The 72,089-nt window shown below is 38.2% G+C and overlaps 1 pseudogene; it reads right to left on the bottom strand.

Annotated features, from left to right (window-relative positions):
* Positions 1–15,616: 15,616 nt before the first annotated feature.
* On the bottom strand, positions 15,617–70,220 carry LOC149146336 (uncharacterized; annotated as a pseudogene).
* Between the last annotated feature and the right edge of the window lie 1,869 nt (positions 70,221–72,089).

Below are 72,089 nucleotides of genomic sequence, written 5' to 3'. Positions count from 1 at the left end.
TGTTTAATAATAATTGTTTAATAATAATATTAATATAATAATAATTGTGATAGTAATACTAATCTGAATGATCTATTATAAGATCTTTTTAGTTAATAATATCCATAGATTTATTTATATTTATTTTAATTAGTTACACAAGTCATTAACATTATTAGAATAATAGGATATTAATTATTATTAGTTATTTCAATTATTGTCCCTAGATATATTATTTCTAGTTATTTTCCCTAATTCTATTATCATCTTTTGACATAAATTACATATGATAAGTATTATAATAATATTTTAGCATAATAATATCGTATAATCAAACAATTTGAATGTCAAATCTAGCCGTTTATCAAAGTCTGACCTAATATAGTCATTTTTTCAATATAGCTATTTTTTAGTCAAACCTAGCTGTTAGATGTGTTAGGGCCTAGATTTACCTTAGGCTGAAAAGGTAGGATCCAGGGCCAACATCAATTCACGCTCAGCCTCGTAGCTAGCCGTACGAGGACAGGAGAGGGCTCTCTCCGGGTCAATCTCAGCAAAAGGTAATTGATCGGGCTTGAGATGATAGAAATAAAAAGTAATTTTAGGCTAGATATGAAATACAAGGATTTGATTTGAGTTTTTGGGGGTTTTGTTGGAATCAAGGGAAAGGCAAATTTTGGGGGTGCAGGGATTGAGGCTCAGTTCTGCAGATATCTCGATGGGGCAAGGTAGGCGATCGTTTTGGCACTTAAATTTTAATGAGATGGAGGGAAAGACAGGTGAGGTGTTGAAGAGGGCAAGGGAAATCATGAATCCTCCTCAAATAGCTGAAAACATCAAACAACTAAAGGAAACCTCAAGTAGAGCATTGCACTTTCAATGAATTCTACTTACACTCTTGTTTTTTTAGCTCAGAAGAAATAAGATAGATGATGGCATACATAAAAAAATTCACAATTACAAAGAGAAGCACTGTACCAATACAAATTGCCACATGAATGCCAAAGAGTGCTGCAAATCCTGGTCTCAATTCCATAGAAAATTTTAGGGGCGAATGTTCGCCCTTTGGCGAAATTAAGGGGTTTTAAATTTTTAGTGGGCGAATATTTTGTATCATAGTACATTTTTACAAATCACCTCAAATAGGCCACCTTATTTTAACGAAGAGGGTAAAAAAGGTAAATTTAACCCTTGAAATTAGGAGTTACAACCTTCCATTCGCCCATTTTCAAGAATAGGTTTTATTTAAGTGAATCCATTCACCCATTTTCAAGAATAGGTTTTATTTAAGTGAATCCTATGGGCCAAAGGCCCAAATACCATATTTATAAAAGAGGTATGGTAAATTAATAAAAATATAAATAAATTAGAGGTATGGTAAATAAATAAAATATTTTTTATATTTACTCCATAAGTCACCTTATATACATGCAAGGGTGTAAACAAATAAAAATATAAGTAAAGTGGAGGTATGGTAAATAAATAAAACGTCTTTTTATACTTACTCAAAAGGTATGGTAAATAAATAAAAAATATAAATAAACTAGACGCATGGTCAATAATAAAACCGCTTTTTATATTTAGTCCATAACCCTCATTCTATTTATGAAGGCTCAAGAAAGAGGTTTTATTTAAGTGAATCCTATGGGCCAAATACCATATTTGTAAAAGAAGTATGGTAAATTAATAAAAATATAAATAAATGAGAGTTATGGTAAACAAATAAAACATTTTTTTATATTTACCCCATAAGTCACCTTATATTTACAAACACTCAAAAAATGCGTTATATTTAGGTGAAACCTATGGGCAAAATACTATGGGACAAATACCATGGACTAGATTGTTATTAATACCATGCAAAAAAACATTATTAACCCTTATTAGTATTAATAAAAATAAAAATGGCACATGGTATTGACCCATGTTATTCACCAAAATGGCACATGGTATTGACCCATGGTATTCACCTGGAATGTAGCATATTTAAATGGGGGAATTAAACCAGCATAGATCCATCTTTACTCTGGATCTACTAACCCCCGAGAGGTATCAAATATCATGATATGAAAACTAGCATAGAGTGAAAAAATATTTGATCCGATCAAGAGTAAAAATGGATGTTGTAATTTAATGTATGTTAAACATTTTAGCTTGGTTAAAATAAAAGATAAAATAAAAATCAACTATTAATTTTATTAATTTTTATAAATTACTAATAGTAATTTTTAAGCTCCAGGTTTATGATAACCCATGGTATTGACCCATGGTAATACCATGGTATTTATGTGAGCATAGATTATTTAAAGGGGAAATTCTATCATCTTAGATCCATCTTAATTCTGGGTCTACCAAGTGCTCAGAGGGATAAATAGATTTCATCCCCCTAAGAGTGGTAGATGTGGAGTTAAGATGGATATAGGTTGGTTTTTATGATAATGAAGATATTAAATAGACTTAGTGTTAACGGGAAAAGTGTCTATTCAGAACGACCCTATCCCACTAAGGTGTGACAGTGACCTTAGAAACAAACAGAGAAAACTACTTTCGTATTCTTCTTTATGAACTATAAACGAAGAGGAATAGGATGAACCAACCTGTGTCTTGCGCTAGTCCTTTGATCCAATCTCTCTCCTCTTTGACAGCTTCCAGCTACCTGCTCCCTTACTTGCCCAGCTTCACCAAGTTCCTATAAGATCACAGAAGAAGAAAACTACACAAAGACATGGATTTATATTCATAAATAGCTTAGGATCAGATTTAAGCTAAACATACAAATGTAAGAAACATCAATGATACACAAGCATGTAGGAGAAACTCAAATAGTTTTATTGATATAACAAGAAGATCCAGGAGGAGTTACAACCGATGATTCCTGATCCAGCATCAACCTCCCAGCACAGAAGCCCCTCTTCACCTCCAACAAAGCATAAATCACCCAATACTCTGATATCTATCTTAAAACCAACAGCAATTCTCTGCAATGTACAAAATTCCAGCCTCTGGATCTCTGGGATGAGGGATCCATATATAGATGTATGCAAAGAGGATGAGTTAGCTTATGATTTGACTAGTGGCTTCTCTCTGTCAGTTCTTGCTTCCACATGGAGACTGAGAGCCTCTTACTCATCCTTGGTCGAACTCAGTGAGGCAAGTGTCATTGGAGAAGATTCTGGAAGCTTCCATTGTCTTTCCACCTCGCGGAATGACACTGCCATTTGTCATTTCCTGCTCAACGCGCCCTGGTAGTGCATTTAGGTGCGTTTCAACGCACCTAGCTAGTGTATTTGGGTGCTATGCAACGCAGCTAGCCAGTGGAGCAGCTGAAATGATCCTAATTTGACTGATTCTGAGCAGTTTCTGGTGGAGAACTTCTGGGAGAAGCTGTAATTTGTTGACCTTGTTCCTTTAGGGGTCGGAACAACACTTTTAGGGACTTAGGATCCCTTGGTTTATGGACATTTCATGCTTAGAGCTCTAAGTCACAAAAATTTCTATAACAGTTGCCCCCTAAAGTATGAGGCCGTTTATCGGGTGAAATGCTTTATTAGGAGGATCTGAAGTTCTTTCAATGCTGGGAGGAGACTTGTAATAAGATACAATACAATACATTATCTTCATACTATTTTCATGATCTAGCTGAGGCGGGCATTCCCATGCTCAGCTTTATAAATTCATTTTCATGTACATAGGACAGACAATCGTCTGATGGTAGACTGATGATTCTGATAGAGCCATCATCCTTTTGGTAGGATGATTATCTGTGCTGCAATGTTGTACATTTCAATGTCTTTATTTTCCTGAATATATATCGCAGCCCGGATGGATGAACTAGATCCGAGGTCTTCAATCTCATCCGATCTTCACTCGAAGTACAAGTCGATCCATGTGAGAAATGTTTTGAAGTCGAACATGGAAAGACATCGCTTGATTACCAGTCAATGATGTAAATCGTTAACAAGCGCGAGAGGAATCACCGATAATGATGATGACCCTCAAGGTACTGCAGTACAATTCACGTGGTGTGAATAAAGGACTTGGCGTCGAACACCACGCAAAATCTTTCAGTCGAAGGTCATTGATGTATACCTGTCGCCGGAAGTGAGAAACTTGTCATTGAGGCATGCAAGCTTCAAAGTACTGAATGGGGTGTTCCTAGATCAACTTCTTGGATAATGAGCTGATGTCGACAAGAAGCGATCCGTCAAAGGAGGGCCTTAATGAATCCCACATCAATGACACGGAACAGAGCAAATGATTTTGATGGAGGTGAAAACAATCTGATGATATACGGTTCAGGATGGCAGTCATGAAAGAATCAAGTATAATGTATGGTAGTGGATGGGACACAGGTGACTTCGCTGGATGACTTCTCTTGAACATGTCGGCGACACTTATGTGATGGATTGGTAGCATTTACCCCAAATGTGGATGGTATGGCATGACCATGGTGATGTGACCGGTGAATGAAACAACCCAACCCGATTTGGACACGGAGTGGAAGTGTCATGTTCAAGAGTGACTTGCTACCAATAAAGATTCTTTGAGTTTTCTTCCCAATTTTTCCCCAGTCATTGCTAACCAGTACCTCTTTATTTTTGTCAAGCTTGAGGAGGATAACATATGCTTGTTCTATAATTTGCCCTTCGGGCAAACCCATCGCTATGTTTTAACGAGCCTAGCGATAGTGAAACTCGTTCTCGTCTAAAGACAAGTTTGTCGCTATTAATCTTTTTAACGAGTTTAACGACAAAGATAACTCGGTCCTTTTCATTTTTAGAGAGTCTTAAAAGGTACGTAAAGGTAACTCCAAAATTCCTTTTTCGTCATCTAATCCCTTGAGTCCGAAAAAGTATAAAACAATACAGAAGGGATGAATTTTCAATAGTTTTAACGAGCCGAACAAAACAAGCGCTCAATCCTTTTGTGCAATAATCCTTCAGGTCCAAAAAGATTAAAATCTAGAGGAGGGATAGCACTTCCGGTCGCTTTAACGAGTTGGAAGGCCAAAACTCGGCAATCTTTTCATATTTTATGAGTCAGTTGAAAAGAGCTTAAAGAAGACTTGTCTTTTGAGGAACGAGTGATAAAATGGGTAGCCGCTGATTCCAGGTAAGGATTGGAATTTTCCAATCACGGCAGTGTCACAAGGATGGCTAGTGAAATCACTCTTCGCAGCTGTTCCTAAAAATGGGTAAACAATCAAATGGAGGTGAATGATCGGCCAATGGAAAAGTGGAGGTGACGATGCAAACACGACCAAGGCTTTAATGGCTGAAATGCTACATTCACGGTGGTTATTTACCGGGGAATAGTTCATTTTTTAACGAGCTTAAACGCGGGTGGAAACATTTGCTCATGTCTTATGTTTATTTTTTAACGAGCTTGAACTATGTGCTAAAACTGCTCGATTAATCCAGTCATATGATAAGAAAGTCTCATATAAAAATGGCAATTTTTAGATTTTTGCCCCATATCCTTTCTTTATGCAAGTTAGGAAATGACTAATCCAAAAAACAGATAAATAATCGCTCTTTGCTTGCACTCCAAAAGGTTTGCATGCCCCCAGGTATAAAATATGGTTTCAAGGTTACCCCTCAATTTGCAGACAAAACATTTGTTCTATCAGGAAAGGCCTACTTCTTACAGGTTACCCAAAGATTGTTCTATTCGCGGTGCAAACAAAACACTTCTTCGGCGATGTCTACCGAGATAAACAAAGGTGAGCGACGACGTCCACCAACTCACATAACTTTGACAAGAGAATCTTATTCTAGAATAACCCCTCTTCCACCGACGGACGGGGTACAGACTAGTCATATTCTCCCGCGGAAACCTACCCTACACCTGAAGTTTTCCTGCCGAAGCAGACCAGGACGCATGCCCCCTGAGTTTCAGTCATATCCCTCTGAATTACTCGCGCTCATCGGGAGGACGGACTGGGGATTGAGACATTTCTTGCATGAAGAGACCATTTAGGGTTGGTATATGACTATTTGCTATGCGTGATCTGGGAAATGAAAGCTGGTCCACGAGCTTGACCACTCTTCCTTCGTGCAGAAAACACATTGCTCTAAAGAGTGAGGAGACAATGGCTCCCATGCAATAAATATAGTCTCGTCCAAGGAGTAGATTATAATCCAAGGGTCCTTGAACTACCATTACGTTCATGCGAACTGTCTTCCTTCTCAATGTTATGGGCACATCGGGAAGGATCCCTAAAGGTCGACTGGTTCCTTTATCAAAGCCTGTCAGATTTCTCATCTCAGGCAACAGCGATGGCGAACCAAGCACTTTCCAAGCAATAGAGGAAAGGATACTCACAGAAGCCCCCTCATCTATGATGGTACCAGCCATGACCATTCTATATATTTGAACGATAATTCGGAATGGTATGCTTGCTGGTAAACGGGGTCTGCCTAGTTGATTCCAGTCGAAGGAGACAACTAGGTTGCTTGGAGGTGGGACTGAGTAGACGGCCGGGTATGGCTCTAACGAACTTCCTTTCTGTGGTAAAGGAATGGGTAGATTGCCCCCATGTTCGTCGGAGTCTGTGTTGATGAAGAGAATTTGGACGATGTCATCCTTGTTCTCTTCAGTGACTGTATCATCCGAAGATAAAACCTCTGAAGGCAAGACCGGGTCAACTGCCGCCTCGACCTTTTGACTTTCGTCTGGTATGGATTCAGTTGGTTTATCTTCAATGATAGGCGCTTCAGCCGACCACCTGAGCAGGTCAGCTGGATTCTCAACTAGTGACGGACTCGGCAAGAGGGTTTTATATCCAGGAGGAAGTCGTAACGGTGAAACCGGACGATCATCCAAAACTCTTTTAGCTTCGTCTAAGAAGGGACAACGGTGGACGGCATGATTGCCTTCGCACAGCTTACAAGGAAATCTAGCTTTCCCTTTTTGTCCTGGGGCTTCACTTTCACTAGTTGACGGTGTGCTTTCAACATGATCACCATAGGTTGATGACACCGGATTGTGCAAACGAGGAGACCAATCCCTTAGTATCTGAGGGATGCAAGGACAATCTCTGTGAAAGTGGTCTCCTTTGCAAATGACACATGGCGATTTAGGCCTGGTCAGTGCAGTGTGTGGATTTTCGTTAGACGACACTCGTTTTCCCCCATTTGCCTTTGGCTCCTTCTTCTTCTTCTTCTCTTTCTTCTTCTTTTCCTTCTTTTCCTTAGGAACTTGACTTTTGGCTTTGCCAGCCCCATCAAGCGAAGAGGAAGGAGGAGAGGAAGAATTAGAGGAAGTAGAAGGTTGGTGGGCAACTCTGGACTCGTCTAATTGCCGATTCGATTGTTCAGGAATAGTGGTGTTCTAAACGACATTGGTTGAGAAGAACCATACCGGCAAGCCAATTGTCAGTCCTGGAAGTGACAATGTGGCCATATGTGGTGCACCAACATCTCCCCAAGAGGAGAAGGGACTAGGATTTCCACCAAGGGGAATTCCTTGGTTGGTAGGCTCCATTTTCTCAACCTAAGATCAACGTAGGAAAAGGGTAATGAATATTCCGTTTAAAATAAATTTTTAGACGCTTTGACACAACTTGTTTTTTCAGTTTTTAAGAGTCGAGAAAAAACAAAAGATGACTCTAGTCTCCTTCGATTTTTAATGAGCCTGAAGTGACAAGTGCTCAGATGGACCTTTTCCGTTAAGGAGTCTGAAAAGGAACGAAAGGGACTGCTCTGGAGATCTAGATAGAGGGAGTACCAAACCAATCGCAAAACTGCAGAATACTTTTTAGGGTACAGCAGTCAATCTTCTCGAATGCTATGTTCGGTGCATTGCGATCAGTAGGGTGGCCGACACGGCTTCCTATGGATAAAAGGTTTTAAGCCTATAGGGGTCTCCCAATATATACTCGACGGTACGTGGGAGCACAAGTCCGTACTGGCACTTATCGTCTCAAAGTGGAGGAATCACCCAACCATCAGTGAGGACAACAGTTACCAGGCTTTACGACGCCGGAATATGTCTCTAGCCTAGACCTCTAAATGTTGTGCATTAAGTTCCAAAGCGTTGTTAGATTCATTCAATTTATTTTACGTTGATCTTTCTTATGAAGTTTTCCTTTTGGGTTCACCACGAGATGTAGATGTAATTCCTAAAATGCAATCTAAAGATGATAAGCAAACTTTTATCTCTTTTCAGCAATGAAAATTCTAGCTACAAAGGGAAAAGAAAGACACAATCTTTTCACAAAGAGAAAAAAGCACACTGTAAATGCACTTTCCTAAATCAAGCCAAACAGACTGTCAATATGCAAATGCACATGTGCATGTATTTGTTTTTCACTTTCTTAATATTGATGCCTAAAAAGAAAGTTGATGTACAAATCTGAATTTGCTTTCAAGTGACAAACACAAACAAGCTTCTTTTCGAAATCAAAAGATAGAGATGATTACGACACTTTACGATTTTGAAATAAATACTCGTTTCGACACTAGAAAGTCACAAATTCAAACCAAAGGCAAAAGTAAAAGCATAATCGACTGTCAATAGCAAATAAACTTTCTCCTAAGATCAAAATCGATAGTTACGACAGATCTAAATCAAAGGACGACAGTATGACTATTCTACTTTTGCAATGGAAAACTGTAAATGATGTAACAAACACACAAAAACATCTACAGTTTTTTTATACAAAGGAGGCAGAATTAAGGCAAAGAAAAGGGGTTTTCAAACAGACATATACACTGATCACAAGCTGCAAAAATCAGAGACAAAACTGAAAAATTGAAGCAAAGAACCTCAGCTGCACAGGGCTAGGCTGATCAGCACACCTGTTACACAGAGAAACTGGATTGCAGTGCAGGTAGCCCTCTCGGGAACTGCGTTGAAATGCAGAACCTCTTCACAGAGCCTGCGCTGGGGCAGAAACGAGAATTCTATCCGGGTTTTGGGTCACGTTTTGCAATTTAATCTATGGTTTTTTGGCAGAGTAAAAGCAATCAGTAATGCACAATCAGAGGGTAGATTTAAAGGTGTAAGAGCTATCACAAAGGGAAATCAGATCATTTGTGAATCAGCTGTTCAAATCATAAACAGATCCAGTGAATGGATTGAAGTAGCAGATGTCTACTTTGCATTTGTTAATGGCAAATGCAGTTCAATTGCTACTTCTAAGTTTATGAAACAAACAACAAGAGAAACACCAATAAACTAATTAGACACGATCCCCAGTGGAGTCTCCATTTTGTTAACGGGTAAAGTGTCTATTCAGAACAACCCTATCCCACTAAGGTGTGACAGTGACCTTAGAAACAAACAGAGAAAACTACTTTCGTATTCTTCTTTATGAACTATAAACGAAGAGGAATAGGATGAACCAACCTGTGTCTTGCGCTAGTCCTTTGATCCAATCTCTCTCCTCTTTGACAACTTCCAGCTACCTGCTCTCTTACTTTCCTAGCTTCACCAAGTTCCTGTAAGATCACAGAAGAAGAAAACTACACAAAGACCTAGATTTATATTCATAAATAGCTTAGGATCAGATTTAAGCTAAACATACAAATGTAACAAACATCAATGATACACAAGCATGTAGGAGAAACTCAAATAGTTTTATTGATATAACAAGAAGATCCAGGAGGAGTTACAACCGATGATTCCTGATCCAGCATCAATCTCCCAACACAGAAGCCCCTCTTCACCTCCAACAAAGCATAAATCACCCAATACTCTGATATCTATCTTAAAACCAACAACAATTCTCTGCAATGTACAAAATTCCAGCCTCTGGATCTCTGGGATGAGGGATCCATATATAGATGTATGCAAAGAGGATGAGTCAGCTTATGATTTGACTAGTGGCTTCTCTCTGTCAGTTCTTGCTTCCACATGGAGACTGAGAGCCTCTTACTCATCCTTGGTCGAACTCAGTGAGGCAAGTGTCATTGGAGAAGATTCTGGAAGCTTCCATTGTCTTTCCACCTCGCGGAATGACACTGCCATTTGTCATTTCCCGCTCAACGCACCCTGGTAGTGCATTTAGGTGCATTGCAACACACCTAGCTAGTGTATTTGGGTGCTATGCAACGCAGCTAGCCAGTGGAGCAGCTGAAATGATCCTAATTTGACTGATTCTGAGCAGTTTCTGGTGGAGAACTTCAGGGAGAAGCTGTAATTTGTTGACCTTGTTCCTTTAGGGGTCGGAACAACACTTTTAGGGACTTAGGATCCCTTGGTTTATGGACATTTCATGCTTAGAGCTGTAAGACACAAAAATGTCTATAACACTTAGGAAATTGTATTGTAAAAACATATTAAGGTGAATGGTTAAAGCATAGACATTGGACAAGTATATTTGTATACTTCTATTTTAAACTGAAACAAATCCAGGGCTAAAAGGAATGGATTGATTGCACTAGTCGTCCTTCTATAACTTTCCAACATATGCTGGAGTAAACAGATTGTAATTTGGGTTTTTCTAATTGCAAATAGGAACATACTTGTGTATTGGCAGGGTGGTTACGAGGTCCCTAGAAGTGATGAATTTGAATTTTTCTTGGTTTTATGTATAGTATTAGGTTTTTTCTCATGCTTTCTGTGAATGGCACGGGTGAATTTTATCCTACACCCACTAGGTTATCCATATGTAATTTTGGTAATTTTGATTTCAAAAGATATTTTAAAGAAATGCAATGATTTCATTTGTGTATTCAATAAACACAAGATTTTATAATTGAGTAAAATATTCGCCATGCCTGGTGAGAGATTCGCCAAAAAATTATATATACATATCATATTATTGATAAAATCACCTTCCATTTTTCCTATATACCATGGAGATTCGCCCATTTGTTAGACATGTAAATTTTAGGGGGGTTCTTAAAATTTTCCCTGCTCAATTCCTTAGCAAAAATGAAAATATGAGTGTACAATGAAGCTCAATGCTTTCTCAAGAGTCCAAATATGCTAATGACTAAAAAACAACATAATATCGACAAAAATAGCTCCTTATTGCCTCTAGGGGTCGAGCTCATGAGTCTAGGAGTTGATCCAACCGATTCTAAACTGAGAACTAGAAACTAGGCAAGATAACAGCATGCCTCTAAAAACAAGGGAACTGATTCATTCAATTTCAAACAACCTCTAAACTGATGAATCTACCTCTACAAGTGAAAATAAAACATATTTACATCATAATCCATCAATGCTCATCGAGTTACATCATAAATTTTCCATTAGGAAAGTGAAAAAGTCAAACTAGGCGAAGCTGGGCGAAAAATAGAGCAAAACTTGGTCAAATTGGCAATTTTTCCTCTATGTGCCGTGCCTGATTCTCTATGCGTAGCGCCTGTTTGGACCCACTTTTGGAGGCCTTCCCGATGTCCAAATGCGCTCCAGGTCTACTTACTGGAAAGGTATGCTTGTCTAATTTCCAACCCAAGTATAATTTTTCACATTTTCCTCCATTTGCCCCCCCAAAAGTCCATTCTCCCAATACTACTTCCTATGTATCAAAATAGGGGTAGTGAGGTCATTTTTTGAGTGTCTTTGACCTTTTTGAGGGCTCAAAACCTGCCCAAATTTCATGGCCATAGGTAGAAAAGTGTAATTTTGGGTGAAAAATCCAAAAATGCTGCGTTTTTGAGATTTGGATGCCTCTAGCAAAAGCGAGAGCCACATGGCGCAGTGCATAGGGCAGAAAATTCTGTTTTAAAACTTTCTATGGATAGCACCTTTTTGCAGACCATGTTTTAGGGCCTTCCTGGTGTCCAAATTGGGTACAAAATAGCTCTTTAGAAATATTATTGAGTCTAATTTCCAACCCACCTTGAATTTTGCAATTTGGAGTTCATTTGCCCTATCAAAAGTCAAATCTCCCACGACTGGTAAAAATGTACAAAATGAGGCTGCCTAAAGGCAGAGTGCTGTTGCAGTCAACTTTTGAAGGTCTTACGCAAACCCAAATTGAGCTCATGATAGCTCATTGGAAAGATATTTGTGTCTACCTATCATTTAACGCATCAAGCAAGTCATTTCACCAACCAAGATAGGAGAAAACTTAATTTTCCCAAGGTCACTTCAGAGGTGCATCAATTCTCCCGAGGCAACTGTATTTTTGACATTTCTCTAAAACCATGACACCTGTGTAAAATGTGAAGGAGGTTTTTCTTCCTTGGCATATTTTGGTAAAAAAAATCTCTCAGGTTTCCAAATTTCATCTTTTCTTTCTCAGAAAGATCATTGAAGTAAAACCTATCCCGATGTGTGGAACAGGGGATTTGTCGAAATGAAGTGAAATGAACGGGATAAGGGGCTTCTAAATTCTTGGGAAAATTCTTGGAAGTAGGGAGGGATGTTAGCAAGTAGGGGAAAGTGGAATTGCAAAGATTGACTAAGGGAAATGGGTCCAAAAGGGCAAAACACAGGCCTAGCCCAGAAAATTGTCAAGTTGTAGCAAGAAACTAGGGTTTGTGTGAAAATGAGGAATTTGAGGGATATCAGTGATCGGAGGTGTTTAATAAGGTACATTAAGGATAGGGGAAGGTGTATGAACATCAGGATATAAATTTTGCTGATGATTTGACCATCCAAGAGAAATTACCTTCAAAACCCTAGGAGAGGGAAATGAACCTTACCTAGGCACAACTGAAGTATGAACAAGGTGTAAAATGACCCATTGGAACCTGACATGATGATGACAACCCTCTGAATGATGGTACACTCAGCCGAATGGTGACATGAAGCTCTTGGGACAGCCATTAGGGTTTGGGAATTTTTAACTAGGGTTTGGGATAGTTAGGACTAGGGATTTGGGAAAATGGGAATTGGGGATAGGTATGACTGGATATGGGAGTTAGGGAATGGGTGGATAAGCTGAGAAAATAAATGGAGGAGTGAAAAGTGAGGGAGTGGTAAAAGGCATCAAAATGACAAGTAAAAAACCCTAGGCAATGGCTTTTGAGAAATTGCAAGATATTAGGGTTTGGATTTTCTTTTACATAACGACCATAAACTTAAAGAAAAACTCCTTCACTAGCAAGGAAAAGAGCTTGGCTTACTTGCACACTAGAAGGTTTGAGCAATTTTGGCAATTTGAGGGAGTTATTGATGAAATAGGGCTTGGCAGCTCTATGCGCCGCGTCCCTTGTATGCGTCGCGCCTTTGGATTTGCACAATTTTGCTTCAAACTTGCTTCCTTTCTCCAACACGACCTTCTCTTGCTTAATATGTCTTCTTTGAATGCAAATGAGCTCTTTGAACATGACTAATGAGTTATATACACGAGATTTTAAGTTTTCACTTATCAACAACCCACTTTGTAATGTTTTCATTTGACTTGCTTTTCAAACTCTGTTTTTGGGCAGTTTACTTTATTTTTGCCTGTGATGAAATGAATGCTTTGATTTTTTGTTTGACTTGTAGGTGATGGAGCAGTTGACGCTTGGAAAGGTGACCAGGGTTGCCACTGAAGTGATTTACATAGAAGAGAACTAAAATTACATGAATTTATACAACAAAAAACCTAGAATACTTTGTTTTTCCTCAAAACAGAGTTTTGAGGAAAAATACATTTCTGAGCAATTGATTATGAATTTTATTGGTACAGGAAACTCCTCATGTACCTACTGGTTGTTATTGGACCTTTTGAAACCATTTTTGACAAAACCCAAATGAAACCCTAGACCAAAATGACAATGAAACCCTAAAGACAACCTTTGCAATCTTTAAGATAAAAAGAAGAGTGTATATACTTTTTTTTAATGAACAAACATGATCCAACAGGTAGATAACATGAGGGAAACTGTAGGAATGTCACTACCGTCAGATGATCCATGCACCTAATGGAATGCAAATGACTGGGTGGGACACCTAATATGAAATGCAACAAGAGGATTTGATCTCTGACGGAGGGATGAAAATACCAACTCTAACAGGATGATCTGCCCTCCTTATTTAATATGCAGCCATGATCTGGTTCTTCAACTTGTCCTGACGATGAACCACAATTGTTGGTTTGAAATGAGTTGACAAATGTACTATCATGTGATTTTAGCCGAAGAATTCTCATAAAGAATTGAACTATCTGAGTTCTTCGTGGTGGATGAAGCTTCTCTTTACCTAGGATCTATGTTGTGCACAAATAAAAATTTAAGGCTTTGTACATTGAACTTTATGGACAGAGTACTATGTAATTTCTATTATGAGTAGGATGTTTTTCCCATGATAGAAATTTTAGGACAATTGTAATTCTTCTCTGAACTCAACTTCTATTTAGGCTTCTTTCGATTCCAAGCAAATTTACCTAAAAAAGGGTAGTTCACACTTGTTTATTGAAATTGCAAAATCAAGAATAAGCAAAAGTCCTTAAATACATGGTTGTAAAGGTTATTTCAAAGAACATATACGTAAGGAAAATTAAATATATGACACCTTCACCTGCACCCGATCTGCTTTATAGCCATTGTCCAAGCACAAATGCTTCAACTGGAAAAACCTCTTTTGATTATACCGAACTGATACATGAAGAAACAAAAAAGTCATCATTATTCAGACCATGCACTTCTAAACATCCAAGATATGTTGTCACTGGGTACTTAACAACCAAGAAAACAAAAATGTTATCATTGTTCAAATTCTAGACCAAGTACTTCTAGACATCCAAGATCTGTTGTCATTGGGTACTTAGCAATTAAATTGCAAATGACATAATGAATTTAATATTATTTTCAGGAGGACATATGGAACATTTCATAAACAACTCATTTTATAAGTTTCTCCTCCTTGACCATTCAATGTTCATTCTCATCTAATACTTAGAAACCAATATATGAAGGGCACCATCACAAATTTGTTTAGGCTTTATGTTGTCTGTGCTCCTGTGGCCATCCAATGCCCACATTTATTGGGTACATTAAACACAACTCCTAAAAGATACTATCATGCAATTATGTCCTTGTAAAGACACATTTTTAAGCTTAGATAATCAAAATTCTAAAATTCCACAAACTAACACATTATAAAACATATATGTATTGTCATCATCCTCCCTAGGCCACCAAACCTAGTCACTACCCATGAAAACAAATAAATAAAATAGTTATGATATAGTTTTGTAATCCCCCTGCCAAAACATTGACCTTCCCATAAAAAAAATGTCTATTTCGATCGTATCATAGGGAACTTAATAAATAACTGAACTAGGTCATATCTGAGCTAATTCACAACAAACAAACTAAATCTTGAACTTATTTTCTTCAACTATGAAAGACAATTGTTTAACAAACAATTTCCAAAAAGAAGAATATACGGTTCCCTTCAGACACAGCAGAAAACATAATGACAAGTATTTGGATACATTTCGATCATACTATTGCACCTTCTGATTAATGAGAACATTTATTCCATTTTTTATATTTATGCTATTAACTTGATGGCTGAAAATTGTGGAAGATAATGCCCATCACCAATTCTTGAAAAGAACCTGAATAGTAAATTGAACTGAACAATATAAAGTACCTTAAATCAAATAAAATGGAAACAAAATTTCTAATCAACATGAGGTATACAATAGATGAAAATTTACAAAACTTCAACTGATAGAAAAAGACAAATTATACAAGAGAGGTAGTAGATACATAAATTTCCATCTTAAGTGACTAATCAGGCCTTAAGAAGGTGGTAGTTTAGTTGGTTCGCTAGACCCCTTGACAGAATGATTAATGGGAGAAAAGGAATCATCATCATATCATGGAAAGCTGGAATACGTAGCTGAGTTTCCTGCTGAGCTAAATGGCACAGCTGAAGGCTCATATGCATTTGGAGGTTCAACATCGTGAAATTGTTCAAAATCACGGTATAGATGACCGGTTGCAGTTGAAATTTGTATATTATTTTTCCCTTCAGCTAACTGAACCTTTTCTTTAGTTTTCAGATGAACAACCTCAACATCCTTTGCAACCTTGTTGAAGGCACCAGTCCCCCATGCTATAGAAGTGAACACATACTTGTTCTTCATAAGGGAAAAAACTGTTGTAGAAAATGGTGATTTTGTTTCTCTGATACTTGGATTTTTTATCCATTGACCTTAGTTTCTTATTTACAACGCTTGTGCCAACATTAATCTTTTCCATGAAACCAATTTTCTTGTCAAAAGATGTCACCTTAGTAAAAACATTTTTTGTGAAGCCATGCTTCTCATCAAATTCCTTGGCTTTGTTCATAGCATCCTTTCCTAGAATAAACCCTTTTGCAATCATGCCTGTCACAACATCTTGAGCCTTGTTTATAGCAGTACTACCTCCTTTCACCGCAGTACTTTCGTTGGGCTACCATCACACTTCAAAAATGTGAAAACAAACTTTGTACTATCTAAAAAAATAAAATTTTCCAAGAAAATATCATAAAATGATTGAACAAAATACATTCATTCAAGCATATAAAATTTTGTAATAGTATATCGGATATTGTGCAACATGACTTCTTGGAGTTTCAGCATGCAGTGAATAATTTTCAACTGGAAATATACCCTTCTAGAGCATAGCTTATAAATTCATTTTTTGTAGAAATTCAAGATAAATAATGGCCAAGGTTGATAAAGAAGCCAACCCGAAAATGATGCTTGTTCCTTGGATTCTAAGGTCCTTTGATCGTTTTTCCTCTATAGGAAACTCTGACGCTCCAAAGCCCAAAATTGCCAAGAATCTTTGAGAGATCAAACAAGCCATGAAAATTACCAAACTAAGAGAGTCAATCCCCTTTCATTCATCTAAAAATGTTACAATGTGAATATACAACTTTTGGAAGGCTTAGGTTTTCACGAAAACCTTAGAAGCGCACAGGGCACCTTATGAGCTCATTTTGATTACACTGCTGATCCCTGATGAAATGACCCTAACCTTCCTCTTCTGTAAAAATCTTTGCCTCCTTTCTACTTCTCTTGAAGCCACAAAACTAACCTATGGCATTTGTAACTTTCACCCATAATTCACTATTCCTTTTTTGAATTCAGTATTACATGGTGTGATTGAGTGCATACTTTTCCAATTAGAGGGCCAGCCAAAATCAGTTAGATTCAACTTCTTGTGTGATTTCCAAGAAATACATATGGCACATATTAGAAGTCTTCTTGACAACCAATTTTCCATTCCTAGCACCTTTGTATTGAATTTAATTTGGGAGGAAGTCTTGTTGGTAACAAATGTTCCATTCCTAGCACTTCTGTATTGAATTTTATTTTGGGAGGAAGTCTTGTTGGTAACAAATGTTCCATTCCTATCCCTGATGTATTGAATTTTACTTTGGGAGGAAAATAACCAATAGAATAAATTATAAAATACTTTGGTTGTTGTGCCCATTCTCTCCGAATCTAATGAGAGAACCAACGTTAATCGAGCCACACCATAATGTCTCTCTTCCCTAATATTGCATGAAACACCACATTATTAAGCCCAAGAACTCATAAAGCACCCACTTCTTCTTCCTTGCAGCAATACCACTATCGGATCTTGTTGTTAGCCTTCGACACAATTGTGCCCTTGTTGTGCATAGTCCTGGAAGGTTTCATGCTCTGCATATTTTTCATGTGAAAAATACATAGAAAGGCACCCATGACCTTCAGCATCATGGAACATAAAAACTTCCACATATGGGTGACAACCTGGACATTCTCAAAAGTTGAGAGAGCAACTAAAAGTTTCAAGGACAGGAGGCTTATGGGCAAAGGCCATCACGGGAGCATGTACAAGGCCATATTCCTCGATGGGCAAGTCCGGGTAGTAAAGAGAATCAAACCCTCGCATGTTCTCTACAAGGCTGAGAGAAGCTACAGATTCAGTTTCTCGGTGGAGATATGGGCTCTGTCACATGCACAACACCCGAATATCGCTCGCATCGTGGGCTACTGTGAGGATCTAACTAAAATGATTTTGATAACCCAGTTCATGCCCAATAGATCTCTGCAATATCATCTTCATGAAGGGGGAATTATCTTCGACTGGTCACATCGTCTGAGAATTGCTTCAGATTCAGCCCAGGGCATAGAGTATTTGCACGAGGGCACTGCCCCTTACATAATTCATGGAGACATCAAGCCTTCCAATATATTGTTGGACCAGACATGGTCTGCTAGGGTTTCAAATTTCGGCCTATCCTTTCCCAGTCGAATGAAATGTTTGGCACCGTTGGGTACCTGGATCCTGAATATTTCACCGAGAAGAACTTGACCAAGGCCAACGATATCTACAACTTTGGGGTTTTCCTGTTAGAAATCTTGAGTGGGAGGTCGTGCTCTGGCGGAGATTCTAGCGAGCCTCATTCAATAACAGAGTGGGTTGTGCCTCTCATAACTAATTCCAGGGTCCCTGAAATTTTTGATCCAAAGCTATAGCTTCCTTTGAACCCCGAACCCCTAATCAGAGTAGGCAAACTGGCATGTGAGTGTGTGAACAACTTGAGAAAAATAGACCCACGATCCTACAGGTGTTTGTGACCATTGACAGACATAGAGAAAGAGATTAGTATGGCTCACAATTCTCCTTTTCATGTGCCCACAACTCCCTAAGCCTGAAATATTTTCCCAGGGTACCCTTATCATCTTCTTTGATATTTCTTTCTTCTTCTCTGCCCTTGCTTCCCTTGCTGCTCTGGTAGACCTTTGAAATTGCATCCGTAGAATGTATGGAGAAACAACTGCCATGTGTGAAAATCTAATTGCAGCGAACAAAGAAAATGAAGACTTCTTATTGGTTGGGGTGAACAGTGTTTGCTCACCCCAATCACCCCAACCCCACAAAGAAAATTCCTCTCAGCGTAAAAATATGATTGTAAAAATGCCCCAAGTTTGTTGCCGATGAGATAATAAAATGTCTATGTTTTTTAAGGTGCAAGGTCTAGATTAATGATGTAATTTTTTTCCAGTGATTTTGTAATGTTTATTTTATTTTATTTTTTCTCCTTTTTAGTCCATCAACTTTGGAAAGTGGATAATGAGTTGTTATAATTAGTAGAGGAAAATTTACCACTTGCAAGTTGTTATAAGCAGTAGAGGCAGATTTACTACTTGGATACCTAAGTATGAAAAGAAATGCATAGATTGGAATAAATGGGAAGATTTACTAGGTAGATATTTGGCAAGAAAGCATATGGACATTGTATTTTGTTTTACTTATAGTGCGGGTTAATGGCCATGTGCTAATGAGAGACCGGATTAATCTAAGGAAGTGCAAATAAGGTTTGAAAGTAGGGTCAAGGTGAGAATAGAATAGTGTTAAATTACTGGAGATAAACATAAATTTACTAATAGAAGTTAAAAAAAAACTAGCAATACAATGTCTCTTGGGCACATTACAATAAATTATTCTCAAGTCTTTTAAACAGGGTATTTTTAAGGATTCAAATATTATTCCTATGTATAGTATTATTGGTGACTAAACTATCATGGGCAACCTAAACCATGTTCCCAAAACCACCACTATTTCACCAAGCATATTTGACTCTTTTACCTATTGATCCCCCTTAAACCTTGACTTGGGGATTCAAAGTTTATATATGGGGTATCATATAATTTGGCATGCTCCCATATCACCTAGGTCTAACTCAAAAATTTACTTGTAATTTCCTATAGGTACACATGCCTTAATATATCTTACAGTAGTATGCCCATTTACATTTGTTGTAGTGGTTAAAACCACCCTCCAAAATTTTGGCCTGCACCCAATTTTGGAGCCTCCCTTGAGAGTTTCACTTGATGATTGCACACACTCGAGTTCACTCCGTGAGCTCATGTGAGTCTTTGCACCCACCTTGTTTGATCATTTCACCAAAGTTTTTGCATGTTTATGTCAAAGTCATGCTTGCAACCATGTTCTGATTATACTCAAAGTCTTCACTTCGTGTGTACTTGTTGTGTTCGCTATGAAAACGTATGTCACGCTCACACACAGATTCACATTCACTGTCGCGCAAGTGTCATCATGGTCGACCAATGATCAATCACAAGTGTCACGCTTGTCGCTTACACCGTCATTCAGTCATGTTGAGCATGTGTGTCCAGATGGTTTGATTCATCTCATCGTCAAGTCATGTCAGTGCATGTTTCCAAGATCATGTATGTATTTTTTGCTCCTTCACATACTTAGTCACTTTGTTGAAGTTCTAACGACTGGATTCCCCTCTGACAGCTATACCATCACCCTAGCATTGAATCAATCGACTGTCACCCAGAACAGTGTAGAAGCGCCAAGCAAGCCATTTCAAGATGCATTGTTCGCAAACAAATCAATCAACCTTCATGCTGGTCAACCTGAGAGTTTGACCCAATAGCCACCTCGGGACTGACTCCTCTAAAAAATTGTGCAGAGGCTGCAGACCTTGCCCTCTCCACTGACTAAGAAAATTACGCAGATAGGTTAGACAGACACCCAATTCCCATCCCTGTCTCCCTCAGAAAATTGTGCAGTTTTTCTAGGTAGCCCTCCTAACAGTCGACTGACTACTCACCAAGAAAATTGCGCAGTTTTCATGAACAAGTCCTTTGCTTCCCAGCATTCCGCTCAGGTCAGAAACTGCGCAGAGGTGACTAACAGGCTAGCCTCCCAGCATCAATGTATTTTTTCCTGCCAGCAACTCCCTATAGCCAATTGACAGTTCCCTCCAGGAATTGCACAGTTTTTGCTGCCAAGCTCCAACAACTGACCGCTGGTTCCCTCCAAGAATTACGCAATTTTTGCTGCCAAGCTCCTGACAGCTGACTGCCAATTCCCCTCATGAATTGCGTAGTTTTTGTTGCCAGTGACCCAGTAGCTGACTGCTAGTTCCCCTCAGGAATTGCACAGTTTTTGCTGCTAAGCTCCTACTGCTCGCTCGTTCCAAAAATTGTGTAGATTTTGCCTGCCCAGCCTTTCCGCAGCCCATACTATTCCTCTAAAAAACTGTGCAGTTTTGTCCTGCAGCTAACCCAGACCCCGCGGATAGTCACTATCGATCCGGATTGCCTATCTTTATCACCCAATGACTCTTGCGCAGTTTTCATCAGCAGTTCCCAGAGCCTCCATCCTGCCTCACAACCTTGTCACCCCTCCTAGTCATCTGCATCTGAAATGATCATGCATCATGATAGACTAAGAGGTTTATGGATTTTATTTTGTCTCATCATGAGTGATTACAGACATAGGTACACAAACAAAAATGGTGGGATGACGGATGGGATGAAGAAAGGGAATAGATGCAGAAGGACAAGTTCACCAACAGATGAGCAAACGATGCATGCAAAGAGATGTGCTCGCAAATAGATGATCATGCAAAGATGTGTTCGCGGATGGATGGACTAGCAAACAAGCAAACCAATGATGATCGAAAACTCCACGCACTTTGCCGTGCGGAGGTGAAGCTATGACACACCATGAGGGCATCCATCACCTAGAAGCACTGCAGCTCGACATGCACACCAACAGCAGCATGAATGTACCAACATTGCCATGTTGAGTAATGTCATGAGTCATTTCATCCACATCTCTATTGTGGGCTACACTATCTATCAATGTAATGTAACGTGGAAGTCCAAGAGACCAACTTGTTGTACAAAGAGTCATTTAGAGTCAAAAAGTCATGGAAGTCAAATAGTCATGAGGGTGGTCGAACGGCCACAAGGGTCAGTTTCACCTTTGGCTATAAATACCCCCTCATTTGTACATGTCAAGGACTTTTCACCTTAACTCCTCCCACATAGCCTTGAGAGTTTGTAATCTTTTCTTTAAGGAGTAAGTTGTGGCTCGAACGCTCCACACATGGGGTTAGTGATGTATGGTGTAACGATGTGTCTTGGAACTTTCGGTTAATTCTGAAGCTCGCTAACAAGCTAGAATGTTTTCACACATGTATTGTAACTGTTGTAAGACTAATCTTTAACACTTGTAATGCATGTTGCTTTAACCTGTGTTTAACACTTGAACTAATTCACTTGTTGTAATACACATATGTTAATGAAAATGTGTTGTATATGTTTTTAACATTGTCTCTTCCATGTAGACTAATATCTCGGACATTAGACAGACCTTTCACATAAAACTTGCTATAACAACTGTTGTACTCACACAGACTAATCCACTGAGTGTTATACGTGTTATCTTCCCTTGCGTGTTGTGGCTACTGCATTTTTGTGGAATGTTCCACCAGAGGCTGTGCATGTTCTGTTGTGTTGTGTGTTCCTAGCAGAGTTGGGAGTACTCCCAACCGACTTGGGACTCACTCCCACCCTCTCCCTCTATGATGAAAGAACCATTGACACAAGTGACACTTACAATCACCAGGCACGAGAACCTCACTTCTCGGAAGACAAAGTAGACCACTCTCCTGTGCTGACAAGTAAGAGTTGAGGCAAATCTTTAAGATAATGGCAATCAAGCTATCATATTGGATGGGCCTCCCACACCAAATGGTGTGAGGTTTAGTTGGGACTTCATACTGGGGAGATCCCTTGAATGTTGGCGGGTCTTGCACTGTCAACAACATGCAATTAAAAAATTTGTGGACTCCACTATAAATTATTATTTATTATTATTATTATTGTTACACTGACACCTCTACCACCATTCTCTCTATTTGGTACAACTAATTCTTTCCTCACCTAGTCATATGCTTCCTTTGGTTCCACCTACTCAACCCAAAATTATGGCATCATCAACTAGGGAGCCTCCACTAGACTGCCTCTTAAAATATATTTTATCACCCGCTACTACCACAAGCTTACACCATTATTGTCCTCATAGTTTTGGGAATCATATATCCTCTTTGCACTCATAATGTAAGTGCATCCCCTATATATGAAATTTCCAGCATGACAACATATGACTATCCTTAGGCCCAACAAAATCTTCCTTGCTCCCTCCATTAACTCACTCTCCTTGGAGACTCCAGGTTGGTAAAGTTGTAATACCATGTAAAAAATACCGGAGAGATATATAAATTCATTGACCTTTCTCTGCTGAAAAACCAACTAGTAGAAAATTTTATTAGTGTCCCTTAGCCAATCCTAGCCAAGAAAATCAAGTGAGCCTTCATCACTCACATCCTTGACACATTACCAATAAATTAGTATTTTCTTTTAAAGGCTTCATTATATGTAATTTATGCTCAGAAAGCCATGGGCAAGCAAACTCATGTTCTCAAAACTACCATTTTTTGAGCTAGCACCTTGGACTCTCTCACTGAGTTTTACCTAACAAATAGAAGGTTCTCAAGAACATGGGTATATAGTGAGAGAAAGTTTAGGTAGCTTCATGGAGTGAGAACTTATATGGAGTAGATGAGGAGGAGATTTTTCGAAGAAGCCAACATGTTATGGAGAGCTAAGTAGTGCATGGACACCCAAGAGTGTTTGGTTCAAGTTGTAAAGCCTAGCCATATATAGGATGTATTTCCCAAAGTTGTTGTAAAACTTTTTATTCATGCATACATGTGTTTAGTGGGGTGGGAAATGAAGTCATCATTCTCATGCATAGAGAGGATGGAGGATAAATGGTGGAATGGACCACTTAAATAGGTATAAGAATGACAGGTGTACTCATATGCTAACTTGAAGGGGGAATCTTAAATATCAGGACGTAATAAGGTTGATGAACTATGTACGAGGAAACATTTCCTACAAAACTGGTGGATATAGTGGTGGTTACTCTTGTATTTAGAGAAAATGTGTTCTACAAAATTGGTGGATATAGTAGATGGTTACCCTTACATTTTGACCTATGGTAAATTTTTTATATGGAATATTCAGACCAAGTTAATCTTCTCAGATCAAGTTTAAGGGGGGGTGGGGGGAAGGGGAGGCAGGGCGGTCGTGAAGGTAAACTTATGGGAAATTTATTAATTTGAGGTTTTTGTATCCCATGGTTTTGAGGCTATAAATATGTCATCTCCTTGGATGTAGCCCATATTAGATGAACCACTTAAATTTTGTTTCCAAATTTGTGTTTGTTTGTGCGCTTATTGTAATTTAAACTTTCTCCCTTTTTTCATAAGAACACAAGGTGAGATTTTATTAACCAAAGTTTTATAAACTAATAAGAAACTTTATTTTTCTTCTATATGGGGGTTATGTTGTAATGGAGTGTTAGATCAAACAATAATAACAATTAAACATAATGTTAACTCAACTAAAAAAAAAAATAACAATTAAAAAAAATAAAAAAATAAACCATAAACAATAATAAAAATAATAAGTCTATTCAATTCAATTTGTTATATTGCAATTTTGTTTATATTAAAAACATTAGAAACAATTTCTTGGCACAAAATTTCATAATTTAAATAATGATGATTCATATTAGTAACATCTGTGTGTGTGTGTGTGTGTGTGTGTGTGTGTGTGTGTGTGTGTATGATGATGATGATGATGATGATTTATATTTGTAAATATAATATTCTAAAACATAGAAATGAACATATAAAAAAAATAAAAACAATAATATCTATATATATATATATATATATAAGTCGACAATTTTTCATTAATAAAAATTATGTACAAGGATGTCAAAATGCACGTGGCCTCACCCTCACCAGGTTTATTGACCATTGTTATAACCATAGTACAAAAAAGAAGAAGCAAAATACCCAACTGGGAGACCCACGGTCGTATAGGCCTTACATGCCAAAAAACAAAAATAACTAATAAGAAAACAATTACCATAATTCGTCATCTGAAGTAATAGAGACAGGATTATCTGGCCTCATCCCTAGAGAAGGATGTGAGAACTAGAGACAATTGACATGTTGTTCAAAGTGAGCAAGCTAGGATTCCATCTTGTCAATTTTACCGGCCAAAATATTTTTCCCATGTTAGACAACCATGATTCTAAGTATGGGGGATTTACGCAGTGCATTATATTAGATATCATTTTTGGGATTCAACTGCGTTAAGTAAGTCATTCAAACGTATGACCATTTCCATGAGAGGTAGTCGTAACTGACTAATTTCTCATGATTTTTGAATAGTTCACTTAGCACTCATTGCATCGGGTGATGCTCACAAGGGTGAAGAAGTGGGATTGAAACTAGTGAAATGTGGAGAACGAATCATATAGCATCAATCATCACTTCCGGGGCTTGCACCCGGTAACCAGGACTTCCCAGGAGGTCACCCATCCCAGAACTCCTCTGGCTCAAGCGCGCTTAACTGTGGAGTTTTCCCCACAATCAAGCCCACTTAGCTTGCTACCCCATTTGCAAAACCTTAGCAAGTATTGTGCCTCATGAACCATTCAAGTAGAGATCCCTTGACTCCAATACTTTTAGTGCCACATTCTTTCATGAATGTGGCACTAAAAGTATTGGAGTTGCTCCAACTTAGCCATAACAATATCATGTTCTTCTTTCCGGACTAAAGCATCTCCGGCTGTGTTGGAGAGATCCCGAGGTGACTGAGTTGCTCCAACTTAGCCATAACAACCTCATGTTCTTCTTTCCAGGCTAAAGCATCTCCAGATGTGCCAGAGAGCTCCCGAGGTCACTGATAGTTGCACAACCCTCGGATACCACGTGTCACGTCCCACCACCCATAAAAAATAGTATTTAAAATAAACTCTTTTTTTTTGTTCCTTCTATATATAATTAATATTATATATATTATCTTTAAAAAATTATAAAACATATAAAAATTGTATTTAACTATATATAATATTAATGTTTTAATAAAACCAATATAGATAAATCTTAACTTCTGATTGAGCAGAGAGGCTCATTCTACAACCCAGTGTGAAGGTGATGTTTAGATATGTCCGTTTTTCTTAAAATAAAAATAAATAAAAAAAATCTATAAATAGAAAAGCAATGTCAGATATAATAAAAAAGAGAAAAATAAGTGCTATGAATATTTGATTAGTTGTCCATGCAACCTAATATAATTTCATGTAGAGTAATTAAAGAATATATATATATATATATATATATAGAGAGAGAGAGAGAGAGAGAGAGAGAGAGAGAGAGAGAGGATGTTTAAACCTGATACTTTTCAAAAATATTTTAACATGTGATATCAACTTCATTTATATCTATAGATAGAAAAAAAAATGTTAAAAGAAATATTAAACTTTATACTTTTCAAAAATATTTTAACATGTGATACAAATTTCATATATATCTATAGATAGAAAAAAAATGTTAAAAAAATTATTGTAATGTTGTATAGAATAAAATATCCAATGTCGGTTATGAATAAAATATTTTAATATGAAGTAATATTGACATATGCTTAAAAATACATTAATAAAAAAAATCAATGCACATGTTATGTAATCTCTATATGTTATGAAACCAGCTCACAAAAATATAGAAAAGATAGATCAACGCCTTAGAATTGAACCTCTTTGAGGGGGAAACCTCCTTTACAGTACATAAATGAACAATTCTTGGATGATTCAAATGGCAAAACCTCCTTTCTATATATAGGAGTCTAAGGGGTCACAATATAACCAAGCCGACCTAACAATAATAATATAAAGGCACACAAATAACAATAAAGGGATTCTATGGGGCACAATAATAACAATATGGGGATAATAGGGGCACAACAATATTAATAAGGGATGCAACTATAATATTAATGGGGGCATAACTAGTATTATAGGGACCTAACATGCCCCTCTCCTTCAAAAAGGTGTTGTCCTCAACGTTTGAGTAGTTCTAGATGCTTCTGTATAAAATTATCATCCTCCCATGTGGAATCTTTAGCGGATAAGTTCTTCCACTTGATGAGATACTCTGAAATGGATCGTTTTCATAGTTGTCGAGTTCTTGTTTCTATGACTGCTTCCGATTCCAATATAATTTTTCCTTCGTCGTCAAGTTCTGGCAATATTGTTTGAACTGGGAGCTTGTTGCCTATAACCTTCTTTAAACACGAAACATGGAAAACTGGGTGCACTCAAGAAGCTGCAGGAAGCTCAAATTTGTATGCCATAGTACCAATATTTTGCAACACCTTGTATGGACCATAATACTTTGGTGACAATTTGTTATCCTTCTTAGCTTGCTTGAGGGACATTTGTTTATATGGTTGTAGCCATAGGAATACCCAATCACCTACATCAAAACTTCTTTCACTCCGATGTTGATCTACCTGTTGTTTCATTCTATTCTGCACCAACAAGAGGTTATCCTTTAAGAGTTGGAGAACTTGTTGTTTATGCTCTATGTGATGTTCCACTACTTGAACCTTAGAATTTTCTATTAAATATGATGTGATGGATGGTGGATGATATCCATAAAGTGCCATAAATGGGGTCATTTTTGTTGCAGAATGGAAGGAAGTGTTATACCACCATTCAGCCAAAGGCAACCATTTGACCCATTGTGTCTGTTTATCAGATACAAAGCAACGAAGATATCCTTCCAAACATTTGTTTACTACCTTCGTTTGCCCATCAGATTGAGGATGATAAGATGAGCTATCAGCTAACTGAGTACCAGGACAAGAAAATAATTCTATCCAAAAATTTCTTGTAAAAGTGGGATCTCTGTCACTTACAATAATTTTTGGGTTTCCATGTAGCTTTTGAATTGTTTCCATAAATGTCGTATAAATTGTACTGGCTTTAAATGGATGTGATAATGCACAAAAGTGTGCATACTTGGTAAGTCTGTCAACTACCACCATGATGACACTCTTTCCCTCGGACTTGGGTAAACCTGTGGTAAAATCCATTGAACCTCCTCCCAACATTGGTTTGGAATGGATAAAGGTTGTAATAGACCTGGTGTCTTAATTGTTTCAACTTTATTTTGTTGGCATATCAAACATTCCGCCAAAAACTTTTGAATATCTGATTTAAGGCCATCCCAAAAAACTTCCTTCTTAACCCTGTGGTAAGTTTTTAAAAATCCTGAGTGCCCTCTTAAGGGAGGAGCGTGCAATTCTAGAATAATCTTTTGTTTGAGTTGGGAATTCTTACAGAGGTATAAGCGATCTTTGTACCATAACGAATCATTTTTCCAGCTAAATGTATCAGATGTATTGGAATCTTTTTGTAACTTTCGAATAAGTTCCCACACTTCCTTGTCATTCTTCCATTCCTCCCTTGCTTCGTTTATCCAATCTGGTTGGATAATAGAAATGGCACACAACAATGCTTCCACATCCTCATCCTTTCTTGAGAGTGCATCTGCGACAACATTTTTCTTCCCTTTTCTGTATATGATTTCAAAGTCATAACCCAACATCTTTGTGACCCATTTTTTTGTTCTTCAGAGGATAATCTTTGTTCTAAAAAGTATTTAAGGCTATCGTGATCCGTTTTTACCTTGAAGTGTCTTCCCATTAGGTAGGGTCGCCATTTCTTAAGTGCATGTAGTATTTCCAACATTTCCTTCTCATAAATAGCTTTGTGTAAATACTTTCCCTTGATTGGACGACTTTCAAAAGCAATGGGTCTTTCATCTTGCATTAAAATAGCACCAATTCCATTTCCAGAAGCATAACATTCCACAATAAAGGTTTTTGTGAAGTCTGGTGTAGCTAAGACCAGTGCTTGGCACATTCCTCTTTAAGATCTTCAAAGGCCTTTGTTGCTTCTGGAGTCCATGAAAATGCATCTTTCTTCAACAATGTTGTTAGAGGTGCTGCTATTTTCCTATAATTCTTAAGAAACTTGTGATAATACCTTGTTAACCCAATAAATACTCGCAAATGCTTTATGGATGTGGGGATTTCCCATTCCTTAATGGCTCTAATTTTTCTAGGGTCTACCTTAACTCCTTCATGAGATACAATATGACCTAGATATTCCACCTCTTGTACTCCAAAGAAACATTTGGATATTTTTGCATATAATTATTTCTCCTCCAATAGTTGTAGCACCCTATCAACGTGTTCAACATGATCCTTCCAAGACTTGCTGTAGATTAGTATATCATCAAAAAATACTAACACAAATTTTATAAGGAAGGGTTTGAAAATGGAATTCATCAAACCTTGAAATGTAGAAGGTGCATTGGTAACGCCAAAAGGCATGACCAAAAACTAATAGTGACCCTCATGAGTTCTAAATGCTGTTTTCGGAATGTCTTGAGTCTTCATTCTGATTTTATGATATCCTGAATGAAGATCTAACTTGGTGAAGTAAATTGATCCATGCAATTCATCCAATAATTCATCAATGACAGGAATGGAAAACTTATCTTTAATAGTGAGCTTGTTGATCTCCCTATAATCCAGACACATTCTCCATGATCCATCCTTCTTGTGCACCAATACTTCTGGAGCAAAGAAAGAACTTTGGCTAGGTTGAATTATACCAGCCTCAAGCATTTCTACAACCATACGTTAAATTTCACTCTTTTGGGAATAGGGATATCTGTACGGCTTGATGTTTGGAGGAACACTTCCTGGAATCAAATGAATAGCATGATCATGATCATGAATAGGTGGGAGACCTTTGGGAGTCTCAAATACCTTGGAATGATTGTCCAAGAATTTTTGGAGATCTGGAGCAACAAATGAATTCGATGTGGAAACATATAGCAAACATAATTGTGTAATTACACCTTATTGTTCCTTTTTTAGAAGCTTTGTCATACCGTTAGAGCTTATTACCTTTCCTGGTTTCCCTGCAATACCCCTTAATTCAACTTCCTTTCCTTCTGCATAAAATTTCATGAAAAGTTCTTGAAATTTAAAAGCTATTGTACCCAAGGATTGTAGCCATTGAACTCCTAGTACAACATCAGCACCTTCCATTGGAATGGAAAGCACTGGGCTTTTCAATACATATTCTCCCATGGATAGCTTGATATTATGGCACTTTCCAGAGCAATTTATCGTTCCTCCATTTGCAACCATCACCTGACACTTTGGTGCTAGATATAGGAAGAAATTCAATTCTTTTGCTATCTTACAACGAATAAAATTGTGGGTACTTCCTGAATCAATCAACACTATTACCTTTTTCTTCTTGATTTGTCCTTCCATATTGATGGTTTAAGGTGTGGTAATTCCAGCCAATGCATTACAAGATATGGTCGGATTCATTTCTTCTTTATCTAGGCTTTGTTCCTAGAGTATATCCTCTTCTTTTGACCTTTCTTTCTCCTTTTCTTCTTCCTCTTCACAATCTATGTAGAATAATTTCTTCTCAGCACACTTATGACTTTTAGTGTATTTGCTATCACAATTGTAACAAAGCCCTTTTGCTCTTTTTCTTCCAATTTTTGTGGTGTCAACCTTATAGGTTGTGGAAGGCCAGGGGAAACAACACTTCTATCTTTATAGTTGTGAGTGGTATGCTTCCTGGTTGCCATAATTTTGCTTACCATTTTTCTTGGTAACTTGAACACCTTCTCTAATGAATCAGGTTCCCAAAGGCGAACATCATGTTGGATATTATCCTTTAAAGTCCCTATGAACACATCAATCCTATGCTCCTCTGGAATATTTTTTACCCTTATGTTCAATTTTTGGAACTTTTCAATGTGCTCCATTATTGAACACTTTTCTTTGAGACTTATCAATTGGCTAAAAAAAGTGTTACTTTTTGTATCCTCATAATGTGCTGTCAATTCTTCCGTAAAAATTGCCCAAGTGATAATTTGTTTATGAGAGAAAAGCCATTGATACCATAAAAACTATTTTGGTTCCAAATATAAAGTTGCAATACGTACCTTTTGTGTGTTTCTCACATTATTGAGATCAAAAAATTGCTCCATCTGTAATATCCATGTTGCGCGATCCTTGCCATCAAACCTCCTCATATCGATTTTTGGAATATGGTAGGTCTTCGATCCAACATTAGAGTCTATGGAATCATGATTAACATTTCTTTTATTCTCATCATGAGTTTCCTTTACTACCCTTTCACCATTAGTGATCATTTCTTGTAGCAACTTATTCATATTTATCTTCAATTCTTCCATCTTATCATCCATGCCATCCATTTTAGCGTCCATGTCATTCATCTTAGCTTCCATGGCATCCATCTTAGCTTCTATGCCTTTATTTAAATAATCCATCTTAGCTTCTACACCTTTCTTTAAACCATCCATCTTAGCTTCTACATCTTTCTTTAAACCATCCATCTTAGATTATGTTACTTTTTGTGCAAGTGACACTTGTTGCACTTGGTCTCGTAATTTTGATATATCATGTTTCATTTCTTCCTCTTCTTCATGAGTCATGCTAGAGCTTTTAGGTTGCTTACTAGGCATTTTAATTTTCTTTCCTCGGGGCATCAATTATCGATAATAATGCTTTACTATCCCTTTGAATTCCGTCAAACTAATTTCTCAAACCAAGCTTATGCAAAAATTTAAAAAAAACTACACACATTTTTTCACTTTGTAGGAGCTTGATATTGAATTTGATGTATCTCTGTAATTTCGGATCATCCAGTTCTGAAATTGCGACCTATGGTAGCCCTCTGCGTCCTCTTTCCAATGCCACCCATCTGATCTGTTAGCACCTAAATCTCCCTTAGGCTGAAGGAAGGCAAAATTCAGGGTAACCACAAACCACGCTCAGTCTGGTAGCTAGCCCTACCAGAACAGGAGAGGGCTCTCTCCGAGTCACGCTCAGTGAATAAGTAAACGGAATGGTCTGAGATGACTAACAGTGAAATACTGATCTTAGGTTAGTAAGTAAATATGGATACAGGAATCAATTTTTATGAACGACTGAGTTTCTGGGATGGTATGGGACCAAAGGATAGCAATGAGCAGAGAATTTAATACAAAGGCAGAGATTACTTCGTGAGGCAAGACAGGCGGAAAGTCTAGCAATTTAGTTTGAAATAACGCGGAATGGAGGAATTTCTTAGGAGGGTGAAAAGGGCATAAGTACATGAATCCTTTTCAATAGAAGAAGAACACTGAAGATGAAATTTTCCCACAGGCAGAGCAATAAAAATGAATTCTACCTTATCTAACTTAGAAAATTTCACTGGAAATGAATATGAAATGAACTGTGAAACATTACGAAATACATATGAAACCTAAGAGACACATTTTCTACACTCACAACCACATGAATCTCATGAAACAAAGCCACTTCCTTTCATTAATCCTCTGTCAAAATATACAATGAAGAACTGAGTTTCTCTACCACAGTCCCCCAGAAATTACAAGCCAACCAACCCTTTGCAAATAGTTTGCATAAATATATAGAATTTTCCATGAAGAGATAGAACGCCCAAGGGTTTGGGAGTTACTCGAATCATTACAAAATGGAGGTGGAAAGCTAACCATTAGCTACAGGTGCAGCGTTACAAACATGACAAATGGCTTGGGTGACTGTTTGCCTTCCTTTGCCACTTGGATAGAAGCCAATCTGGAGTGAAAATACTTTAAATGCCACCTTAGGTGCCTAAAAAGTGAAATCTAGATGAGCGGTCCCAGTTGGAGAAGTCACGAATCGAAATTTCGTGAAAAGGAGGTGAAATTAGCCTCTTTCCCTATATGCACCGCGACACTTTGGTGCCTGTTTTGAGGCACTTGTAGGAGTCCAAAATGTTCCCAAGTGTGCTTGTTGGAAAGCCCGGCCTGTCTACTTTCCAACCCAAGTGGAATTTCTGAATTTGGTGCTCATTTTCCCCTCTAAATCTTCATTCTCCCAAGACTGCTTCCTCTGTGTCAAAATAGGGGCAGAGAGACGACTTTTTGAGTGTTTTTGACCTCCTGGAGACTCAAATCATCCCCAAATTTCTTTTCCAAGCACCAGTAGTTGTGATTTTTCATGATGAATCCAAAAATGCAAACCATTCATGATTTGGAGCTGCCAATCCTAAGCGTCGCGCCAGTGGCACGGCGCACATGGAGAAAAAACCTATGTTGTGCCCAAAAATTTGCCATGTGACCAAAATTGCCCCAAATTTCTTGAAATTTGGGCTGGAGATCCTCTATGAGGTGCTATGTTGGGCCAAAGAGGCTTCGGCCAATATTTGAAGTCAATCGAGCTCCCTTTGCCTCTTTTGCTTCTTGATTGCCTTCCTCAATCTCGCCTTCAAATTCCTGATTCGGGCCTTGCATACATTGTTTCGCGCCATGTAGTGGAAAGCCATGTGTCTCAGCAATGCATGGTCCTTTTCGGGCTTGTCTGACAGCCTCTCCAAGTGCATGTTAACTCTCTCAAGATTGGCCTCCCGATCCTCATTGATCTCTTGCTCCATTGACGTGAGCTCAACTCTTCTCCTTTGTGCAGCTTGGCGATGCTCATGAATGTTTTGTAGCTCCATGATCGCTTGCTGATCCTCAAGTTGTTTGTTCCTCTGCTCCAAATATTTCATGTTCCACTTAGCCTTCTCCAAGTCAAGGGATAAGGCTTCGATCTTTGGTTGCTGCTCCCGGATGATCTCTTTGAGCTATGCACTTGTCGGTTCTGTATATGTCTCATCATCATGAAGGAGAACAAATTTGGTCTCTTGTTCACCTGATGGCTCACCTGAAGGCCCCTCATCCTGCATTGGCTCCTTTCCTTTGTCATGTTCCTATGATGCTGATGGAGGAAGCGAGGCCCCTTCCACCCCAGGTGGAGATAACACTCACTTTGCCGCTGCAAACAAACGCCTGGTGCCTTTCTGATATGTGATGAAAACCGGCACACTAGCAGTCTCATGGCGCTCATACCGAAGAGAAGGTTCACCCTCTTGCTTAACCTCTGATAATACCTATGAAGTGCTGAAGAATTCACGGGATATGAAGTCCTCCCAAGAAATGCCCTACAATCCTAGCTGATGATCCACCAAAATCTTAATAAGAGCAAAGTGATAAACACTGTTAAGTTGCTGCTGAGGGGTCTTGTGCTACATGAAGGTGTTCATCCTCTCTATGTTCTTGCAAATGAAAAATGGGATGTTCATCATCCGTACCCTGGTAAAGTGCATGAGCAACTTGATGTGATAGGCATATAGATGAGAGAACCTCCCCTCACAGCTGAAGTACTTCATGATCAACTTCATGAGTGGAGCATATTCATCTTTCAAATATTTGAATGGAAAGACTCTTGTGAGGTGCCTCAAGCAATTGGCCTTAATGTAAGGCTCATAATGCTACCGATCAACTTTCTGTTTCTTATGCCATGGTTCTCCAACATTCGGCATACCGGTTGCTAGTGAGACAGTTTCGGGTGTAAGTGTGAAGGTGACATCGGCCAAGATAGAGTGATCTCCATGTAGGTGAAGCACAAAAAGGCAGGCCAACTCATGATGAGCTCTAACATTAGCCACTCTTTGACAAAACTCAAAACATGATAGATGTTGGAAACATGACATAGCAAGAGGGCCTGCCTGCAATTCTGTGAGAGTGGTTGGCTCACCCCTAACATGTTTGCCACTTTTGTGATGTCTCCTGGGAGCCCGTTATTCCGAGGATGAATCACTTTGTGTCTCCATCTCATACTCTGATGAATGATGTGATGCCATGACTTTTGTGTGTACTATATTTAGGCTGCCCTTTGATGATGGTGTGAAGCTGGGTGCTTTTGTGATATCTTCCACCAAGGGGAACAATAAACAAAAGGAGTATTAGGAGGGGAATAATATGATGGGAATAGGGGTTATGGGGAGAAGTTTGTTTAGGGATATGTAGGGGTTTTTTGGTATTTGATAGGGTAGGTTTTTGGGGTGTTATGTTGACAAATAAGAGGAGGGGAAAGAGAATAGGGTTTTGTAATGTTTTAGGGTAGGGATAATAGGAAAAATGAGAAAGGGAGGATAGGGAAAAATGGTAGGTGAGGGAAAAATGGTGGGTGAAAATGGAACCTTAGCCTCAATACCACAATTATGCAACCCTAGCAACAATGGCCTTTGGTGTTTTCTTGTGGTTGATTTTATGAGTTTTGTTGCATTCAAACATAGGCATAAACCACCATATCATTTATAAATTTTGATGAACAAGTCATGTCATAGAGCCTACCTTTCAATTTGATGGGCTTCACAAAAAATTTGAGGTGATTTGGCAGGGTTTTGGCCCTTTGTGGGTGTGCGCCGCACGCCAAACCCTGTGCACCGTCCCCTGGGTGTGCGCCGCGCCCGTTGAAAATTTGAACTGAGGGGTGGCTCTGTGTGCACCGCGCCCCTGTGTATATGCGCTGCGCCCTGAAAACTGCCTCCAACCTTGCTCCAAACACGCATGATGCACACTCAAACTCTTTGCAATGTTTCCTTATGCACTTGATTTGCACAATGACTTTGATTTTGGTGAAAAATTGTATATAAAGACTTGGAAGACATGGGTTAAATTTTTGCTTCTCCAAAAACCCATTTTTCTAATGTTATGTTTTGACACTTTTTCATTGACTTAAAGTAACACTGATTTTCACTTTCCCTTTGAAATTTTAGCTCAAATGATGAAATTTTCGGCACTCTTTGTAGGGATTGCATGATAGGACATTTGGCCACGGAAACCATGCCTGCACCTAAAGAAATCAACTGATGACTTTTTTGAAAATTTTATCACAAATGACACTGTTTGACTTTTCTTCAAAACAGAGTTTTGAAGAAGAGTCGAAGTCTATCCACATGACGATGAAACTCTCTGAATCATAACTTTGTAAGGGCCTCACTCTGGCCTGCATGGCTTTACTGGACATGATTGGAGACCAAATTGATTAATCTCTAGACCTAACTATCGAAATTGACTTTGTCCTTTAAAGGACTAGACCTTGACTGTCATAGACTTTGGTGATCATTGACAAAAGACCTAAGCCAGCAGTAGCCAGACATGGGGGAAATGACTAGCAATGACCTTTTCCGTCAGATTATGGCATGCCCCTAGCGGAATGCAGCTGAGTGAATGGAGCGGGACTCCTAAAAATGAAATGCATAAAGAGTTTTGATCTCTGACGGAGGACTGACCAGACCGACTCTAACATTGGCTCCAATGGGGGATGGTAGCTCCTTGGAGGTGCCAAGAACAACAGATCTCTGGAAGAGCTAGATAGTGCCTTTGTCCATTGGGCTATGGAGTCATTTTTTCGACAAAAAAAACAGGACTCTGACTCATTTATGAAACTAAAATGACCAAAAAATTGACTCAAACTTGACATTGAAATGACTTGAAGACTAACTTGACAAACTCAAACCAAACTGAAATAAAAATGGTATTTACAATGACAGTGGAAGTAGCGTTAATAACTCAAAAATGGTACCGCTTGAGCAGCCGACCATTGATCAGCCCTCCTGGACAATCTTCCCCATTCATTTCATTCAGAAGAAAGGCATTCTGACCCCGATATGCTGCAATCTTGAAAGGGCCTTTCCAAAGATTCTCGAACTTACCGTGCTTACCGTTTTCCTCATTCCTTGCATCCCACTTCAGCACCACATCATCCAACTGAAATTTATCTGCCTTTGCTTTTCTGTCATAAATTTTCTTGATCTTCTCCCACAATTTGGATGTGTTCTTGATAACTTCTTCTCTGGTTTGCTGCAAGTGGACCATTTGATTCAACCTTCTCTGCATGGGATCTTCTTCACTGCCGGCCTCTTGAAGAAGTTTGACTACCAAGGCAGCAAGAGAGGTAGGAAATATTGTATCAACTCCATAAACAAGCTCATACAGTGATGTACCAATGGATTTCTTCTGACTGACCCGATCTACCCAAAGTGCATTGACCAACCCCTTATGCTAGCTCTTCTTATTTATTTCCAGCAGCTTCTTGATGATGTTGAACAATGATTTGTTCAAAGACTCCGCCAATCCATTGCTTTGCGGATGATAGGCAGTTGAGTGACCCAAAATGATGTGATATTTATGAAAAAACTCTACCATCCTTTTTGATTTGAAAGTTGTTGCGTTATCATTGATTAACGTATTCGGGCAACCAAAGCGAGACAAGATGTTATTTTCAAGGAATGAAATGATTACCGCATCAGTAACTTGCCTGGTGGGAATTGCCTCGATCCATTTCGTGAAATAATCTGTCGCTGTGAGGATCCATCTATGCTGATCGGAAGAAGCGGGATGAATTTCACCAATGAAATCCAATCCCCATTGCTGAAAAGGGGCACTCACCTCAATAGGCTTAAGTGGAAAAGGTTGTAACTTCTGCTTTCCTTCGAAAATCTGACACTTATGACTACGCTTGACCATCTTATATACATCAGCGAACAATGTCGGCCAATAGTACCTTGCTCTTAGAATTTTATTTGCTGTTGATTTCCAAAAAAGGTGACCACCACAGTCTCCTTGGTGGCAGTCCTCCATGACCTGCTTTGCTTCTTCTTCCACCAAACAATTCAAAAGAACGCCACTAGGATCTTTCCAATAAAGTGCAGAGTTTAGAATACAAAACTTGGCAACTTTCAACTTGAGTGTTCTCGCTTTGTTTCTAGTCATGCTGGGTGGTGGTGACAAACTTTTAAGCACATATATGATATTTGAATACCATGGAGAAAGAGTAAACATTTCAGATACCTGAATTGATGATGCTTCCTCATTCTCATCAGACATAGCAGCGATCAGATTTATGTCCAAGGCGTGCAAGTTTGATTCAGCCATTAACTTTGCCAATCCCTGTCCTTTAACCAGCTTTGTGGGCTTTATTTCCACATCATATTCCAACAAGGATGCAATCCATTTGCCTCGTCTTCCTTCTGGATCGGTCTACACTAAAACATCTTTGCCAACAATATTAGGAACATAGGCCAAAATATGAGAATGTAGAATATATACCCGGAAATCTTTCAATGCCTTCACAAGTGCAAGGGCTTGCTTCTCAATGCTGTTGTATTTTAAGGTTGCATCTCTTATAGCTTTTCTGAAGAATGAAATGGGTCTTTCATGGTCATCTCTTTTCTGCAATAACACAGCTGCCATAGTGTGCTCCGAAGCAAATGAAAACAATATGAAATCCTGAGTGTAGTCCGGGCTGACTAGAACAGGAGCTGAAGAAAGAGCCAATTTCACTAAATTGAAAGATTTTACAGCCTCCTCCGTCCACTTCACTTGGCTGTCCTTCTTAAGCATTTTTGTCATCTCTCTTAGGTGCTCAACAAGATTAGGTACAAAGCGGCGTAGAAAATTCATTTTACCATTGAAATATTGTATCTCTTTCTTATTTCGGGGCAGATCGATTTGCTGAATTTCTTGCACACGTTCTGGGTCAATACGAATGCCATATTTTGAGATAATGTTCTCGAGTAATTTGCCTTCCTCCATGGCGAACAAGCTCTTTTTCAGATTCAACGACAAGCCATATTTTCTGCACTTTTGAAAGACAGTTTTTAGATGGTACATGTGCTCTTCATCAGATTTGGAAAACACCGTCAAATCGTCCAGGTACACAACTAAAAAGACATCCTTCTCATTTGCAAAATCCAAGTCCATTGCACGTTGAAATGTGGCACCCGCATTCTTTAAACCGAAAGGCATTTTAGCGTAATGAAAGGTTCCCCATGGAGTGGTGAACGTTGTCTTGTCTTGGTCATCTTCATGGACAAAAACTTGGTTATATCCGGAATAACCATCAAGTAGTGACATACGAGATGCTCCCACTACTCGCTGAAGTATATGGTCCATTTTGGGCAGTGGATAATTATCTTTCAACGAAACTTTATTGAGATTTCTAAAATCAATGCATAAGCGAATCTCACCTGTCTTCTTTCATACGGGCACCAAATTAGAGATCCAATCTGAAAATCTGATGGGAACAATGATCCCTAATTTGTACAACCTGTTTATCTCCTTTTCAATAGATGGCAGCAACTTTGGATTTAGCCTTCTCAACTTCTGTCTGAATGGTTTTTGATTGGGCTTGATGGGTATAGTGTGCTGAATTATATTGGTATCATACGTCTTTAAGTTAGAATAGTCCCAAGCAAACACATCTGCAAATGAAGACAACAAACTGATATATTTGTCCTTGATCTTTGGTGGCAATGCTTTAGACAGTTTTACCAATTTAGGATTAGCAGTTGTTCCGACATTGACCTCTTCCACACCCTTCTCTGTTGGCTGCAATGTTGGTTTGCGGGCTACATCATCTTGATCGAAGAGTTCTTCTAAAGGTATCAAGCCTTTAGGAATAACGTTATTCTTTAGCTGCAACACGTCCATTTGATTGATCTGCACATCATCTGTACCATTACCTTTACCATCGTCATTTTCTACATCAATTGAGGTTTCTTTGAACTTACCTTTGTTTTGCAGAAAATCATCAATCTCCTTATCATCTTGGAAAACTTGCCAATATCTCTGATTGTCTGGGACAGTCGGACGATGCTTGACATGGATTTCGAATTTATTACTAGAGTTCATTGGGATCTTCAAACTACTTGCTGCCTTAGCAAGAGCATCAGCAATACTATTTTGTATACGAGGCACACATGTCAAGGTGTATTCTGAAAATAATTTTAGGATGTCTAGAACTGCATTACGGTAAGCTTGCATCCTATGATGCTTTGCTTGATACTCGCCTCTGACCTGCTTAATTACCAATTTGGAGTCGCCATATACTGAAATCCTCTTAGCATTCAACTTTCTTAGAATCTTTAGGCCAGCAATCAGAGCTTCATACTCAGCTTCATTATTTGAACACTCAAAAGCCAACTTGTAAGAGCATACCCGCACATTACTAGGCACTTTGTTCGGGGCAGAGAAAGGACTGCGTACCCAAATTCCAATTCCAGCGCCATCATTTCCCACTGCTCCATCAAAATCCATGGTCCACAAACCTTCTTCCTCCTCTTGCAAGTGCTAGAAATCTGTTCGCTGTGCCTTGTCTGCTTGTTGTCCACTACTTTCAGCTGATTGCCCAACAATGTTCTGCTGTTCTTGTCCTTATTTATTAAAAATTTCTCTGAAATTTTCTGTTATTTATGAAATATCATCTGTTTCAACTAACTTACTATCTATATCATTGAAACTATCTGAATACAAAACAAAAGACTCTAAATCTGTATGTACATAGTTGATTGGATGATTTATGGGTTTCTCCTTGCTTGTGATCATGTATTTCATTTTTTGTTCCTGATACAATTTCCTCATTTGTCCAAACACCGGAATCGTCGCATAATAGAAATCTAGCTGTAGTGTCCCTTTCAATTTCGCTACCCAAGACCTCGAAAGAAGCATGCCAAACCTGGGAGGAATGTCTGCTACAACAACATCCATCAAAACATTCTTCATTGGGAGCTGATACAGACTCACAACCAAGTCTTTGATGAGTCCTATACATCTTACTCTGCTGGAATCAAATGAATAGAGATCATGGTACTGCCGGGTGATGTCCAGACCAAGCTTATCCATGATAGCCTTGGGCATGAGATTGTGAGAAGCTCCGAAATCAAGCATGGCGTTATGTAACACAAAATCATGCAACCTTAAACTGATATAAAAGGGTGGCACATCACTATCAGGAGACTCACCATTCGATGCTGGCCAAAAAATCATTTCAGGTTGATCGTCTTCGACATTCACCATGTCAGACATTGGGTCCAAATTCAACATTTTAGATACTTGCCCTCTATCACTGCTGTTCTTCATTATTTCAGTCAAGGGGATGGATACCTTTAATTTAGAAATCTCATTCTCTAAATTAAAAGCAGGAATCTTTTCTAGCTCTTTGACTGGGATTTCTTTCTTTTCCTTTTCTTTAGATGCAACTTGCTGATGTGATTGTTCTACTGATGGTGATTTGCTGCTCTCCAGACCAACTGCCTCCTTTCCATTCCTTTGTGTAACTGATGAATCATTCTTTGATGCCTCAACATCCTTCCTTTTCTGAATTGGTTTGACCGGCACATATCTGTTTCTAAGTGAATATCGCTGCTACTGGGCAGACAGAGGATTCATATAGCCTCTTTGGTACTCATCTTATTCTTCCTCTAAGACGGTGTCATTTGCTAGAATGAAATCTACATCTTTGTGTATAGCTGAACTTTCTGCGTACTCGTCATCCTCAGTGAGATAAATAGGCAAATCATCAGGAGTAAAGAGGTGGTTTTCTTCACCTATTATATTCCCGTCCTCATCTAACTCCGGTCCATGCACAAAATTTTGCTGCAAAGGTGTTTGTACTGGGTGTTGTACTGTCTGCTCTTAGGCTCGCTAATCTCTCTGTCTTATTCTATATTGTGGTTGTTGCTGACCACAAAGGTTAGGATTTCTAACTTGTGGCTCCGGTTTGTCAAGTTTCACCCTTTCAAGCATCTGCTCTACCTTCCAGAGTAATTGATCCATCGAGGAAGACTCTTCCTTGACTGTGACATTCTTTTTTGCTTTCGCTCTAGCTCTTTTGGACAACAGATTTGCTTCAACACTGACTGCAATTTTTTGCATTTCTTCCATTGTGGCCGGTTCTTTCTCTCTTAATTGATAAGCCATGTCAGCATCAAAACCATCCGGGAACTTCACCATGGCTAGTCCCACAGGTGGCCTTAGATGATCTAGAATTTCGTTATAAACTGAATTGAATCTAACACAATAGTCTTGGACTGACTCACCAGCGTTTCGTTTGATTTGCTCATATTCAGCCAGAATTTGAAGAGGATTCTTTTTCACTTCCCATCGGTTTAAAAATTGTCTTTGTAGGTCGGCCAAGGTAGTGATACGTGCCGTCGGCAAACCTCTAAACCATTTCCTCACTTCACCTGCAAATGTCTGTACAAAGAGTCTCATTGCCACATTCTCTGCATCGATCTCATGAAGTTCATAGAAATCTGCCATTCTGTCCACATGTTGCTGAGCAGTAATGTTGTTAGGAGTGCCATCAAAAAACGGGATTTTGCTTTGATAATCTGCGGGCATATCATCTAGAACTTGAGGCAGAACCAGGGGTGCAAAACGGGCAGCCATCACTCTTGGTGGATTTGGCCTTGGAGGTGTTGGAGGAGTGTGTGTAGTTTGTAGGGAATTTACAATTTGAGTTTGAAGTTGTGTCGCAATATAATTGTCAATTGACCGCTTATCCCTTTCAGTTTCTAGGTCTCCAAGAAATTGTGGATTGGGGACAGTATAGTCAACAACCCTTTCGGATTTGGTCTCGAACAATGATATTTCAAACCGCTCATCAAACTCAAGCTCTTCAAGATACTCAAAAATGTCAGGACATGAATGGGATTTGAACACGAGAGTTATAGTGCTCTCTTGACGAAGGACTCTTGGAATCAAGTTGGGGTTTTTGTAAATATGAGGAGGATTCAGATCTGGATTGGCTCTGGTATATCGTCTCGAAGTCAACGTGCTATTTTCGGAAAAACCAGAAGGACATGAACAACTTACTCAGCGTATCAAATCCTAAACTTATCATTCGGAAGCTTAGAATTATCAAGAAGGGGATTAATTTCTTCCCCAGCAGAGTCTCCACTATGTTAGCACCTAAATCTGCCTTAGGCTGAAGGAAGGCAAAATTCAGGGTAACCACAAACCATGCTCAGTCTGGTAGCTAGCCCTACTAGAACAGGAGAGGGCTCTCTCTGAGTCATGCTCAGCGAATAAGTAAACGAAATGGTCTGAGATGACTAACAGTCTAATATTGATCTTAGGCTAGTAAGAAAATATGGATACAAGAAGCAATTTTTTATGAATGACTGAGTTTCTGGGATGGTATGGGACCAATGGATAGCAATGAGTAGAGAATTTAATACAAAGGCACAGATTACTTCGTGAGGCAAGATAGGCGGAAAGTCTAGCAATTTAGTTTGAAATAACGTGGAATGGAGGAATTGCTTAGGAGGGTGAAAAGGGCATAAGTACATGAATCCTTTTCAATAGAAGAAGAACACTAAAGATGAAATTTTCCCACAGGCAGAGAAATAAAAATGAATTCTACCTTATCTAACTTAGAAAATTTCACTGGAAATGAATATGAAATGAAATGTGAAACATTACGAAATACATATGAAAGATAAGAGACACATTTGCTACACTCATAACCACATGAATCTCATGAAACAAAGCCGCTGCCTTTCATTAATCCTCTGTCAAAATATACAATTAAGAATTGAGTTTCTCTCCCATAGTCTCCCAGAAATTACAAGCCAACCAACCCTTTGCAAATAGTTTGCATACAATATATAGAATGTGCCATGAAGAGATAAAACGCCCAAGGGTTGGGGAGTTACTCGAATCATTACAAAATGGAGGTGGAAAGCCAACCATTAGCTACAGGTGCAGCGTTACAAACATGACAAATGGCTTAGGTGACTGTTTTCCTTCCTTTGCCACTTGGATAGAAGCCAATCTGGAGTGAAAATACTTTAAATTCCACTTTAGGTGCCGAAAAAGTGAAATTTATATGGGCGGGCCCACTTGGAGAAGTCACGAATCGAAATTTTGCGAAACGGAGGTGAAATTGGCCTCTTTCCCTATATGCGTCGCGCCACTTTCTATATGCGCCGCGCCACTTTGGAGCCTATTTTGAGGCACTTGCAAGAGTCCAAAATGTGCCCAAGTGTGCTTGTTGGAAACCCTGGCCTGTCTATTTTCCAACCCAAGTGAAATTTTTGAATTTGGTGCTCATTTGCACCTCCAAATCTTCATTCTCCCAAGACTGCTTCCTCTGTGTCAAAATAGGGGCAGAGAGGCGATTTTTTGAGTGTTTTTGACCTCCTGGAGACTCAAATCATCCCCAAATTTCTTTTCCAAGCACCAGTAGTCGTGATTTTGCATGCTAAATCCAAAAATGCAAACCATTTGTGATTTGGAGCTCCCAATCCTAAGCGGGAGAAAAAACATTTGTTGTGCCCAAAATATTTCCATGTGACCAAAATTGCCCCAAATTTCTTGAAATTTGGGCTGGAGATCCTCTATGAGGTGCTATGTTGGGCCAAAGAGGCTTCCAACAATATCTGAAGTCGATCGAGCTCCCTTTGCCTCTTTTTCTTCTTGAATGCCTTCCTCAATCTCGCCTTCAAATCCCTGATTCGGGCCTTGCATATTTTGTTTCGCGCCATGTAGTGGAAAGCCATGTGTCTCAGCAATGCATGGTCCTTGTCAGGCTTGTCCGACAGCCTCTCCAAGTGCATGTTAACTCTCTCGAGATTGGCCTCCCGATCCTCATTGATCTCTTGCTCCAATGACGTGAGCTCAACTCTTCTCCTTTGTGCAACTTGGAGATGCTCACAAATTTTTTGTAGCTCCATGATCGCTTGCTGATCCTCAAGCTGTTTGCTCCTCTGCTCCAGATATTTCATGTTCCACTTAGCCCTCTCCAAGTCAAGGGATAAGGCTTCGATCTCTGATTGCTGCTCTTGGATGATCTCTTTGAGTTGTGCACTTGTCGGTTCTGTATATGTCTCATCATCATGAAGGAGAACAAATTCGGTCTCTCGTTCACCTGATGGCTCACCTGAAGGCCCCTCATCCTGCATTGACTCCTTTCCTTTGTCCTGTTCCTGTGATGCTGATGGAGGAAGCGAGGCCCCTTCCACCCCAGGTGGAGATAACACTTGCTTTGCCGCTGCAAACAAATGCCTGGTGCCTTTCTGATATGTGATGAAAACCAGCACACTAGCAGTCTCATGGCGCTCATACCGACGAGAAGGTTCACCCTCTTGCTTAACCTCTGATAATACCTGTGAAGTGCTGAAGAAGTCATGAGATATGAAGTCCTCCCAAGCAATGCCCTGCAATCCTAGCTGATGATCCACCAAAATCTTAATAAGAGCAAAGTGATAAACACTGTTAAGTTGCTGCTGAGAGGTCTTGTGCTACATGAAGGTGTTCATCCTCTTTATGTTCCTGCAAATGAAAAATGGGATGTTCATCATCCGTACCCTGGTAAAGTGCATGAGAAACCTGATGTGATAGGCATATAGATGAGAGAACCTCCCCTCATAGCTGAAGTACTTCATGATCAACTTCATGAGTGGAGCATATTCATCTTTCAAATATCTGAATGGAAAGACTCTTGTGAGGTGCCTCAAGCAACTGGCCTTAATGTAGGCTCATAATGCTGCCGATCAACTTTCTGTTTCTTGTTCCATGGTTCTCCAACATTCGGGATACCGGTTGCTAATGAGACAGTTTCGGGTGTCAGTGTGAAGGTGACACCGGAAAAGATAGAGTGATTTCCATGTAGGTGAAGCACAAAAAGATGGGCCAAATCATGATGAGCTCTAACATTAGCCACTCTTTGACAAAACTCAAAACATGATAGATGCTGGAAACATGACATAGCAAGAGGGCATGCCTGCAATTCTGTGAGGGTGGTTGGCTCATCCCTAACATGTTTGCCACTTTTGTGATGTCTCCTGGGAGCCTGTTCTTCCGAGGATGAATCACTTTGTGTCTCCATCTCATACTCTGATGAATGTTGTGATGCCATGACTATTGTGTGTACTGTATTTAGGCTGCCCTTTGATGATGGTGTGAAGATGGGTGCTTTTGTGATATCTGCCACCAAGGGGAACAATAAAAAGAAGGAGTATTAGGAGGGGAATAATATGATGGGAATAGGGGTTATGGGGAGAAGTTTGTTTAGGGATATGTAGGGGGTTTTGGGTATTTGATAGGGTAGGTTTTTGGGGTGTTATGTTGACAAATAAGAGGAGGGGAAAGGGAATAAGGTTTGGTAGTGTTTTAGGGTAGGGATAATAGGAAACATGAGAAAGGGAGTATAGGGAAAAATGGTAGGTGAGGGAAAAATGGTGGGTGAAAATGGAACCTTGGCCTCAATACCACAATTATGCAACCCTAGCAGCAATGGCCTTTGGTGTTTTCTTGTGGTTGATTTTATGAGTTTTTTTGCATTCAAACATAGCCATAAACCACCATATCATTTATAAACTTTGATGAACAAGTCATGTCATAGAGCCTACCTTTCAATTTGATGGGCTTCACAAAAAATCTGAGGTGATTTGGCACGGTTTTGGCCCTTTGTGGGTGTGCGCCGCACACCAAACCTAGTGCGCCATGCCCTGGGTGTGCGCCGCGCACCAAACCCAGTGCGCCACGCCCTGGGTGTGCACCGTGCCCATTGAAAATTTGAACTGAGGGGTGCCTCTGTGTGCGCCACACCCTCTGTGTGTGCCGCGCCCCTGTGTATATGCGTCACGCCCTGAAAACTGCCTCCAACCTTGTTCCAAACACGCACGATGCACACTCAAACACTTTGCAATGTTTCCCTATGCACTTGATTTGCACAATGACTTTGATTTTGGTGAAAAATTGTATATAAAGACTTGGAAGACATGGGTTAAATTTTTGCTTCTCCAAAAACCCATTTTTCTAATGTTATGTTTTGACACTTTTTCACTGACTTAAAGTAACACTGATTTTCACTTTCCCTTTGAAATTTTAGCTCAAATGATGAAATTTTTGGCACTCTTTGCAGGGATTGGATGACAGGACATTTGGCCACGGAAACCATGCCTGCACCTAAAGAAATCAACTGACGACCTTTTTGAAAATTTTATCACAAATGACACTATTTGACTTTTCTTCAAAACAGAGTTTTGAAGAAGAGTCGAAGTCTATCCACATGACGATGAAACTCTCAAAATCATAACTTTGTAAGGGCCTCACTCTGGCCTGCATGGATTTACTGGACATGATTGGAGACCAAATTGATTAATCTCTAGACCTAACTATCGAAAATGACTTTGTCCTTTAAAGGACCAGACCTTGACTATCATAGGCTTTGGTGATCATTGACAAAATACCTAAGCCAGCAGGAGCCAGACATGGGGGAAATGACTAGCAATGACCTTTTCCGTCAAATTATGGCATGCCCCTAGCAGAATGCAGTTGAGTGAATGGAGCGGGACTCCTAAAAATGAAATGCATAAAGAGTTTCGATCTTTGACGGAGGACTGACCAGACCGACTCTAACATGATCCAAATTGGATTCTCCAAGGAAATGTTATGCACAATCTCCCAATATGACCTGATTAGAGACCTTTCCAGAAGAGAAAACTTGTAAGAAGTGCCACGTGTCATTGTTTCAACCTTTTGCTTTGAAAAATATCTACAAGAAGCTACAACCCATCCTCTTTCTGTGCCTTCTTACAAATTTCAATCCGATGCTCAGAACAAAAGTTATGATGATTTTCCCCAGGTCACCTATTTGGAATGTAATTCAGGAGTCTGTAAAAGGACCAAATTCCTTAGATCATATCTCCGCAAATATAGCGCAAAAAGCTCTGAAATTCTGACCCAAGTTTCAGTGCCATTTCGTCTAAAATGGGTTTTTTTTCGCTTCTGAAACTTCGTAGAAAAAAGTCATAGCGAAAATGCCACGATGACCTATTTGGAGCAGCGAAACCCTAGAATCCAAAGCTCTGATACCAAATGTTATGAAACCAGCTCACAAAAATATAGAAAAGATAGATCAACGCCTTATAATTCAACCTCTTCGAGGGGGCAACCTCCTTTACAATACATAAATGAAAAATTCTTTGATGATTCAAATGATAAAATCTCCTTTCTATATATAGGAGTCTAAGGGGTCACAATATAACCAAGCCGACCTAACAATAATAATATAAAGGCACAAAAATAACAATAGAGGGATTCTATGGGGCACAGTAATAACAATATGGGGACAATAGGGGCACAACAATATTAATAAGGGATGAAAGTACAATATTAATGGGGGCATCACTAGTATTATAGGGACCTAACACTATAACATTTAAAATACATTTTAAACAATAAAAAACTACACATTGTTTTTTGAACTCTAAAATAACTTTGCACTTGAAAAAATTTGACCTTCTAATCTATTTTGATATACTAAGAATCTAAAAGATGAAATCTCTCAAAATACCAATTTCTTTTTAAATGAAAAATTAAAAAAAATTAATTAAACTTTAAGAAAATTAGTTCATCTTCAAAGTTAATAAATCCATACTTATAATTACCAAATTGGAATTTCAATTTATTAAAACCAACCTAGATCCATCTTAACTCCGGATCTATCAAGTGCCGAGAGGGATCAAATCTCTCAAGGTGAAAACCTCTTTTTTTAGTGCAAAGCTTCAAGAAAGGTTTGCACCTCGAGAGATTTGATCCTTCTCGGAGCTTGATAGATCCGAAGTTAAGATGGATCTAGCCTGGTTTCAGTCGTGTGTGAGCAAAGAAAATCTAACTTACATATAATTAATTTGATCAATAATATGTAAATTCATGTAATATTAATATAATCATTTTAAATACTCTAAATATAACTCAGATTAATCTCGTCATTTTAATTTTAAAGTTTCTTAGTTACCTTAGTTTGTTGAGATGATAAATATTGTTAATAACTTTAATGATGAAAAATGATGAAATAAAAATTTTGAATGTAAAGTGACAATGTAATAGTGTTGAATGATAGAAAATGTGAATAATAAGAATATAGTCAATTATAAATAGTCTTCATTGTGATTAATCTCAAACTATTTTCTTCTACTATTCTTATTGTCACCCTTGTTACTTTTGTCATCTTTTCATATCGATTGTCATCTTTTCATATCGATTATATGAAAAGGACAGGTTAAATCATAAACCATTTAAATCTTTAGCTCGAGCTATTGTAGTAAACATCATACCTTGTCTCTCTTTCTCTCCAATATTAATAGGTTGAATTACTATAACACAAAAATCAATGTACATTGTCAATATTTTTTTGTGTTTACACTGAAATCAATGCACAATGTTAATCCAATCACTTTAAAATTAATGTACCATCATACATCCAATTACATCAAATCAGAAATCAACATCTACACTGAAATGAATGCAAATAATGCAAGAAATCAAATAAGATTAGTAAACAACATTTACACACAAATCAATGCGTCTAGTGAAAGGAAGAAAATAAGATTATAAACCAACATCTACACTTAAATCAATGCATTTAGTGCAAGCAATCAAATAGGAATAGAAATCACCATCTACACTTAAATCAATGCATCTAGTGCAAGCAATCAAATAGGATTAGAAATCACCATCTACACTGAAATCAATGCATCTAGTGCAAGCAATCAAATAGGATTAGAAATCACCATCTACACTGAAATCAATGCATTTAGTTCAAGCAATCAAATATGATTAGAAATCATCTATATTTAAATCAATGCATCGAGTGCAAGCAATCAAATATTATTAGAAACCAACATCTACATTGAAATCAATGTTTCATTTAGTGCAAGCAATTAAATAGGATCAGAAATCATCTACATTGAAATCAATGCATCTAATGCAAGAAATAAAATATCAATCGAAATCAACATCTACACTAAAATCAATGCATCTAGTGCAAGCAAGAAAATAGGATTAAAAATCACCATATACACTAAAATCAATGCATCTAGTGCAAGAAATATTCTTCCCTTTCTCCCCCCTTCATATATATCTATATCCCCCTCCATCTCTCCTTCTTTTTTTCTCTATCTCAACCCCCCAAACACTCATGCTCTCTCAATCCATATATATCAATCTCTCTATCCCTTCCTCCCTCTCTCCATATCTCTCTTCTTCTCTCCCTTGATTTTCCATCTATATCTCTATCTCCCTTTGTCTCTCTATATCACCCCCAAAACATACACTCTCTTTCCCCAATATATCTATCTATCCCTCGCTCCTCTCTCTCTCTCTCTCTCTCTTCCCCTTCTCTCCCTCTCCCTCGCTTCTATCTCTCTTCCCTCCTATTGTCCTCTATCCCTCTCTCTCTCTCTACCTTTCTCTCCCTATTTCTTTCTCCTTACCTCCCTCTCTCTCACCCTCCAACTCTATCTCTCTTTCCCTCCCTCTCTCCACTCTCTCACTTCCTCTTTGTCTTCCTTCCTCTCTCTCTCTCTCTCTCTCTCTCTCTCTTCACCCTCCAACTCTATTACTATATCCCTCCCTCTCTCCTCTCTATTTCTGTCCCCCATTATTTCCATCTCTCTTCCTTTGTCTTTTTATTTCACCCCCAAACATACACATTCTCTCTCTGTCTCTCCCTTGTCACTCCCTCTCTCTCTCTTCACTTCTCACGTTCTATGTATTTCTTCTTCCCTCCTCTCCCCCTCTAACTCCAACTCCAACTCCATATCCCTCCCTCTTTCCTCATCTCTCTCAAGTCTTCTCTCTCATACTTCCTCTCTCTCCCTTTCTATCCTACCTCCCTCTCTCTTCCCCATCTCTCTCTCTCTCTCTCTCTCTCTTTGCCCTCCAATCCTCTCTCTTTCCCCATCACTCTCATCCTCTCTCTCGAGTCTTGTCTCTCGTTCTTCCTCTCTCTCCCTCTCTTTCTCTCTCCCTCTCTTCAATCGTCTCTCTTCCCCCATCACTCACACACACACACTCTCTCTTTCCAACTATGTTACTATATCCCTCCCCCTCTCCTTCTCTCTCATTCTCTCCCCCCTTCTCTCTATCTCTCCTTCTTTGTCTCTTTATCTCACCCCTAAACATACGCTCTCTCTCTCCATCTCTCACTTATCACTCCCTCTCTTTCTCAACTTATCCCTCTCTATGTCTTTCTTCTTCGCTCCCTCTCTCCCCCTCCAACTCCATCTCTCTATCCCTCTGTCTCTCCTCCTCTCTCACAAGTCCTCTCTCTCATCCTTCCTCTCTATCCCTTTCTCTCTTATTGTGCTCTCTCTTCCCCCATCTCTCTCTTTCTCTCTTTCTCTCTCTTTCTTCCCTCCAATCCTCTCATATCTGACTCCCTCTCTCCTTCTCTCTCCCCCCCCCCTTACATCTTTGTCTCTCTCTCATTCTCTTACCCTTCTCTACCTCTCTCACTCATCTCCCCCCTATCTCTTAATTCCTCCTCTCCCCTCCCATTCAGTTTATCTTCATCTCTCCCCCTATGTCTCCACCTCTATCACTCTATGTCTTTGTTCTTTCCTCCCATATATTTCTAGAGTTAATATATATCATGATATATTAATATATATTATAATATAACAAATTTAATATTGTATTAATCCAAAGTTATTAAATTTAATAATATTAATATTATAATATATTAATATGAATGTTAGATTTAATAATAATAATAATAATAATAATAATAATAATATTATTATTATTATTATTATTATTTTAATATTAATATTAGGGTTAATAATGTTTTTTTGCATGGTATTAATAATAATTTGGCCCATGGTATTTGGCCCATGGTATTAATATTTATTTGTCCCATAGACTTCACCTAAATAAAATCTCTTTTTTGAATTTTCCTAAATATAAAAAGGTTTATGAAATAAATATAATTTTTATTTATTTATTTACAATCTCAATAAATATTAAAAATAATCCTACCAAACTTATAAAAAAAATATTAAAAAAAAAATTATTTTTAATATTTTAGCCTACTTTATAAACAAATCTTTTACATAATCATGACGTTGAAATAAATACATATTTATGATTAACAAATTCGAATTTCAATTTATTAAAAAAAGGGCAACTCCAAACAAATTAGTATTTTACACTGCTTTATAAACCAGTCTTTTACATAATCATGACGTTGAACCTAATGCCTCCTTTACCGACTATCTAATTTCTTTTTTGTTTTGGAATTTTATCATATCATTATGTGTAACCTTACGTAATTTTGGAATTTCTTTCTTGGTACTTGTGTTTATATGTTTACATATTTTTTACATCGTAGAAATCAGCTGGAAAATGCTATGCTTTCATCTTAATACAATTCATGTCTTTGTCGTTTAGCTTGGTGTAACATTTGATAAGGAGTTCCTCTGGGATCTTCTATATGTGGGTACTACCTTTCATACGGCGCTTTAGTCGGGTTTGGCATTTTAGTCCAATGAAGAAAACCAAACCTTCGCTCGCTTAAGTTGACAATCGTGCACCATAATGGAATATGGAGGTTGTGATATTGGGGCCTCCCATCCCATCAAGATGAAAATATATTGAATCCTTTTTGTAACTCTCAACATCTTTTTGTTAAAATGATTAGAACTCGTATTAGAGTTGTTTAAATCGTTAAATTTAACAGGTGATTAGGATTTGAAATTCTTACCTTTCTCCCCACATATCAAACCTTTCCACCATGATTAGGATTTGAAATTCTTACTCTTCTCTCTACATATCAAACTTTTCAACCATGATTTTCATTCTCTAACGTGGTTTAGGTGGGAGGTTTTTACTTCACTATATATAACAAGTTTTTTGAAGTTTGTGGTTTCTGTTTTTTTAAAGTTTGTAGGTTGTAGTCTACTTATGATATGTTTTTAAAGTTTTTTTTGGCATATTTTCTAGTTGACTTTGTTTAGAATTCACAGGCATTTGTTGGAATATAGGTTTGAGTGGTGAACTTTCCATAATTCAAGTGTCGCAAGAGTTTTTCAAAGTGTTGCATCCATATATGCACTCAAAAAGGCATTTTAAACAACGAAAGATCAAGATTTGACCAAAAATTGTTTCATCAAATTTCAACCAAAAACTCCAAAACATAGAATAGTTAGACAACATTGTTTTTAAAAGTTGAAGAGTAGTTTTATCACTTTGGAAACATTAAACTATTTCCATAAGTTTGGAGGGTGGTTTGGGAACTTATCAAATGATGGATAATGAGTTGCTATAAGTGGTAGAAGTAGATCTACTACTTGGACACCTAAATATGCAAAGAAATGCATAGATTGGAATAGATGGGAAGATTTACTAGCTGGGTATTTTAATATACAAGGAGGAGGCACAAGAAATCATATGGGCATGATATGCTTGTTGGCTTACAATGATGATTAATGGTCATTTGCTAATGAGAGACCACATTAATTTAAGGATTGCAACTAAGGTCTGGCCTTAAAGATGAGAAGTGGCATAATAGTGCTAAAATTACTAGAGAGATATAAATTTACATAGAGAAGTTTAAAAAGAACTAGCAATAAATGACCACACATGTGCTTCCTCGAAAATCCCAATCCGGGTAAAACCAACTAATAAAATATTCTATTAGTGTCCCTTGGCCAAACCTAACCAAGCGGCCCAAGTGAGATTTATTGCTAACGTCGTTGGCACATTGCAATGAATTATTCCCAAGTCTTTTAAAGACTTCATTACTTTAACCCACATGCACAAAATCATGGAAAACCTAAACCATTTGCAAAAGAAAACCACTATTTCATCTAGTAACTTTGACTCTTTCACCTAGTCAAGTTTCACCTAACAACCCCCCTTAAACCTTGACTTGGGGTTTGAAAGTTTATATCTAGGGTATCATGGAAGGGGTCATGTCCCCCTATCACCTAGATCTAACTCCACACTTTACTAGCACTTTCCCAAAGGCATGCATGCCTTACCACGCCTTATGGTCGTATGACCATTTACATGCAATAAAAAAAGTTGCGAACTTTATTATAAATTATTGTTATTATTATTATTGTCGCCATCCTGACACTTATTCCACCATCCTCTCAACTTGGGACACCTAATTCTCTCATCACCTAGTCATATACATCCCTTGGTGTTGACTACTAAACCAATGATCATGGCATCATCCACTAGGGAGGGTAGAACCTCATCATAGTTAGTGGAAGGTAAGTTATTTACATGGAGTGAGAAGTTAGATGGAATTAATGGTGACAAGGCATATTGAAGGAACTAACATGATATGGGAGCTAAAATAGTGCATGAACACCCTAGAGTGTTTAGCTCAAGTTGTAAAGCCTAGCAATATGTAGGATGTATTCCCCAAGGTTGTTTTAAAACATATTTTTCATGCATACATGTTTTAATGGGGTAGCACATGAACTCGTCGCTCTCTTGCATAGAGAGGATGGACATCGATCAATTCGTGAAGTGGACGACTCAAATAGGTATGATGATGATAGATCTACTCATATGCTAACTTGAAGGGGAATTTTAAATGTTATGATGTGTGGTGGTTGATGAACCATGTACGAGAAAAAGTGTCCTGCAAAATTGGTGGATATAACAGTTGGTTACTCTTGTACTCCAAGAAAAAGTGTCCTACAAAACTAGTGGATATATTGATTGGTTACTCTTGTACTTCAAGAAAAAGTGTCATACAAAACTAGTGGATATAGTGGTTGGTTACTCTTATACTCAGAGAAAAAGTGTCCTACAAAACTGGTAGATATGGTGATGGTTATCCTTATATTCTGATGGATGGTAATTTTTTTATATGAACATCAAGAAAGATATTGGGACCAAGTAAATCTTCCCAAGTCAAGCTTAAAGGGGGGATTGTTAGGATAGTGAAGGTAACTTAACTCTATCATAGATTCAATTTAGCTTGGAAGTTTAGGAGTTTGAGGTTTCTATGACCCATGATTTCCCATGACATTTTCATGTTATATAGTTTATTTAAAGCACATTTAAAGGCATGATCAATCCATTGTTAATCCCCTTTAGGCCAATATGAGGGCATGGTGAAAAGGAGTAGGAGGCTGTAAAAATGTGAAAAGGTTTGTTGGTGGTAAAATAAAAGGCCTCACCATTTCTCCTTGGATGTATCCCATATTGGATGGGCCACTTAAATTTTGTCTCTAATGTTGTGTTTATTTGGTGTGCCTATAGTAATTTATTTTTTTTTCTCACCTTTTATAACAATACAAGGTGATATTGTATCTACCAAAGTTTTATAAAGTGTTGAGGAATTTTATTGTGCCTCTACAACCTAGTATGGGGATGATGTTGTAGATGATATTTAGATCAAATAATGATAATAATAATAATAATAATAATAGCTCAATGAAAAATAGTAAAAGTAACAATTAAAATAAACCAATATTAAAAATAATAAGTCAATTTAATGCAATTGGTTATATTGTAATTTTCTATTTATTAATAATATTTTTTTTAACATTAACTGAGAACATTTTTGCATTAGAAAGGCTGAACATAATTCTTAGTTAAGTTACATCCCATCAAAATCTTTTATATCTACGACATAATCACATGATCTTAGTATACATGTTCAACCATCTATTGACAATGTTGCATTTTGCTTCTAGGATGATTAAGTAGCAAGCCTGATTTTTCTAGCTATATATTCACTAAAACATATTGATCAAAAAACAAATTTGATGTGACATGACAAATACAATTGAATTATTGGGTGACCGATCTTCTACAGTGCCTTTGTGTCTTGCCATCTTCCCATTGTTAGTCTCCCAAAGATCATAAGCTCTTCTAACGAAGATCTTATATAGTCAATTTCGTCTTTGATCATTTTGTAGCTGATTCTGAAGGGACTGAATGTTATTTGAGATCCCATATATTTCATGATTCATGTTAGTGGGATTGGAATCCAACTAGTTACTACTCCCCCCCTGAGTTATGGATTCAAGGCTCTCAACTACTAGATGTAAACATAGACCAAAGATACGAGGATGATGGAATTGTTAATTAACTTCAATTATAGTGACAATTTCCCTTTGCCTTTCATTCACTCCCAAATTTAGATAACACGACAACACAATTATATCCCAAGGTATTGAAATAGACATTGAATTTTAAAATTCATGCACACATTGAACGAACTTAATATTAGCAAGCCTAGTATCCAACTACAATGTGGGAAGAACCCAACTAGGGTGAAACAAGTTGTCAACAACCACACCATAAATGAAAATACCCATAATAATCCCCAAAACCGTATAATCCTCTTTAATGCTACTACGAGTTGGTATTCCTTTTTTGAGCAACACCCAAGACCCACAATGGCTCCCAATATGTTTTGATCTTCCACCCAATTTTCAGGACTTTGCAGAAAATACCCAAGGGAAACACTCAATTAGAACAAAACCAACAATTAGATCTCATATAAGAATGCACTCTTACCTAAAAATACCCTACTTTAGGAGTTTTCCCTATTTCCCAAATCTAGTAAATGAATCTTTTAGATGCCTGAAAAAGCTCTAGAAATGCCAAAGGTGTTACAAAGTCTCAAGATGTCACCCTTTTGTCCTCTTATCCATATTTTATAAAGAAATGTGACATCTTGGAAAAAATTGGAGCATACCCTAATATGATGTTGCTCCCCTAGTGAAGATTTGGGAAACAAACTTCCCACATCCTAGAAGTACACCAATTTCACTTGCAATCAAACCAAGCCATAATTGGAATGATAAACCCAATATCTACCACCGTCATCACTCTACTCCTCCCAAAATGTATGCAAATGACCCTTGGATTCTCTCCCAAATGGGCTTTAATTACCACGACTGAAGATGCATGATTATGATGGGGCAACCTCCCAATATGATGAGGAGGTGTCACTCCCATTTTTTTTGAATAAAATTTGTTATTATCATTTTTATTTGAACTTTTCTTAAATATCTTAAGTGAGAAAGGCCCTAATTGACTTCCCCTCACATATCATTTCTCCTTTAGGGAGAGACAAACCTAGATTAGCCATCATATCTGCCTTGAAATTATTGATTTTTAATACATGAAAATATTGTCTCCTAGGAATATAGTGGAATAATTGATAATCATCTTAAAAATATGTGATAACTTGATATTGAGGGGTTGTGAACCATCAATTAAATGAGATATTATTATTAAGAAATCCCCGTTGATGATTGCATTCAAAATCCATAGTTTAACTATTTGATTCACTCCTTCAAGGAGAAAGCACATGTGATTTTGCAACATCATTGAGGTAAAGCCGAATCCCTAAGTGAAACTATATTATTGTTGTTCCTTGGGATGAAATATAACTCCCTCACATTCTTTCCACCTGTTGATCTTTAAACTATTGTGGATATTACACTAGATAGTTCTTCACAACATATACGATAAATTATAATCAAAAGTCTAAATTATACACTATGAGGATTTATTTCTCTTTAGATTTCTAGATATATAATTTACTATTTATTGTGTATGCATGAAAATTATAATTACGTTGAAAATAGATAAAAATGAAATATAAATTCACAAACCACAATTTGACAAAAGATATAACTTGGGAAGCCCTTTGAACTGAAAACTGAACTAGAAGGTGAGGCTTCTCTGCTGCCTTTATCTGAAAATAAAATGGATGTGATTACAAAGAAGTAAGGCTTGTGGCCTATTGGACACTATAATGCACAAATCATCTATATGTTCTCTCTCCCTATCCCTCTCAACTACTCTTCTCATATATGGAACAAATGCACTTGAAAAGAATAGATCCCCCTTTCCCCCTTTTTTGACCAATGTGATCAAATGGTGGGACCACCGAAGAGGTAATTACTTTGACAAGAGGTGACATTGTGCCTCCATGATATTAATCTTCTGCAAGAACTACCCAAGGATCAAAAGGTATTAGCCATGTGTGTTGCTCCCTAACCCTCAACTAATCAGATACTCCTTGGTGTAACTCATGTAAGGTTTGGATAGGGAGTGCTGTGAGGTTGATGCCCATATTCTTGATCGCAAAAAGTTGGGCGTTAGCCTCTTCTGAGTTGGTGCGTAGGGTCTCATCCGGTAATTGAATCACATGGAGATCCAAAGTCTAATCTGTGTCCAGTACTGTTGCGCTCACTTGCTGCAGGCTCGCCTGAATTCAGCTCGCTTGACCTATGCTCACTTGCAGTCGGCCTGTCTAGATATGCAAATCAAGTAGATCCTTATGTACATTTCCCAGTGCCTACTGGTATTTCTATTCAAACTGGGTCCACAATTATGTCATAGTATCCTGGACCTTATCGCCAATTTCATATAAGTCCCCTTTAGTGAGGACTAATGCATCCACATCAGCGGATCTAGTCAACTTTTATTTCATTTGTGGCCCCAAGGTTGTCTGCTTTGTTATTTTTCTGACCACAAAGGGGGTTCCATGCTTTACTTCCCTTCCCCCTTCTTCCCCTAACCCTTCTTGGTCCTGTGTTCACTGAGAGTTAGACTCCTCAACCTCGATCATGGTTTCCGGGGTTGCTCGCTCTATTTCAGTAGCTGCCTTAGCAGCAGTGTCCTTAGCCGCAACTTCCTTAGCAACATCTTCCTTAGCAACAACCTCCTTAGTTCTAGCCTCTTTTAGCTACTTATATTTCTTCTGAGCTGCACCCTTCTGGGCTTCCTTCTGTGTCTTTGCTGCTGATGTCAGCATAGTAGAACCTTCTACTGCCTTGCTCGTTCTTGCACCCAGATCTGACAGTTAAGCCACTCTCCTCGACATTTACCAACAACCTCTGTGACATCCGCCTTTCCAACAATATAAGACAACTTGTGCCATATCTTCTTCGGATCACTTCTGGTGCCCACAACCACATTATAAAAGTTAGCCTTGAAGTTGGCATAAGGTTCATACTGCTTGTATAAGGTAGGTGAAAGCCTCTATGTTTGGCTTATCACCATGCGTAGATCCTGTTATCACTCGGATTTTCCTTGAAGTTGTTGGGAAGAGGAAAGGGGTCCGAGATAACCACAAACCAACTTTTAGGTACAGAATCTAGCAAATCTGTACCCGGAGAGGGCTCTCCCTTTAAGTTTTAGCTTTGTTTTGGAAGATATTAGGCTAGTTATGAAAGTTTAGGGGTTTTGATTGTGTTTGGGTGGTGAAATTCAATAGCAGAGGGGTAGATCTGAGTAGTTTAGGCCATTGGGCTAATGGAGTCTAAGAAGATGGCTTAACTAGATTTGGTTTCTTAACAACGGATGGCTTCACAGGGCAAGATAGTTAAACAGGGAAGAAATAGAGACTTAAAAAAGATGGAATGGACTCAAAAGGGATGAAGGGAAATTAAGAATCCTTCATCATATTTTAAAAGAGGGAACTTGGATGATTACCAATAAAGAGCAGTTAAGAATTCTTTACCAAATAATCAAAGTGAATAAACTAGGAAACAGGAGCAATTAAGAATTCACTATTTATGCCAGTTTAGAGGAAAACATTAAGAACAAAAACGATTGAAAACAGATTGCACTCAAGCAGTTTATGAATTATTCTTTTTCGTTTTACTATTCAGATATGAAAAATAGTTGATATAATAAACCAGAAAACATTAATACATGAGATATAGAATACTTATTGATCTGGTGTTTGACACATGAATCCTGTGAAAAGTCCTTTGCATTAATTCTTCATCCAGCCAGCCATACAAAATTTGTCCAACAACACTTTATTCCAAAGTAATCAGTTTTATAGCAATGTCTAAGAATCCACCCAAAATACTTCAAATGAAGAAGTATTTATACTAATTGTAAACTGAAATATCTTGAAAAAATATCAAGATTAGCTCACAAATATCTCCAACTGTTTACATTAATAGAACTTAAATAAAGGAAATTCAAAACTAATGAATCTATTTGGCACTATTTATATGGATTAATGGTGACAAAGAAGAGAAAGTCAAATTTGATAGCAACTCATAGTTGATGATGAGGCATCCTAGTCACTAACTGCATCCTTCCTTTGTGCATTCTGCCCCAAAAATTCTGCTAACTTAGGGTACAATGATACACTTGTATATCTCAATCCGTAATAGATATGTAAGACGTGAAAGAGGTTTTTGTAGATAGGAAATATTTTGAGATAAACCTCTCTCGGTTTCACAATATTCATCTCCAGCTGTTCACAATATTCTCTGCCAAACGATGTCAAAAATAGGACTTTGCACAAACTGAAAAATAGTCTGTGAAGACATGCACTTATCTCCCTATTGGTAATATCTGTGTAGAACATGAGAGAGGTTTTTGTAGATGAGACTTTTAAGAACAAAAACCTCCTCCATTTTCTCAAACTACTTGTTGGATTGGCCACAATAGTTTCTGCAAAACTATGACTTAAACAGGAAATTTCTGAAGAATGTACCATTTCTATTTTGATTTCATCTTTTAACCTTAAATTCCTTTCAACTGTTTTTTACTTTTACTTTTCACTTAAATTCTTTTATACCAAGTCGCGTATACACGCAGGTTCGCTATATACCAAGTAGGGTATACACGCAGGTTCATGAATGGAAAAGAGCGTACGTGTCGGAAAGCTTACTTTTGGTCCGTGGTAGTTAGTCCTCGGTACTTGAGCCTATGTTTTTGGACCAAAGTATCTCGACAGACGTGTTGATCCCTAGTATTGAGTTGATGGTATTGTTTTACTATGGTTTTGGACCGTGGTATTATGAAAGGCCTAAACCTATATAAGGAGAAGATCATTAGGCCAAAGTGTGTGAGTAATGAATATCTGATGAAGTGTGAGATCCAAATGCTGGTTATGGGTTGGTGATCTGAACCATGGTTTCACTCATGTGGAGGATGATGAACTATGGAATGGGATCTCAAGGCTTGGAATGATTATCTTTATATGGTTTGACTGTGGATAGACTAGATCTATTGACGCATGTTTATGATCTGGGTATGTTTTGATGTTTGATATAGCTGCGGAATTATAAGTTAGGATTTGCAGATCTGTATGCAGGTTGTCTTTGGCAAAAGAGCGTATACACGCAGGTTGGGTTTGTCCAAGTAGCGTATACAATGTGAAGTATGATATTTGAAGATGAAGTTGGATCTGGTTACTGTTATGTTGTCTATGTTGTTGACAGGGTTGCAGTGATTCAGTATTGGGTGATTCAGAGATTGATGATGCAGGTTGTTTTATGGATCCAGTATGAAAATGTATGAAACGTGGTCCCGGGAAGATCGTAGAGTTCAGTAGGCTGGCACCTACGTACTGGTAAACATATCAGCCAATACAAGAACCAGGGGGTTGTAGCTCCCTTCCAGGAGCAGCTGGAGAACGAGTAAAGGTTGGAGCATTCTGTAGGCAGGCACCTACGTACTAGTAAATGGATCGGCTAGTACAAGAGCTAAGAGGGTTGTAGCCCTCTGCAGGTTGTAGCCTGCGTGCTGGTAAATGACTACACCAGTACATTGTAAAAGAAGTTTCTTATTAAAGGAAGATAGAAACAAATTGCAGCAGGTGGTTTTCACCCACATTGGGTTTCCACCTTATATCATGGTGTTCATGTGTGTGCCTTATGTGTGATGATCTGTTCTGTTATACTGCACCTGTTTACTGTTAATATGGTTAATAATGTTCTGATATGAGAGGGTTGCCATCAAGTACAACACTTGTCTCATAATGCCAACAGATAGTTTCTTCTGGGCCTTCATTTTCTAATTTATCAGCTGTATCCTCAATACTAAACCCTGTAACTACTTCTTCAGTCTTTATCTTGAAAGCATAATCATCCTCGATCTACAAATCAAAAGGTAGTACAATTTCCTCATGGTTTGGAGAAGGAAGGTTTTGTAAGAATTCTTTAGGATCTCGGAAATTATATGACTGAATTTGAGAATAAAAAAGTTTAATTTCATTTTCATATTTTTCAACAACTAAGTTAAGAAAACAAATTTTAGTTTCATGAGAGTATTTTCTTATTTTGACAATTATAAACACAACTCCTAAAAAATCTTCATCGAGCTAAAATTTTGATAACTCATCCCTGAATTCATTTAAAATTTCATCAAATGAAAGATTTTCCACAAACCCGGTCATCCTGTTTCACTATTGATGCTTTGGAATATGGATTATGTGGTTATGGAATTTCTCTGAAATTTGAAGCTCTTGATCTTTGAACAATGGAGTCTTGATTGTTTGGGGCTTCTTGATTGGAAAATGATCATCAAAAGAGTCAGAAGAATGATGCCCAAATGTGCATGGAGATTTTATATTTACAATTTTCAAAAGAGATAAACTAAAAAATATTCTAAGATCTTCTCTAAAATACTATATATATTGAAATATTTTCTTGATGAGAAATAACATAATGTCTTGGATAACAATCCAAGTTAAAAGCTTGATCTTTTCACATAGTTCTTTCAGGTTCATTACTCCAGTGGAGTCTTTATTGTAGAATTGATTTTGGAGTCGCCAGGTGGATGATTTTAACCTTTGTGTGTCTGATCCCTATCCACCATCATAGATCAAATCTAAACCTGTAAAACAATTCTGAAGAAAAAGTTAGTTCTCCAGAAAGCCAAATTTTGAGTATTTTATGATTATTTTGTTTTTTTATGAATTTTCAAAACAACTTATATGATTTCTTTAAGAGGCTTTAGATATGAGATTTAAACTTTCTTAAAGATTTATTTGACATGAGGAATTGTTCAAATTTTTGGATCAGATGTTGAGTTCATAAACTAAACCAAAGATTGGCTAAAGCAGCATTCATTTACTATGCACTTGCAGAGCAAGAGAAGTTCAAAGGCTAGCTGGCTAACTTCAGGCTTTGTCTGTAGTTTATAAAGCAAACAACAATAACAAACAAACAAAGTTTTGTCCCCAGTGGAGTCGCCACTATGTTATCACTCAGATTTTCCTTGAAATTGTTGGGAAGAGGAAAGGGGTCCGAGGTAACCACAAACCAACTTTTAGGTATAGAATCTAGCCAATCTATACCCAGAGAGGGCTCTCTCTTTAAGTTTTAGCTTTTTTTTGGAAGACATTAGGCTAGTTATGAAAGTTTAGGGGTTTTGATTGTGTTTGGGCGGTGAAATTCAATAGAAGAGGGGTAGAACTGAGTAGTTTAGGCCATTGGGGTAATGGAGTCTAAAAAGATGGTTTAACTGGATTTGGCTTCTTAACAAGGGATGGTTTCACAGGGCAAGATAGTTAAACAAGGAACAAATAGAGACTTAAAAAATATGGAATGGACTCAAAAGGGATGAAGGGCAATTAAGAATCCTTCATAATATTTTAAAAGAGGGAACTTGGATGATTACTAATAAAGAGTAATTAAGAATTTTTTACCAGATAATCAAAGTGAATAAACTAGGAAACAAGAGCAATTAGGAATTCACTGTTTATGCCAGTTTGGAGGAAAACATTAAGAACAAAAATGATTGAAAACAGATTGCACTCAAGCAGTTTCTGAGTTATTCTTTTTTGTTTTACTATTTAGATATGAAACACAGTTGATATAATAAACCAGAAAACATTAATACATGAGATATATAATACTTATTGATCCGGTGTTTGACACATGAATCTTGTGAAAAGTCCTTTGCATTAATTCTTCATCCAGCTAGCCCTACAAAAATTGTCCAATAGCACTTTATTCCAAAGTAATCAGTTTTACAACAATGTCTAAGAATCCACCCAAAATACTTCAAATGAAGAAGTATTTATACTAATTGTAAACTGAAATATCTTGAAAAAATATCAGGATTAGTTTCACAAATATCTCCAACTGTTTACATTAATAGAACTTAAATAAAGGAAATTCAAAACTAATGAATCTATTTGGCACTATTTCTATGGATTAATGGTGAAAAAGAAGAGAAAGTCGAGTTTGATAGCAACTCTTAGTTGATGATGAGGCATCTCAGTCACTAATTGCATCCTTCATTTGTGCATTCTGCCCCAGAACTTCTCCAAACTTAGGGTCCAATGATACACTTGTATATTTCAATCCGTAATAGATATGTAAAAAGTGAAAGAGGTTTTTGTAGAAAGGAATGTTTGTGAGGTAAACCTCTCTCATTTTCCTAAAATTCATCTCCAGCGGTTCAAAAATATTCTCTACAACAAGATGTCAAAAATAGGACTTTGCACAAACTGAAAAATAGGCTGTGAAGACATGCACTTATCTCCCTCTTGGTAATACCCGTGTAAAACATGAGAGAGGTTTTTGTAGATGAGACTTTTAGGAACAAAAAATTCCTCCAGTTTCTCAAAATACTTCTTGGATTGGCCACAATAGTTTCTGCAAAACTATGACTTAAACAGGAAATTTCTGAAGAATGTACCATTTCTATTTTGATTTCATCTTTTAACCTTAAATTCCTTTCAACTGTTTTTCACTTTTACTTTGGATAAACTTCATTGTAGCTGGTGAAAGTGTTTTCATTTTTGTTTAACCCTTAATTCCTTCATGTTTACTTTTACTGTTTACTGTTTACTTTTTACTTTTACTGCTCTGTTTTTTCATCTGTCTTCACTTTGACATGAATTTGTATACTATGTTTTGTAACTGTCTTCCCTACTGTTTACCTTCATGCTAGCTGATTTACTTGACTTGGTATTCAATCTGATACTCTTTAGTCCTGATACACTTTAACTATTCTTTACTGTGTCCTTTTACCTTCACTGTATATTTTAGGTTTTTACTGTCTATTTCAACAGTAAATCATTTAATTTCATGTTTCCTCTGCTTGTCTTTCAACTGTATGTTTTATCTTCCATCTCTGTTTGAATAGATTTGATAACACTCTTGGAGTAAACAGGTCTTATGAATAGTATTAAGACTGTTTATCCAAGGATGTGGTCTTTTGATCACCTGTAAAACAAAGCGAACTGTTAAGAAAGCATTAGTTTGTAGGGGAGGTCAAAAAGGTTTCATTTGAGCTTGAGAGGTCTGTGGAGTGAGTCCAGAATGATTTTTGGGAGGTAAACCATGCTCAAATCGGTTAACAGAGGTTTCAGGTGGCACAGCTGGGTTACATAGGGTTTTACTGCACAATCAGGTGAAAACGAGCAAAACTGGGGTTTTTGTGTTTAAACGGGTAAATAGTTGGTATTGGCGGGTGAATGAAAATGACAATTGGTGGCAACTGAATGATGAGACATTTTGTCACTTAGTAGAAGGTGGTAAGTGGTTTCTATCGCACCGCTATTGGAGAAAGGCAGTAATCGACCTCGAGCCAGCGATTCCATAGAACATTCGATGCGTGGTGGAGGTGCTGTGAGAAAACCGCTTTGTGATCACGTGCTAACGCACGGTCACAAAGGGTTGCGCGATATTGATAATAGCCATCAGATCTTGAGGACCTGATCGGACGGTTGACATAGGATGCGATATGTGGAGTTTTAACAAAGGCGGGCCCGATACATTAAGAGTTAATTTAATCATATCGGGAGCGGCGGGATTTGGCTGGTAAGGTTATTAATTAACTGTGAGGGCTAATTAATCCCATTTTGTGCGGCGAGGAGTTAAGGTTCTTAATGAATTACAGATTAATTGATTAATCCTATTTTAAATGCGTATTATGGTTGTATTCAACTGGGGGCAGGGTATATAACAATTTGGGGATATTTAATATAGATTAAATAATATGGCAAAGGGAAAATATTGTAAGGAATTTATACAATATAATTTAAAATTTAATATGACAATAAAATGAAAGCGCTAAGTATAAAAACATTTGACATGTGTAGTTAAACTTAGGCTTAGGATGAAAAGGGTTTATAGGAGAAATATTTGCAATTTTCCTAAGTAAATAGGATTTTACTTAGGAAAAGAATTATGAAGGTGAATGAGTGTTCTTATGAATAGTTTTAAATGCTTTAGGCTTTATAAACTATTAAGCCAAGGGTCCGATCCCTCCAGAAGTTAGAGAAATGCTCTGAGCCCCTCTAATTTAGCAAATGCCTTAGTACTTAGGGAAAATTAGTGATAATTTAAGGAAAAATGAAGGGGGGGAGTTAAGTATTTGACCTGGCTTAGCTTGAAATTCTTTCGGTGTAATGTCTGCCTTGTACTTGCGATGAAAATAAAGATTAACACATTTAGAGTCATTATTCATCACATGTAATTCTGCAACATCATCTACCTACCCTACCTACTTTAACCTAACATTTTTTCTTCTTTATTTGGGTGCACATAGATTGGAAAACCCTTATCACACTTTCTTTTCTTTTACATGTAGATATCTATCTAAGTCTAACCTTATTACATCCAAGGGCTCAGATTAAACTGTTGAGCTCCTTTTATTCACTTTACCTATCTAGTTGTCTGCCAAGTTTAAACAGTTTTGTCAGATTTTATTCTCTATCTCTAAAGCATAAAATTCAAATATGAACTAGCCAAGCTTAAGCTGTTTGACTGTTCGTCAATTGTGGCATAAGTTACAAGCTACACACAATTGTTTATTGCATAAGAGTAAAAAGTAGTGGAATTTAGACTTGCACACTTTCCTTGGTATTTCTTTTGGTGGGGTTCATTTTCTTTCACTTTTTTGACCATCTTATTCTTTTCACCCTTTGATTTTTCTTGTAGGGTATACCCTCTTTACATGTTTTAAATTTTTTTATTTTTTGAAAATATGGAAAACCTTTGCAACAAGGAAAGGTATGAACATATTTATAGCTCATCAAGTCAATCATGAAATATGACACCTATTGGTATAGGAGCATAATAGATCCATCTCCACCAGTACCCAGAACATCTTAGTCTCTGTGACCTATGCGACATCCTTCGTTACCCACAGCGAAACAAACTTCGCTGCCTCGGGGAGCTCAGATTCTTGGGGAGGAAATTGGCTATCCTCCAACATCCTCCATGCGACTAATGAAATCAAAAGTAGTAACTAGGCATAATGAAATTCCTTGCCCTCATCCTGGGCATCCCTATAGTTCTCCAAGAACTGTTTTCATAGGTACTGAGCCAAATTGTACTGGATTCCTTTGTCACATTTCACAACCAAAGTGATCACAGGCGTCGACACCTCGTCCGCATGGCAATTCCGCATGATCTTGCATGCCAATATTTGCGTGGTGAACTTTACTGCAGGATCTGTAATGGTGTGGATGTAATATCCACACCACTTTTTAATTAACCCAAACTTTCTCTTCATCTAATATGTGAGTTGCTTCTCCTTCGTTTTCCTTCCTAAAGCTTCTGCTGGATCCACACCTTGATAGGGAAACAAGGTGATCTGGTGGATCATCATATCTGTAATTGGGATGGGTTCTCGCAGCCAAAGACACCCATCACGCACCAAAGTGACTAGCCACTGAACACATAAAATGTTAATAATGGTGTGACTGAAGTGTGACAACCATAGCATGTTCAGGAGGCTTTCTTTCTCAACACCCGCAATCGACTTCATAGGTTCCAATCGCATAACCCTGGTTTCCTCATAATAAATCTTTGACAGGTATTTAGCTGGTGCAAGTTGAGAGAAATTACCATGATCTCCCAAATCCCAATATTCCAGCTTGAGTGTCAGAATGAGGCCCAACAACGCGCCCTCAAACACCACCTTGGCAGCGATGGCAAAGAAACCATACATTTGGCATTGTCCGGTTCCTTAGGCACCTTAGTTATGCCCTTATGCGGTGGGATATACTTGGAGAGCATAGTCATAGGCTCATCCTCCTCAACATCCATTTCTTCGATGCCTTCAAATAGGCCTTATTCATCCAAATCAAGGGGCTCATGTGGCTGTTGCGCTTTTTCCATCTTCCCCTTCTTGCGGATTTCCGTGGGAATGTTTTGCGGTGATTGCCTCACCAGAACCTGCTATGGTTTATTTTGTTTCTTGTGAGCTTCAGAGGGATTAGGCCTAGGAGATCTCTACGCCATAGTCAGAATTCCTGTAGGAACAAAGGGTATTTCTTCAACTGAGGGTGCAGCTTTAAAGGGTGCTACTTCTATTGTGGCAGGAGTTGCAGTCATGTTTTCTATAAATGCCTTATGGAAAAATTTGGAGATGTTAGCCAATCCCAGCCTTGAGAAGAGTCTTCCCAATCTAGCTTGGACATAATGTTCAGTTCATGGCACAACACAAGGAAAAAAACTCAAGATCGATTCTCAGGATGCAAAGTGTTAGAATGTGGGGCAGCATGCCATATTTATAAGTGAATTCGAATTTAAATCCAATTGTTCCCTCAAAATTCTATCATTAATGCATATTTCATGAGAAATTTCCAAAGATTTACCCCATAAATGCGCTTTCCCCACTCCTCCTAATGGAAATTTTGCCATCCAATCATCTACAATGCTTCCAATGGCTAATTTTTGATTGAGTTGTGTGGCACCAAGATATGTGGTGTAGCCACCTTGGCGCAACTCCTCTTGATGCCCTACTTTCTTCCATCACACAACCCTGTTACTTCGTCTTTCCCATTTTGGGAAGTGTAGTTTATAGTCTCGTACTTCCTTGCAGCCGTCTGGAGTACTAAGACTGTCCTGCCATCATATAGTCATTGTGCATCAGTGAGATAACCCTTTTACAACTTCAATCGACTGCCATTGACTCTACCTGGAAATAATTCTCCATTCAGCTTTGCGAGCTGAACTGTGCCACCATTTGTAATGTATTTTACCACATAAGGCCCAAGCCAATGCATTTGAAACTTTCTAGGAAATTTCGTAAATTTATTGTCATATAATAATATAAAATCATTAACCTGGAAAGTGCACTTCTTTATATGTTGATCATGCCATGAATTTTCACTCTCCTTTTGTTCCTGTTGGTGGAATCCTACTAAGAATTGATCCTCCTCGAATTCCATCAACTATACGAGACGCTCCTCCATAGTATCACAATCAACCATGTCGGTCCGTGCTACAATCCGCAAACTCGACACAATATATTCCATGGGCATCATAGCCTCCTACCCATAGACCAACCTGAAAAGGGTTTGACATGTGAACAAGTGGTTCTATATGTCGACAGGACTGTTGGTATGCGCACATCCCAATCATTCCGCTTTGCATTGCAAACCTTTGTTAAATTGTTTTCTAGGATTTTATTGAAAGCTTCTACTGTACATTAATATCACAAGAATCGTCTCATTTAAGAAATGCGTGCCCCTGTCACTCATTAATATCTTAGGGCATCCAAATCGGGACAAGATAAACTCAAAAATAAACTTCACAGCAGTAGCTAAACTATATTCCTTTACCGGTTTCACTTCCACCCATTGCATCAAGTATTCAATTGCTGTAATAATATATCACGCTTCAAGATTTTTCCCTAGTGGCTAGATCGAACCCAAAAAAATCAATCACCCATTTATCGAACACTTGCAAAGTTATCTGTGGATATAGGGGAAATTCTTCCCTCCGCAATGGTATCCTCGTCCTTTGGCAATCATCACATGCCCTACAATACACTTTGTAATCCTTATCCACCATTGGACACCAAAGTCCCATGCGCAGGATCTTTTGTGCAGTCGCTCTGTCTGCAGAGTGTCCTCCCACCACTCCTCCATGTGCTTCTGCAAGGATGCTCGGTCATTCAAAGTCTGGGACATATCGGCATAGTATTTCATCAGAGCCCATTTTATATAAGTGTCCAACGATCACAAAAAAATTATTCACATGAACCAAAAATTCCTTCTTCTGCTGTGTATAATATCCTTTTGGGACTGTGCAAGTTGTAAAAAAATGGATTTATATCCGAAAAGTGATCATTTGCGACATGAAAAAAAAAGAGTTGTGCATCAAGCAATCCTTCTTCCAAATTAGGCTCATCACTAGTCTCAATCTAGGATAGATGATCAAGACCAGCGTTCAATTGTCCGAGTTTCACAATCACCTCAAAATCATACTCCTTAAAGAGAAACAACCATATGCAGATCTTGCCCCCCAACATAATGGTATATATACATCTTAAAGTTTGCGCCTAACAGATAGTGCCAAAATTTCTATAGCGTGTACACCATTGCTAGTCCTTTTCACTCTGTAGTCGAGTAGTTCTTCTCTGCCTTTGACAATTCCTACTTACAAATGCTATAGGATGATCAATATCACCTTCACCTGGTTGGGTCAGCACCGCACCTAGCGTAATACAAGAAGCATCCACATGAACATGAAACTCCTTTTTCCAATCGAGAACACAAAAATGGGCATGACGGCCATTTTCTCCCTTAAAATGTCTAAACTATTTTGACATTCTTCATCCCTAGAGAATGTCGCATCCTTCTTCAACATTTTCTCCATTGGCGTAGTGATTTGCGCATATGCCTTGATAAACTTTCTATAATACCCCGTATGGCCCAATGTCACAGGCAGTTGTTTTACATTTTTTGGGGCCTCCAAATTGACAATAACAATTATCTTTGCAGGGTCTACTATCAATCCCTGCTTGCAAACAACATGACCTAGCAATATTCCATAAGGAAAACAAAAGATCCATTTTTTCAAATTGAGGGCGAATTGATGTTTGTGAAAGGTATCCAACATAAGGCATAGACTTGTAACGTAGCACTTTACCAACCCAAATACAATACAATCATTTAAATAGACTTCTAAGAATTTATGGATAAATTCCTTAAAGGATACAATTATTACCCTTGAGAAGATCGCAGGTGCATTATTCAATCCAAATGGCATTACCATGTACTAAAAACATCCCCATTCCATCACGAAGGTGGTCTTGCTACGATCCTCCAGCGTGATCTTGATCTGATGGTACCCTGAGAACCCATCAGTGAATGAGTAGGTTTCCTGACCACCAACCTTCTCCAAGACTTCATCTGTAAATGACATTGGAAACGGGTCATCGATGCATGCATCATTGAGCTTCCTCAGATTTATGCATATCTGGATTTCATCCCGTTTCTTCTTTTCCTGGACTACCATAGGACTTACCAAGTCTGATTCCTCCACAGGCTCAATGATCCTAGCCTCTAGCATTTTGTCTAACTCTTTGCATGCCTTTTCCTTGTATTTGGGATTGAAACAGTAGGGTTGTTGTTTTACAGGCTTCACATCTGGCTTCAAAGTAGTATTCATCATGCCCAGGTCCCCTACTATCCCTTTCAGATTTGATAACTTGGTGGGAAACAAGTCCTCATATTCGTGTAGCAGCTCCGCAACCTTATCAATTGTATCCTCATCCCAATAGTCGCCTATTTTCAAAAACTCAGGCTACACATTTGATCCAATGTTTACCTGTCTAGTCTTTAAAGGCTTTGCTATGTCAGGGATTACTTCTTTGGTTGCTTCAACTTTGTGCTATCCCTCACACTCTGGAATGTTAATATTTCTAGGGTCATCTTCTTGTTCTGCGGTCACGTTATAGCATTCCAGTGCATGGCGCAGCTACGTATTCTAGTCTGGTTGAACCGATTCAACCAGTTCCTCATGCATTCTAAAGATTACAACCTTAATTTCTTGGAGTGCCTCATCAATACATTCAAATCCATCTTCAAAGATGAAGGTTAATAGGAAAATTTCCCTTAGGATAGCTCACTCAGTCGTCCTATGGCAGAACTCAGTTTCCAGGTACCAATTCATTGGAATGGTATCCAAAGTGTGACAAAATATGTGCACCCATTCAAGTTGAGGTTCCTTTCCCCAAGCTTTAGTCCATTGTGCCAAATTCTCACGCAGATCGTCTTTTCCTGTGTATTTCTCAGTCATACTAGTATTGGCATACTTGAACCTTAGCTTCATCATTCAGTTGTATTCCTTCTAATCAGCAAAGTTGTCCTTATGTGTATCCCACCAACGAGCAGGCATTCCGCACAACGCCATATCTAGTGCCTGGAATTGATGCTCTTTTGGAACCTCCCTTTTAAACTTATCCAAAAACAAGTTAACATCATCTAAACCATCATAATTGTGTAGATTTTGTACCTTCATGGATATGCAGCCCAACGAGGAGACTTCATGTAACATGTTCTAGTAATGCTCAAGTTCCTCATTAGAATACGAGGTGTAGAAGCTATCTCTATCCCATGTCATTCGTCCATCTATTGTAGTATTGATCCAGTCCTCATCCCACGTCGTGATCTTATATATTTGATCCATATCATCCCCTTCTTCATAATTGGGGATTGGATCTGTGTATCGCGTACCTTCAGTGGGATCTAATGGAACAATAACTCAGAGCGCCTTCCTCTCAAATGTCATCCTGCGCTTTTTGAGATTAATGAAAACATCCATTTCAAAGGCCCAATCAATGCCTAATATCATGGGTAAGGATTAATATCATCCACTATCTCAATCACTTCAAAGTCGGCGAGGGCGCTCACTCCTTCAATATCCATTGCAACCCCATATAGACACCCCATAGGAATGATCTTTTGTTGATTGTCCATGCGTAGTTGAATAGGAGACCACTGCAGTGCAGGTCTTCCCATTCTCTCCCAAGTCTATTTTCATAGCACACTCGCATCGAATCCTAGATCGAGAATTACCTAATCCATTTCGTATTCTCTGATCTGCGCAGTTAGCCTCCTTTCACGACCTGTTTGTTTCTTTATTTTGCCCACTTTTCAGACTGTGCATTATTCTGGAGGAGTCTTAACCTTACCTATACAGTTATCAATTAACTCTTGGATCCCTTCTACCACCTTTCTATCCCATAACATCTTCATACAAGACTTCAGGAAGATAGCTAATAGAGAAGGATCTACATCCCGTGCTTCGTTATTTTTACCAGACTTTTCCTGACATCCTGAGGTAGAATCCTTAGTGAATATCTTTTTGGCTTTCATAAAGGTTTCCTTAGCCCAACTTATATCGAATCCCACTTCCTTCTCAGTAGCCTTTCATACCCATCCTTCAGTTTCCGGCTGCTTTCCTTTATCTTCTCTAGTGGCAATACCACTTCATGTCACTATATTAATGCTAGGCTCTTCTTCATGAGGCTCCACC

The sequence above is a fragment of the Pinus tabuliformis genome, chromosome X (assembly GCF_031772625.1).
Source record: "Pinus tabuliformis cultivar Carrire ecotype Pingquan chromosome X, CPIR1, whole genome shotgun sequence".
Taxonomy (NCBI): Eukaryota; Viridiplantae; Streptophyta; class Pinopsida; order Pinales; family Pinaceae; genus Pinus; species Pinus tabuliformis.
Note: the sequence above shows the minus strand (reverse complement) of the source record. Positions and strands in the feature narration are given on the sequence as shown.